The 71,547-nt window shown below is 41.8% G+C and overlaps 3 protein-coding genes across 8 annotated transcripts; 1 reads left to right on the forward strand and 2 right to left on the reverse strand.

Moving 5' to 3' along the window:
• Window positions 1–1,297: 1,297 nt before the first annotated feature.
• LOC110089602 (cystatin) lies at window positions 1,298–9,766 on the reverse strand. Its single transcript, XM_020812768.3, has 3 exons — window positions 9,459–9,766; window positions 6,293–6,406; window positions 1,298–1,671 (listed from the first exon to the last, which is right to left on the reverse strand). The coding sequence occupies exons 1-3, from the start codon at window positions 9,669–9,671 to the stop codon at window positions 1,594–1,596; spliced, it is 405 nt and encodes a 134-aa protein (XP_020668427.3). The 5' UTR covers window positions 9,672–9,766; the 3' UTR covers window positions 1,298–1,593.
• Window positions 9,767–16,192: 6,426 nt separating this feature from the next.
• On the reverse strand, window positions 16,193–28,722 carry CCT5 (chaperonin containing TCP1 subunit 5). Its single transcript, XM_020812759.3, has 11 exons — window positions 28,461–28,722; window positions 25,387–25,447; window positions 25,131–25,295; window positions 23,913–24,111; window positions 22,651–22,843; window positions 21,495–21,644; window positions 20,654–20,773; window positions 20,390–20,575; window positions 18,866–19,003; window positions 17,351–17,531; window positions 16,193–16,532 (listed from the first exon to the last, which is right to left on the reverse strand). The coding sequence occupies exons 1-11, from the start codon at window positions 28,563–28,565 to the stop codon at window positions 16,405–16,407; spliced, it is 1,626 nt and encodes a 541-aa protein (XP_020668418.2). The 5' UTR covers window positions 28,566–28,722; the 3' UTR covers window positions 16,193–16,404.
• Window positions 28,723–28,773: 51 nt separating this feature from the next.
• On the forward strand, window positions 28,774–43,196 carry ATPSCKMT (ATP synthase c subunit lysine N-methyltransferase). 6 transcript variants are annotated; one of them, XM_078392564.1, is made up of 7 exons: window positions 28,787–28,907; window positions 29,381–29,604; window positions 35,117–35,269; window positions 35,866–36,161; window positions 38,974–39,111; window positions 39,978–40,028; window positions 42,589–43,196. In XM_078392564.1, exons 4-7 carry the CDS (start codon window positions 35,877–35,879, stop codon window positions 42,787–42,789), a joined length of 675 nt encoding a protein of 224 aa, XP_078248690.1. In that variant the 5' UTR covers window positions 28,787–28,907; window positions 29,381–29,604; window positions 35,117–35,269; window positions 35,866–35,876; the 3' UTR covers window positions 42,790–43,196. The 6 variants fall into 6 exon arrangements, with proteins under 6 accessions (XP_020668420.3, XP_020668421.3, XP_020668422.3 ...); XM_078392563.1 differs by having other exon boundaries at window positions 28,805–28,907; window positions 29,460–29,604; window positions 35,117–35,247; XM_078392562.1 differs by having other exon boundaries at window positions 28,806–28,907; window positions 35,117–35,247.
• Window positions 43,197–71,547: the final 28,351 nt, after the last annotated feature.

The following is a 71,547-nucleotide window of genomic DNA, read 5'->3' on the forward strand; positions in this document are numbered from 1 at the left end:
TACCTGTGATCTGGCGTGGAACATCCAGGTACAGAAGCCCTGTACAGGCATGTAGTTTGGAAGCATGTTGGGCTTAAAAGCTGGTGACACCATGGAGCTATAGCTAACCTCCCCTCCTTCCATCTCCCCTTAAAAGCCCAAATTCAATCCCCACATTTTCTGATTAAGAAATTAAACAGCAACCTTAGGATCTTACGGCTCTCTGCCCTAATGCTCATAGTCCAAATTTAAGTGTCTCGGCTTCTTATATAGAGGCCTATGTCTTCCAAGCATGACTTGTGCCTGATACTGTTTGAACGCTGTGTCAATGGGAGAGAAATCTGGGATTGATAATGATCTCTGAAGTTGATGTCAAGGAGTCAGCTGAGACTTTACGACCAGATATACTGATGCCTAAGTGGTTCTGAGAAAATCTTAACTGAAAATAAGCCAACAGAAATAATTCATACAGCTCTGACAAGCATGGCAAATAAAAAATAAATATGAAATCATTCACCATTTCCAGTTTAAGACAGAGGTGGGAAATCTAACGGAACAATGTTGGTACAGGGAGCAGGCTAGCCATCTGTCAAATGACAGCCACTGATACTCCCAGGAGGAGAAGGAAGACAAGCTGAATCATCCACATGTATGGGAACCTAGGGCTCATTGGATGTGTCTGGACTAGAACTCTCACCTTTCCTGACCACTGGCTAGGCCCGCTACAGTGTCATAGATTCCCCAACCCCAGGACAGAAAATGATGTTTTGTTTCCCCACCTGTGTCGCTCTCCAATGTGGTTCAAAGCTTGTCAGTTACTGACCCACAAAAACTCATTTTCCCACACCACTCAAAGGAAGCTAGTCAGATGTCTTCATGAACTTTCTGTTTCATTTTACTCTCATTTACAAGAAGTCTGATGACAGCCATGAGCTGTATTTTAATGATCACTGCCCAATCCACATGAACTGGCACCATCTAGATATGTCCTTCCTAAGTTAAACTTGGAACGTGATCACCTTTACTCTACCAAATATTTGGTCCCTGACTGCTCAGCTGCTCACTTACATGCTGGAGGCCCACAGCTGCTGGCATATTTCATTCTCTTTTAGGTGAGACACGCCGTCCAATGAATGTTGTTTTATTGGTGCACATGAAGCTTTTCCTGCATTTTTGAGGTCAAGGCAATATAATAAGGACTACCGTGTGGTTTCTGGACGAGAGTCTTCTGCTCTGGGAAATATATACATGCCTGTGCAGATTAACCTATCTGTTTTGCACAATTTGTAATAGCATGATTGAAAATTACAGCCTCCAGTGCTGAATTAAGGTATTTTATTCTTGGTAATATTAACAGGAAACAGATCTTTAAAAACCTCAGTCCTTGACAAGATAAAATTCATGTAAGTTTTCCTCTTCTAATCTATCATGATGAGAAAGAAAAATAAACAGAAAGACTGCATCAATCTACTTGCTTTGAAAAGGAATATAAAAGCATTTTGTTTTTGTTAGCAGTAAGAATTCTTGCTTGAGAAGCCAGCTGGATTATTGCTCTTCTTGGATATGGAAGACATCATCATCAGCTTGATGCCCTGTTCCAAAGCCAATGGAAGCTTAGTGGCAGTTGTTTTTCTTCAGGGTGATACGGTTTAACCAAGGAACGTGATACACCACAAAGTTGCAAGTCACTTGCTGAGGAAAAGAGAGGGAGAGAGGAAGAAACTTTAAACATGATGTAAAGTAAGTGGCAACCTTATTAATAATACAGCAGAATCCCATGAAACAAAGTGTTCATCCTATTAAGAAGGCCTTGCTTTTAGAGACATGTGCGGTTTTGATTTCTTAATGGGATTTAGCAGTGCATAAACATCACTACACAAAAGCCACAACTGGAAAATATGGACACATGGAATAAATCACATTAGCAAAATCTTCAAGGAAGTACTCCTGTGCAAGTCTCCTTTAAAGTAAAGGAGACTTACACAGGAGAAGTTCTCAGCAGATTGTATCAGCAAATCATTTACAGACATCATCTTCCAATTATCTTTCTCAATCAAGTCAACTACCTAGAGAGCAATAAGCAACTTTGTGTTTTCAGTAAAAGTACAAGCCACCATTTCCCAGATGCTTTAGGTAATGACTAGGAAGGTTCCCTGTCTTAGGGATTTCACTTTCCCCTCTCCTTTTTCCTCTAGTTTTCAAACCCCCAATACAGATAACTCAATGGGGATCCATATCTGAATAGTCAGTTTTGTTTCTCTGACAGAAAGGGACGACCAGCGATTCCACATTGCTGGACAAAAACAACTATGATCCTTGGCCACGTGGCCTGGCTGTCAAACAATCCCCCCCCCCTGTTCTAGTGGGAGAGAACCCCCAAAACAGTCTTTTGTGTTAGATACTGAGTATATACATTATAGCAATATGCCTTTTGAGTCTGAGAGAGAGAGAGAGAGAGAGAGAGAGAGAGAGAGAGAGAGAGAGGAGGGCCCATGAACATCTCCTTTTCTGTAATGAACTGAAACAAATTTTTTTGGGGGGGGTGTTTAAACTAGAAAAATGAATTAATTGCAGGTAAATGTGTATAATGCTGTGGACAGCTTCATTAGTTGCATATCTAGCTGTGGAGAAAAACTCTGGGAGTTCAGTTCACCACTGTGCCTCCTGGGAAAACAGCCAGCCTGTGTAGCCCTAGTCAAGCTGCACAATCCTAGGGCACTCTAGAACAGTGGTTCTTAACCTGGGCTATATGGCCCCCCAAGGGGCGATTTTGTTTTTCAGGGGGAACGAAAAGGGGTGATGCTGGGGTGAAGGAACAGAAGGGGGGTGATATGGGGGCGACGGAGTGAGCCATACCTGAGAAGGCGGCTGCAGCCGCGGTGCTGGTAGCGGATCCGGCAGGCGGATCCAGAGCAGCTAGTGCTGGCAGTGGATCTCGTACTGCCGCTGCTGCGCTGCCGCCGCTGCACCACCATCACGGGGAGGGGGGCGATGGTAACTTCCTCAATGTCTCAAGGGGGTGTTTCTTTCAAAAAGGTTAAGAACCACTGCTCTCGAAGAAGGGAATGGTAAACTACTTCTGAATACCCTATAACTAGAAAACTCTGGAAAGGGTTGCTGTAAGTCAGAACTGACCTGGCGGCACATAATTATATACTTCTAGTTGTACTTTATGACATGGAATTGAAGGCTTTGGAATAAGTCTGCTATAAAAGAGATAAAAACTTTTGATATGCAGTTTTATTACAGGGAGCTAAGAATTTGTTGAACTGAGAAAATGCCCAATGAAGAAATACTCATGTGAATGAATAAAGACAAAGAATCATAAAACACATAAAATGCAAAAAGCTAAAATACTGCAGTTATGTGAAAGGAAAACAATAAGTACAGATTTTTAGAGCAGATCATTCAAGGAAAAATAAATGGCTTAAGCAGTGTAGGCTGGAGAAGAACTTATCAGCTGAAGAAGCTGGCTGGGGTGCAGCACAACCTCCCCATTTAGAGCTGCCACATCCAGAACCATAATGGCCATGATGATGCCCAGCTTTGTAGAAGAGGAACAAAAAGAAGAACAATGGATAAAGCTGAGCTGGAACTGTAACGAGATAAGCTGTTCTTTTCATAAGCATTTCCAAAAATGAGAAATATGACAATTTGCCCAACACTCGTGATGTTGCAACTGCTACTGAAAAACAACTCGTACTAGTTAGAAAAGGAAGGCTTTTGTGCCAGGCTCAGCCAGACATCTTCTGACTCATTAAGCAGCTGATTCAAGGGTTTCTGACAAGGTAACATTCCCCTATCCCATTAAAATCAAATTGACATATCTGGGCACTGAACACAGGCCTTGGGAAACTCACAGTTTTTTACCTTTGCCCCTTGCTCTATTTGTTTACTGTTGCTAAAAGAGAGAGAGAGATTTTGCTTATCTCAGCAATCATCCATTGTTGACTATCCTTTGTACACAATTTGATGAAATGAAGCCTGGGGAGGGGATGGTCTTGTGACTCCACATACCTTCCTCATGATTGATTATGTAGGTTTGCCATCAAGGCCCCTGAAAACTATGACATAAATTAGCAGTGATGAATATAAGCCCTATGGGTTTCTATGGTCCTTAAGGCTGCAATATTCTCCCCATTTACTTGGACATAAGTCAGCCTCACTGATAGCTCAGTGAGTTAGGTATGGTTGAGAGTTCGATTCCTCACTGCCTCCAGGGAGATGACATGATGAATTACCAATGTTTTGCTCTTGCCCATTTCACTAAAATTCCCACCGTCCCCAGCTTGCATGGCTAGTGGCAGTGTTGTCTAAAGATGGTGGATGCACTTATGAGAGATGTGCAGATTTATGTTCTTCAAATACAACTCCCATAGCTGCCTGAGAAATTCTAGGAGCCGTATTCCAAAAACACAGATCTACATACCTCTAACAAGGAAACCCATCAGTTGCCACTAGCCATGCAAGCTGGAAATAATGGGAATTTTAGTCCAACATACTCAAAAGGTCTCAGAAAAGCAATTAGCTCTCAGGGTCAAATATCATAGTGAACATCTTTGCATCAAAGGTACAAACTATACTTTCAGTGCAGTATTTTAATCCATGTTACATTTGTAGGGGTGGGAACACTTACTAACGATGGCACAACAGATACAAAGATGATTCTGCATAAAGATGGTGTTTATGTTTTATTTCCCTTGCTATGCTCCTGAAGAAAACTCCTCTTCTGGAACTGGCATTTGGTTTGGAGAAATACCTCACTGCAACCTATTACGATTCCATTAGCTATGCATGCAAGTTAATGCTGATGCTATTCACAACTTTTTTTAAAACCTCCACATTAGATGCAGAGCCATATTTAAAGTCCTATCTAGTTTGGCCCAGAATCACACAGGGTTATGTGGATTAAAACGGGCTAATCCCATCACCCAGCTATCTTGTGCAATCTTCCCTCCTTGTTGTGAGGTTTCTTCAGAAATTCCTCCCTCACATCATACAGCACAGACCTCAGGAACCATCTCAGGTATTTTCTACAGCAGAACTCATTACTGAAGCAACAGAATCCAAAGCAGAGCTATGGAGGTAAGACAAGACTTGGTTTTTAGTGCCACTTATTAAGTCCTATGGAAAAACATGAATATGGCACAGTCAGCAAGCCTTTATGGGGAGGGATAAAAAATGCAATTCCTATGAAACTGAAATCACTAAGAATAAATTTAGCTTCAGCTTCAACAGTCTTCAAATACTAACCTGCACTCCCCCCCCCCCCCCTTATTTCTCTTGGAACTACTGTTTATTTGTTGGGGAGAAATAGTGTAATTGGGATAACTTTCCAGCTCAACAATCCCTGCCTATTTTTACACAGTCTTGCAAAGTATAACATGGAGACAGAGGGTGCAGTTAAAAGCAGAGCAGGCTTCAATTTGTAAGTGCTGTATTGCCTTTTACTGGTGCATTTTAAAAATGGTAATATAAGCAGTTACACTTTGCTTATGTTTAATCATATTTGGCCAGAATTCTCTTACATATTTATCATCCCTTGTAACTCCATCAATGTAAATTTAAATGGTAAATTGGTGAAAGTTAAGAAATCAGTCTTGTGCTTGCTCTTACATACAACTCAGCTTCTAGCAGTCTATGATGTTTCCTTAATTTACAGCAATTTGCTGTTGAAATTTTGCCAAATGAATTATGCTAATGGATGTGTAGAGCTTTGCCCTTTGTCTTAATTTAACTGCAAACACCCAGTCCCATTCACAGGGAGGGAGGGAGGGAGGAAGAAAGGAATGAAGGAATGAATGAACCTAGGGGTTTTTTGTTTTTTGTTTTGTTTTACTGTTGAGATATTACATCTTTGCTTTCTCATATAGTTTTTCTTAGGCTGCCACCCCTCTCTGGGCCATCATGACAGCAAGCTTTCTTTTACATACAAAGGCCCATACCCTCTTTCAGGATTTACACAGGCATGGTGCTCCCGCTGCACAAACTGCAGGAGCAAGCTGACAAGAAACTGGTTGCACACAACCAGGCAGGCAACTGATACCTTGTCAAATCCCTGTGGCAGCTTCCACAATTACAGTTCTCCACGAGTAAATGCAAAGCAAAGCAAAGCAAAGCGTGCTGCTTATATACCGTCCCATAGTGCTACAAGCACTTTCTGGATGGTTTACAAGTTAATTATGCAGGCTACATATTGCCCCCCCCCCCAGCGAGCTGGGTACTCAATTTACCGACCTCGGAAGGATAGAAGGCTGAGTCAGCCAGTGATATTTAATACTTCTGAACCAAAGTCCTGATTTCTGTCACGTACCTGTGCCAGAGCTGGCGCTTCATGGAAGGCACAGTTCTCTATGTCACTAGCTGGTTTGGTGCAAGTTGTTCGTCCAACTTCAACATCCAGAAAATAATTGACACCAGAAACAATCTGCAAGAAATGAGAGGGAACATTAACAGAGATGACATTAAGGAGAGAACATCACTAAAGTCCGTGTTCTGCCAGACTATATCTGAGAGGATACCATTCTAGCTGCAGACGAAAAAACAGAATTTGGCTGATTTATGAACAGTGTCTGAGTACAGTAACCCCATCCCAACTGCCACCCTAAGGTTGCCATTCTGAGTCCTATATTTGCTCTAAACCTGAAGGGGCAAAAAAGGGTAAGAAAGACACAGGATCAGTGTGTGCTCAGCCTTTCCATTCCAGTCAGCCACAAGGCCGACCCTGTCGTGGACAACTGCATGAAAAATTGACACAACCAGTCTCAATACAGGACAAGAGGACACGTGAGATCTATTGGGTGACTCTGGAGAAGGCCCAGAACTTAATCTCTGCCAACCTACAGAGCTAACTGAGTGGGTTCAGCAAAGCACCATTGCTAGGTTCTAACTTTCTTTACAAGGGCAGCAGGACAAAAGAAATCTTGCCACGCAGCATCCAGCAAGGCAGGGTGGGGAACCTGTGGCCTCCTTCCCTCTTATACCATCATTTGGTGACTTGATTCCCCAGCTTTTGTTCAGGGGGCTTCCATATTGTTAAAGACCTAAGTGCTTCTCCTAATGCTCGGTTATTAGCAGTAAGAGATTTAAGCTAAAATAAGCTGGCATTTTATCCCCACATGTGCGCCTTTGGCTTCACTCACTAATGGCATGCAATGCCCACCCAATCCTGCCCTCATCCCCAGCCAGCAGTTCTTTAAAACGAAATTCATCCTTTTGTCTCAAAAAAGGTTCCATGTCTTTATCGTAAATAAACACAAACATGTTCATGCCGTGTCCTTAACCCCAGAAGACTGACCTTTCTTTGATAAAAGGGCAAAGTATACTGAATGCAAGTCCCTGCATTCCCCCACACGCAGTTCATGGCCTTTGCTTTATGCAAGTCACTGTCAGAAGATGTGGCAATAGCTCAGTGCAAGTCTAGATCATGTTTTAATGAAGATTGTGCAAATTCATAGGAGGTGAGTCTTTAAGAGATAATTAATCCAAAGAGTTGAATAGACCCTTCAAGTTCAGAGACAACATACCCTTGAAGAGATGACCTATTTGTGAGATTCTCAGGGCTTTCCAAAAATCAGTGGAGAGGCAGAGGGCTGCACCTTGGTAAGCATGAATGTCCCTCTCAGTGTATGAGAGCAGTTAAACCTCCCACTGAATTGGCTGTTCAAACAGTGCCCTGGTTGCAGAGGGCAGGTACAAAGTAAAACATCCAAGGAGCCAAGGCAAACTATGGCCTTTTTGCTTCCTGGTGCAAGAACCAGAGAGCTAAGCAAACTAAGTATGTGGCGAAAGGCTTCCTCACTAGCTGACAAGGGCCCTTCTCCTTTGTAGCACCTGGAAAAAAATATTTGGGACTTAAAGTCCCAGAGTCCTCCAAAGAGCATGACCATGCTAGTTGGGGGATTCTGGGAGCGGTAGTCCAGTGACTCTGCTCTCCCACCCATACTCTGTCCTCCAAAACTTATTTTTTTTCCCAAGCCCTGGTCTACTGCCATAACACACTGGAAGCATCAAGACAAATCAACTTGTGTGCTGCGTTCAGCTGCTGCAGCCCACATAGCCTTTTCTTCCCAACCATCAAGTTGCTATCCACATCACCTTTAAACAAGGGAGAAATACAGCAACAGTTTAGAGCCATTGGGAGTTGCTAGGTTTTTGTGCAGGTTTGGTTCATGTGAATCTGAACTTTCTACAGTTTTGCACAGTGGGGCTTCCAGCTAGATTGCGCTCATGGGCTGCAAGCCATGTAACTTGAATAAGTGCTGCCAGTGGCTAAAAAATAGGGGAAGTAAACAGTGGAGGAATGCTTTGTCCTAGTTAGGTCAAGGATGTTCCAGTTAGCAACAAACTGTAATTCTGGCTGGGCAGTACAAGGGCAGGAAAATGAGGTCTCCCCTCCTCTTCTTTCCTGGAACACAGCAGGGGGCAGGCTAGTTTTCCGCCCATGGTAACAAGACTTCCTCTGTTGTAATCGGGTCTACGGTGCCAACTTTCCCCCACCTCTGTTCTTGTGGCTGGTACGCAGAAATCTAAAGAGGGAAGCTCCCCCATAAGTGCTAGGAGGGGGAAAATGTCAGTTGAATTATACCTATATGTCTAATTCTGTTAACAAAAAAGAGGTGAAGGAGGGAAAGAAGGGTGGTAAATCTGCACAGGAATTCCAACAAAAAGGTACCACAGCTCACTGAAAAGATACATTGTTTCTAGTGACAAGGATTTTAGGAAATGCTAGGAAAGACTCAGTAGAGAGAAGCACTTACAAAACCAGCCCTATTGTTAGGCGGAATGAAGCATACATTTCAAGCAGCGGATCTGGAGTATCATGCAATGGCAACATATTGTTAGGAATTTTAATGTATTCCAACTCCATTTCTCCTGCTAGGAAAGGGGAAGAGGTGATTGTTAAATTTTCTGTGCCAGGCACCAAAATAACTTGACTGGCCCTGGGTACACCTAAGTGATGTAGTGGATGAGTGCTGGCATGGGTTCAAGTCCCTACTCAGTAATGATACTCCCTGGGCGATGCTAGGCAGTGAGAGTCTCTCCGTGTTTATTTACCTCAAAGTGCTCTTGAAAGGACGGCCATGTTGGCTGCCCTGAGCTCCACATAGGAAAAGTAGGACAGACGTGTAATTAATAAATAAATACCTTACAACTTGACGGGGGGGGGGCTGCTTTTTGCTGCTCTACCTCAGGCAGCGCGTTCCTGACCACTAGGTGCAGATCATGGGCTGCAGAGAAAACCCTCCTGCCCGGCTCTTGAGCCACTCTTGCCTGTATCTCTGGCAGTAGAGGATCTGAGAAACGGTCTTTTTCCAAAACCAAATCTGAATGCGCTAGAGATGCACGTTAAAGATAAAAATCCATTCCTGAAAACAACTGCCTGACCTCTGTTAAGAGTGACACCGTTCCACCCCCGGGCGCTGGAACCCGCCTTGGGCTTACCCATCGCCAAGCCCGGATCCGCGCGGCTCACTTACTTGCTTCCTCACGTTGATGATCCTGGACACGCGACCCACGTACTTGTCGTTGCTGGCTCGGTTATATTCGTTGATCGCGAACTGGAGGGCCCGCTGCACCCCTTCGTCGTTGGCGGAGGCCTCGATGGGCGCCCCCAACGCCCGCTGCCCCGCCGCCAGGGCGACCCCGAGCAAGACCGCGCCGCACACCAAGAGCCACCGGGACGACGCCATAGCTGTTGCTCGTCAAGCCGCTCGACTGCGCCGGCTCTGCTGCCGAGCGCCGGAGAACCCCCTCCGCTCCTACACCCACGCCCACACGGGTCGAGAGACCGCCCCCTGGTTGCGGTGGGTATCCTTTGCGGCTTCAAGTCTTGCCCTACAAAAAGCGCGGCCCCGAATCTTGTTCCCTCCGCGCGCTCGAGCCCCCGCCCGGCTCGGTTTCTTTCTTCACAGCTGCTCTGGGTCGCGAGAGGAAAAAAAAAGGGGGGGGAAGGAGAGAGAAACAAAACTCAGGCGAATCAGACAGACGGAGAAAATTACTCAGTCCAGGCGCCTGATTTCCCCGGCTCCTTCTCTAGGCACACTTCCACATTTATTAGCCATCGTGACTCTTTCTTCTTTTTCGCTGCCTTAAAGCCCAAAATCAGGTTGGTTCCGCCTGAAAGTTAAGACTGCCCGGACGAAGCCACAAAGCAGAACCGTGCCCTGATAGGTTTTTTCCAACCGCTATTTTCGGATCCGCTGAAAAAGGACATGCATGGGGTGGAAGGGAAGGCCCTGTTCCGTTGAGCCTGGAACCTAACAAAATTTTGTTGTCGTTTAGTCCACTGGTTCTTAACCTTGGGTTACTCAGGAGTTTTGGATTGCAACTCCCAGAAGCCTTCACCACCAACTGTGCTGGCTGGGGTTTCTGGGAGTTGCAGTTCAAAAATATCCGAGTAACAAAGGTTAAGAACCACTGCCGTTTAGTCGTGTCCGACTCTTCGTGACCCCATGGACCAGAGCACGGCAGGCCCTCGTGTCTTCCACTGCCTCCCCGAGTTGGGTCAAAGTCATGTTGGTTGCTTTGATGACAAAATTGGCATGGGGCAAACTGCCAACGCCTTGAAGACCGTTCAGTGCCACCCGTCCGACTTCCGAAACGCTCAGTAATAGACACACACCCCCTGTGAAGTCCCAGCAGTCTTAGATGACCATGCCTCAAGCCAGAAAGCAGACATGGGGAGTGTGGACTTCTTCCGGATGTCATTCGACTCCAGTTACCGTCATTGCGCTCCTTTGGCCAAGCCAGCTAGTTGAGATCTGCAGACCAAACAGTACGTCTAAACAGCCTGCTTTTCGAGTTGGTTGTTTTAAAAACACTGAGGCACGGAAGCAGATTGAATAAGAAAGAAGTTAAGTTTTTCACCCCTCTGCTTTCCAGAGTCAGCTTTGGCCTGCTGGGCTCATAGACCTTTGCTTGAAGCACTATAGGGCGGTATATAAGCAGCACGCTTTCAAATCTTCCAGAATGTAAATTCTCTGTTGCATTGGTTAGCACGGCTCAGTTCTGGACTGCGATAGGACACTTAGATACTGTATACATATATAGACCCCTCACACAAAAGAAAGTGAAGCATTCAATTATAACTAGTGGGCTATGAAAAATGGTGAGGAAACTAGTCAAGATATGACATCAGTCCAAGGTTTATTCTCACTTATTTCAGGGCACTTTCAGGGTCTACAGGGAGCCTGATTTGAAGCACTAAACAATTTTGAACTTCACAGTATTAAAAATGCAACATAGCATGCCTGATTGCATAATACTGAAAGTGCTGGGCTATATGGTTCATACTCCAGTGACACTTGGGTCACTGAGGAGGATGTGGGACTTTCCTTAAGCCAATTTGTCTGGGAGTCCAACTCTTAGAAGGCCCAAGTTCCTTCATCTTCTAAAATACATCTGTAACTAATTTATAGCCAGTACAATCCATATCGGAGAGTGAAAAGAATGCAAGTCGACCCTGGGAAGAAAATACTTTCTGCTGCTCATTACAACTTTTTCCTCACAATGCAAAATGCATGATAAGAAACAGAGACAAAAATCTACTCTCCCTTGTTAAGCAGAGCAATGGGAAAAGAAACATAAACGGACCTTTAGAACACGTTGCATCATAGAATTAAAAGGATCCATGTTTAACTATGAACAGAAGTTAGATAACTCATGGAGGACAAGGCAGCCATTCTGTTAAGAACAGAGTGACAGTTTGGTAAAGCACAATGCAGTAAATGTAAACATAAGACTAGAGAAATAGTGAAGATGAGGAGCAAGACTAGGGCTGAGAGTAACATTCCAGCCCCTATCTAGACCTGACACCTTTTGAAACCTCTTTCTAGTAATGTGTCTGACACCAGAAATTAACCACACCAGGCCGGTGGCTGAAGTGTTAAAATATCAACAAGCAGATGGGCCAGGGTTCCCTTTACAACAATTAAAGAAAACAAATGAATATATGCACATGGCACAGTGACAATGTGAGCTAGAAACTATTAGTTCTCTTCCCTTTCTGACATCAGCACAGCCAGATGTTACAGAAGTTCCTAGGGCTGGAGCAGCTACAGAATGTTCACACCAGTGCAGTTCAGAAGTGGTGAACCTGGTGCCCACCAGCTGTTCAGGAGGACTCCCATTAGCGTTTATTCCACTGATCAGGAATTTTGGGAGCTGTAGCTCACTTCTACAGGGCATCAGGTTACCTAACTTGTTCTGCTAGTCAACATTCTTATACCAACAGTGAACATATTGGTAATGAGCTAGTTCTCCATCCTGAAACTTGAAATATCCCAAATAAATCAAATTTTGACACATAGGCCTCTTTGATGAGGAGTAGGAGGATGCAAATATTTTCCTTTGATTGGTGCAATGCCTACAATGTTGTAGGAGCCCATTATCCTGGAATCCAGGATCCTTTCTATTCCATTGTGGAGCAGAACCACAAATATGGTTCAAGTCGTGTCAATATTTTATCTGCAGTGAACCAGATATTCAAAAAAAATTAGTGATGGACTTAATATATCAGGGTAATTGAAGCTTTGTTTGGAGAAAATGAGACACACATACTTTCCTTGCTTATTATGACTGTATATGTCCCTGCATTAAATGAAAGAAATGTGATTTAAGAACACAGCCTATGTCTAGACTCCTAGATTTCTAGGCTGAAAATTATGTCAGAGTTGATAAGGACCCCAATTTATCATCATCATTATTCAAAAATACCAGGTACAGTCAATCAAAATTATAAAAACGTTGACAGGTATTATATAACAGATATGTTTTAACCGAAAACCTAAGTAGTAGTCATAGTTGTTTGTTATTCTACATATATATCCAACCCACTGATTCATATTCAAGAGAAGTCTTGCAATCAAGCACAAGGTATAATCTTACATAGAAACCAAAGCTGCAACTGCTTTGTACATTGCAGTTGAGTGAGCTACAACATAAATTAATTTCTACAAATACATCAAATTCAATAGATGTACAGTTGGCTGAATAGTATGTATCAATTTAATTAGCACTGCTGGAAATCTAATATACTGATTTCACAAATGAACGAAGAAATAATACTAAATACTCTTTAATGTAAACAGAGGAATTTAAACATCTACACTGTAATTTACACTTTCCCCATATATCACAAAAACATATCCTCCCCCATCTTAGGTGTCAGAGTGGATAAATATTAAGTACTGATTAAATTCATGACACTTCTACATTGGAACAAAGTGAATTATACAATCTATTAAAATTTGAGTCAATTACTATTAGACTGAATAGACACAGCTTAAGTTAATTCTAAAGAGACAATAGTGTTAGTTTACTGTAGAAAAAGGCAAAGTCATACTTCATTTTAAATACTGACAAGATGTCACAAAACATTCAAAATTATTAATCTAATGAAGTGCTCTCATCTACAAGAGCTTTTGTGTAACTGTTTTAGACCTCTGTGAGCTACAAAAACTGTTTCCTCAAGGGAATTACTCTTATTGGGAAAGTAATTTGTTTTAATGCTCTAAATAATATTTTACTAATTGAGAATAAATGACTTTAGTGCTAGGCAAAATAATATTAGGCATTGAATTATTATCAGTACTGCATTAGATGAGAGGTTTGGAAAATGCATTTAGGTCTGTGACTGTGGCACTATGGATGAACTCTACTGTTGCGCTTAGCCAATATTTGTAACTTGATACTGATCACCAAGATCCTTAATATTACGTTGTGTTCCTTATGTAATTTCTAAAGTAGAAGTTGTAATAGAGGCTCTAAAGCAGTCAAGTTAAAGCTTCACCAATCAATTCAGTAAAAAAGGTTGAAAGGCTGTCACACAGATGGGCAGGATCTGTTCTTGATCATCCCAGAATGCAAGACACTCAATAATGGGCTCAAGTTACAAGAAGCAAGATTTCAATAGAATTTCAGGAAAAACTTTTAGAGCAATGCACAAGTGGAACCAGTTACAGTGGACCCTCGACTTACAGACGGCTTGACTTACAGACTTTTTGAGTTACAGACTTCTCTGGCCGCAAAATTTAGGTTTGACTTGCAGACTGAGATTTGACTTACAGACCAGAAAAAAACCAAAATGGAACAAAAACGGCATGTTACGGGATTAATCAGTTTTCAATGCACTGTAGGTCAATGGAGACTTGATTTACAGACTTTTTGACTTGAGAACCGCCTTCCAATACGGATTAAGTTCTCTCACTGTACCTCGAGAGGTGGTGAGTTCTCCAACACTGGAGGCATACAAGAGAAATGTAGAAAACCACCCCGCAGATATCATTTGATTTGTATTCCTGTATCGAGCAGGGGATTGGACTTGATGGCCTTGTAGGTCCCATCCAACTTCATTATTCTGATTTTATGAAGAAAGCAGGCCAACGGAGGCAACTCTGGGCAACGTTCTGCTGGGAAATGTTGGGTCCTGGCATTCATGTGGATGTTACTTTGACACGTACCACCTACGTTGAGATTGTGACAGATCACGTACTTCATGGTCATGGTGTACCCTGATGCCACTGGCCTCTTTCAGCAGGATAATGCACCCTGCCACACTGCAAAAATTGTTCAGGAATGGTTTGAGAAACATGACAAAGAGTTCAAAGTGTTCCCTTGGCCTCCAAATTCCCCAAATCTCAATCTGATTGAGCATCTATGGGACATGTGCTGGAACACCAAATCTGATTCATGGAGATCCCACCTTGCAACTTGCTGGACTTAAAGGATCTACTGCTAAATATCTTCATGTGAGATACCACAGAATATGTTCAGAGGTCTTGTGAAGTTCATGTCATGATACATCAGAGCTGCTTTGGCAGCATGAGGGGACCTACACAATATTAGGCAGGTGGTTTTAATGTTCTGTAAATCAGCGTTGATCAGTTGAAATACTTGAGGGCTAGTGGGATGTGGTTTGCTATGTGCTAGAACTAGATGGAACAACTCTTTATCTAAATATTTCCAAATGGCTAAAGGAAACCAGAGAATCATGAACAGGAGTTATATAAACATGATTATGCACAGCTTACACACTCAAACCATTGATTCATTCAGTCCACTGCTGTCTCTCATTATTATAACAATAACTTTCATGGTTAAGTCATTCTGAGCCTCCTACCCAACATTTTTTTGAACTGGAGAGAAAAATTCTTTGAGTTTTCCTAAAGACAGAGCATGGGTTTCATCACAAAGGCATCCCTATTTCATGTAATTTTAAGTCCCCAGAGCTTTTAAAGCCTGAATTGCAAACAGAGTTTGATTTTTGAAGCAGGCAGGTTTCATCTTAGAAAGGCACCATCACTCCTTGTAATAGAAAACACAAGTGGTATGTGATGACCAGACTGTAGTCTAAATGAGCTACCAATAAAAGAGGGAGACATCAGGATGCTCTGTATCTATGTGTGAACATGCACAACTGGCTGAATAATGACTGAAAATGCTCAATACTTGTACAATACTGAGTACTTATTAGGGAATGTTAAGGAAAGCCAGAATATGTATAATGAAGTGGAGCATCCTAGATGAGAGCATAGCTGACTCTAACATTGAACTCAGTTTTAAAATACTTTCTTGCATGTCCTAACAGCGACCTTAGGCAATGTGAGTACCTTGATTTGGAAGCTAAATGCACCAACCTAAAAATAAGATAGATTGGTATTTATATAGATTGGAGATGGCCTAGGACATTTATATAAGGAGTATGTACATTTCTGAAAGAAAAGGATATTTGAAACTGAATTTTTTGTGTTGACATGAATCTGTCAATTCATACAATATTTATACCAGTTGTGAAAAGTGACAAGAGACAGTAACAATACCTATCAATTCCAGGTTAGGAGGCCAGATCATCACTGGAACTTTTCTATGTCCAAATGTGCCATATTACTCATATATAAATCTTCTAAGACTGGGCAACATATTGAGATTGTAGGAGTTTGTGGCAAAACGAAGGACCCAAGCCTCATTTTATTTATGATACCCTAGCTGTGAACCAACTTTTCCACAAGCACCTTGTCTCACTGACTTTCTGAAATCCCCATGTTTTGACTTCTATAATTAGGAAGGTTACAAAGCTATAAATGCCTTCCAGTATATGTTACAGTAAGACCCCAAAATCAGATAGAGAGGCAGTTACTGTATTAATTACTGTAAACTGGGTTCTGTATTATCAGCATTAAGACATTACACACTGATAGAAGACAAAAAAGCATGTGAATAATTCAAGCTTTATCTTTTCACAGAACCAGTTTATAAGTGAAGCATAAATACAGTGTATCTTAGTAAATGCACAATGAAACTTCTGAAGGAGCACTGAAACCACAACAGTAATTTATTGACCTAAATCAGTATATCAAAAGCAACCTATTTTAATTGGAATCCTGTTGATGGGCCCATTGAAGTTACATTTCAGGTTTTATATTTTTATTCTTCAGTTTCACCAGGTTTGCGAATATCATCAATCTTCAGAATCATTCTAACCATCTGGGTGGCCAGAGATATTTGTTGTTTTTTGCCAATTAAAGTTTCTATGACATGTTGTTCCTTCATATCTGTAAAGAAAAGAATACTTAAAATAAGATGTGCTCACTCACGATAAAAAAAATCAAACGTTTCTCCAACAAAGCACAAAAAATAAAGAACACAAAACCCTGAATCTCAGCACCTGCACCTATCTACTTATGTGATTGCCTGTTTAAGATCTATGCCATAGTATTTTAAATAGTGCCAAAATCAAAATGTCCTGTTATATGCAGGGAACTTTACCAAATTGTTTTGGTTTTTAAAAAGGATGATTCTTTATTTTTCTGAATGATAGGAATAGTGATCTCCCTGAGCATTCAAACTAATGCATTTTTATTAACAGTCAGCTAGGAAGATCATAAAGAGAACATGACATGAGACTGCAATCTCCTCCATGTATTGCTGAGGTTGATCCCTGTTTTGGGGGGGGGGGAATCTCTGATAACTTTCTGCAACTTCTAATCTGTTTCATTTTTGCCGACTAGATTATCTGATCTGGCAATTATCTGGGTAGCAGCCTCAGTATACTCACAAGTTATCAACTGGCATGGAAATTAAATACATCAGAAAAGAACTGTCATCTGGAAAATCAAGCTATCATTTGGCAAATAGGTTGATGAATGAAATAAAAAAGCCAGGATAACCTGCCATTTTATTACAGTACATCCATTTGAAGAGCTCTATCAACCCTTTTACTTGAGAAGGAAAAGCAAGCACAGAATAATAAGGACATTCATGCATTAGTTTCTGCATAACCATGCACACTACAGGTCTTATTAAAACTATTATCTTCACTGGCATGTATAGAAAGATAACGCCAGTATTCCTAGCATATCCAAGCTCTTACCATTTGTCCCTTTGCGTAAGCAATCAATGCCCAGAGCAGAGTTGCTTTCTTTCACTTGTCGAGCTCGCACCGCTGTCATGGTTTGAATGGGATTCATACCACTGTTCTCAGCAAGTGCCATTGGAATAACTTCTAGAGCATCAGCAAAAGCCCTCATGGCATACTGCTCCAATGACGGACACTATGAGAGTAAATATGAAAACTCAGTTTCTATGGGTCAGAACAAATATTATTTTACAGTTTGAAGTTTTAACAGAGACACATAAATTTTAAAGAGAAAGGAAACACTAACTGGATTTTTCTTATTTACAAAAATCTACCCCTTATGAGTCATTCCTATCAATGATACACTATGTAATGCTTTGGTATATTAAAAATACAAAATCTTCAAAGCATGGATAAATGGGAAAAAGTAATTTTCTTTAGTCCAATATAAAACAAATTCTAATTAAAACTAAATCCTCAATACAACATAATCTTTAATCTTGTAAGGAAGCAACTATTTAGATGTTTGACATGGCATATTACTGAACTATACTCATCACTGCTGCAAAGATGTTCAAAATTTTTGTACAATCACTACATAGCACACCCAAAATGGTTTGCAACATAAATTCAGTTCCATCCCATCTAGCAGTTTTCAGTTTTATTCTATTCCCTTCTAAGGAATCTGTGGTTCCCTTCAAGCCATCCAGCATTTTATCCCTCTTGTGAAGTATCTAAGTGAGAGGCACAGAAAAAAAAATACAGTAAGACTGCAGTATCTGTTGGGGGTTGGTTCCAAGCTCCCTTGCAGATGCTAAAAAACACGGTGATGTTGATTGCTATACATTGCATGGTCTTTGGCTCCCTCTAATGGCCAGTTCTAGTAAATATACCCTGGAAATATATATAAATAAGTATTTCTAGAGTGTTTTATTTAGTATTTTCAGCCAGTGGATAAATGAATTAGCAGATACTGATAGACGGGCCCTACTGCATTGATCCAAAGCAACTGACTCAACAGTATGACTGAATACTCATGATTCTGTTCAAATCTACATGTTCCACGTTCGTTCTACACTAGTGATTAGCTGGAACTAAATAACAATATTTTGAAGATATTTTGCATGGAACTATATAAAACATTTTCTTTACAGCAGTGGTTCCCAACCCCGAGTCTCTTGTGCCCATGCCAGCACAGTTGGGGAGAAAATCTCTGAGAGTTACAGGCCAAGAACATCTGGAGGCACAAGACTAAGAGCCTCTACTTTACAGAAAGAAATCTACAGTTAATGACGTTACTGCAAGTTTTTTTTTAATCAGCCCATGGAACAATCCACCCCAGTAAACTACAAGCATAAAACTGATATAACTACAATATACTGAAGAAAAGTACAGTGCTGCTATTTGCTGGTGTTTCACCATAAACTATGAGCAGAAGCAAAATAGAATGCACACTATAGTATTTCAGCATTTAGTTTTGGATTTGTAGAATCAAAAGTTATTAAGTATAACACATATCTTTTCTTTTACCTTATCTGCAGTTTCACTAACAGCCAGGGCACAAGAAATCTCCGAAGCACCTCCACCATAAACAATGCGGTTATCACGGACAAGATTTCTGATCACGCACAATGCATCATGAAGAGACCGTTTAGCTTCTTCAATTATCTAATCACAAAAGGCAATTACAGATGCACATAAGGAAAAGGCTATATCAAACTTCTAAGAAAACCAGGCTAAACCAAATTTTCCAAAAGACCATGGTCACAATCCTCTAAAATACAAACTAGCCTTGGTACACCCAAAATAATTTGTATGTAGGGATGAAACTAGGTAATGGCAAATTAATTAGATTAAAGCAATAGAAGAGCCTGCTAACATTGTTATTCTACATCACAAATTGGTAGCTATTTATCTTGGCACTGATGGCACTCTGGGCCATGAGAAATGCAACAATCTTTTTGAAATGCATGCAGTTGTTAAGGGATATTGGCAGCTAAAAACAAGGCTAAATTTAAATAAGGAATGTACTTAATATAAAAATTAAGGAAGTCAATTAAGTGATGAAGAGACTTAAACTAATCTATATTAAGAGGGTGGAAGTTTCAGCTGGGAACAAGAGAAACAGGACCTACTAATTAGGGTCTTGTGTACAGCAAGCAAGCATATTCATTTGTTTCTGTTTGGACTTTAAATCCTAGAATTCTCCATTTTGGGAGTTCCACTTGCCAGAGAGATGCCAAAACTGTACTCAAGTGGAAGAAGTCTAGGCTGGAAGGCCTCCTGGCCCAGGCTAGGCCTAGCTCAGGCCTCTTTTCTGTTGGAACTCCCAGCAAGTACCAGGACAGATACTTTTTCTAACAGCAACATAGGCCTGAGCTGGCCCACCCAGGGCCATGATCCAGATCTAGTCCAAGTCATAATCATTTTGTTAAACTCTCTCTGCAAGAATCCATGAAGAGCGGAAAGGAAAGACTCTCTAACATTCTTTTTCCATCTACAGAGGGAAATTCAAGTTCAACGTAACTTTACCTCATGAATACGCATTTTCAAGTACCAAAGAAAGTTTAGTCTATCCACTTTAGAACAGAATTTTTAAGTCACTATCCAGACAACCCCCCCATTCAGATAAATGGGTTCTTAAAATCCTACAAACATATTATATACACACATAAACTCAATGAAGTGAATAGCAAGGGAACTGTTGTGCTTTTAATACAAGTGGCATCCAAGAGAACAATTCTTCTACTGAGCACATCATCATACTTTCCCTGCTAACTGTGTGCCATATTTTATTGAGAGAAAGGCCAGCCTACTGATTAAAACAATAATCCACTCTCTAATGCTCTGCCATGAACTTTTCCTGAATTCTGAATACATTTCATAGGTTGCCAATTCTAAAAGCTGGACGTGCATATTAATACAGATGAATGCACTTCTTGCTGCAACGAAGGAACTCACACTAAGGCAATCAAAGAAAAAAAACCATAAATATATTTAACAAGCTAGTAAACAATTGCTGGAAAAAGTACCCAATGAAATCAATTCACTCACCATTTTATTTCCACCTCTAATGAAGATGGTCACAGCTCTGGAATTCTGGCATTCTTCAATTATGAGCATTTTGTCCTTTGTTGTTCCAAATGAGATTTCTCTGACAATGCCAGCAAATCCTAGTTTTTCAGGGGTGAGCTCACAGAAACGAGGTACAATGCGGCCTCCAGTTGCAATGGCAATAAGCTGAAAGCAATCAAATAAAACCATGACAAAGAGGAAGCCTTATGCAAAGAAACAGAGTAGTGAAGGATTCATACTTACTTCTATTTCAGGGCCACCAACCCAGCGAACAGCAGGCAGCTCATTTTGAAGCAGCAAGTGGTTAGCCTCATCATCAAATCCCCACTGGCAAATGGCTAGGTTCGCACCTGTGTCTTTGATCTGAAGATACATAAATTTATTTTACTTCTATCTTAGCTCTTCCTTTATAAATGCTGAGAGCAGTTTAGGTGGAATGCTGAAGCACTTCCCCTTTAGAGAACAATAATGACAATATTATCACATCATGAATTACCTGGCATAAATCAGAAAAATCTACAGTGATGAGAAACCATCTAGATTTACATTTCGCATGGGCAAGCCGACCACATTTGAAATTTAATCAATGTAATTTAATTTCCTTTTAGCACTGTCAGGTACAGGAATTATAGCGTCCTGCAGAACACTCTCCTCTTACAGAAACATATTAGACAAATGTATTAAAATAATATTTTATAAGCAATAATAGCCTTTCCTGATGCAAGATTTGGATAGCCAGGGAGCACTATTTTCAGAATGTAATCCATATCTCTTACTACAAAAGTCCCTGTTACATAAGAAATACCATTACATGCCATCAAGTCAAAACCAACTTATAGACACTCTAACAGGTCTTTCAAGGCAAATGAGATATTTAAGGAGTGGTCTGGCCAAATGGGGTTTCAAACGCAGGTCTCCTGAGTTACCCACACCACCATATTGGGTAAATATTATGAAAAGTATTATTCAAGTATTAATTATCATAAAAACTAAGAATAATATCTACTGACATTCATGGCAATGTACAAATGGGTTTGTTCGGCATATAAGCAAGCACATCAAAACAAGTATGAATCATTCCAACCTGTTTCACCATCTCATTGAACTTATCCTTTTCATATTGCTGCAATGCTCTGTAGTCTTCCACAGATGCAACATCAAGCTTATGCTTAGTTTTTGGCTTAGGAGGCTCAAATGGGCAAGTAAGAATTGCTATTTTAGCATTTTTAACTTCCTAGAGGGAAAAAAAGATAAATTTTAAATAGGCAGCAGATCTTTGATTCTTAATGACTAGAATTTTTCTCATACATAAAATGTGATTTTCAAAAATAATTAAGATGATGAAATAAACAGCATCAGAGAAACAAAATATATACAGTGGTGCCTCGCATAACAAGCGCACCGTATAACGACGAATCCACATAGCGATCCTTTTTCCGGGATCGCTAATGCGGAGGCATAGCGTCGGTCCCTATGGAAAAAACTTGCTTACCAAAGACGGGTGCCAGGAAGGAGCCGCCGCCGCAGCGAGAGTGATGCGGGGCCGCGCTGGCCGGGGAGGAACGCAGGCGGGCAGGCAGGCAGATGGAGGGAGGGAAACGGCGCTCGCTCGCTCACCACCCCCCGCTTTCCCTATTCCTCCTCGTCCTTTCCCGCTTTCCCTCTTCCTCCTCCTCCTCCTCCCTCTCCTGCCACTGGCGGGGAGAAACGCCAGCGGGCAGGCAGGCAGATGGAGGGAGGGAAACGGCGCTCGCTCGCCACCCCCCGCTTTCCCTCTTCCTCCTCATACTTCTCCTGACGCCCCCAGGGAGGAAGGCAGGCGGCGAGGCAGGGAAGCCGCGCACTCGCACGTCCTCCTCCCACTTTCCCTCTTCTCCTCCTCTTGCCACCGCCCCCCAAGCCTCCCACAGAGTTGGGCGATCAGCTGTTAGGCGGTTCCAAAATGGCCGCCGGACAGCCGAAATGGCCGCGCGCAGCGTTTGCGCGCCCTCCCCTCGCTTACCAAGGGCGCGAAAATGGCTGCCGCTATGGAGGAAACTTCGCTGAATGGTAAGTTTAGGGCCCACTGGAATGCATTAAACGATGTTTAATGCATTCCAATGGGCTTTTACGTTCCGTTTAGCGACTATTTCACATAGCGAGGGTTAATCCGGAACGGATTAACCTCGCTATGCGGGGCACCACTGTAGTTACCTCTATTACAAGCATACATCCCACCATGAACCAAAATAATCACTTACTTTAGGCATCTGTGGATGACTGAAGTCTTTATCCACAATCACACCTTTTACCAGCTGGGTGTCCTCCAATCTACCACCAACTTTGCCTTGAACTTTGATTAGCTCAAAATCAACATCTCTGCGTTCCATGTCTGCCACAGTCAGAATTGCATTTACAGCTATTTCTGCCATTTGTCTGTGGCAACGGTTAATTCTAAATGAGAAAGATTTGCTTCAGAATAAACAGGGCATAGAACAAAACCAAAAAAGTCTGAATGTTATAACACCCTAACATCTCCTTGAAAAACTAAAATCTATACTATCAATACATCTTTAAACTATGCCGCAGTAAACTCATGCTAGGTTTAAGAACTTCAGGGATTTTTTGAAAAGTCTTATTTAGCTCAGCAATTTTTATTCCAAAAGGACAAATGATCCAAAACTGTCATCTGTGAGGAGCTGTCAATATGCTGTCCTGTAGGAAAGGCTAGAAAATAACAAACGGGCTGCTCTTGCTCTGGAAGCACTCCTGAACCGGCACTCTGTTCTCCAACCTCTTCCACTTTTAGGAAGGAAAACATGCAGGCAAGTGAAAGTTGTGACAGCTTCTGCTTCTTCTCTCTTGCTCACTCAGTACTGTGTAACAAGATGGATTGCACCCATTGTGCTATACTGCTTGCCTGGCTTGTTCTCTGAACAAAGCAACAAGAGATGACTGAAAATGGTGCAGCTATCTCCTCACTTGCTTAATAGCATAATTCATCTGGATTGCAAGACGGGGCGGGGGGGCTGGAATGTATTGGATTACTTCTTTCCGGTACATCACCCAGTGAGTGGATGAACAAACAAGCAGAGGAGGCATATGCTTTCAAGGAGCTATAACCATTACTTTGCCCCCACTTTCATGGCATCAATGGCTGAAATCCTGTTGCTTAGTGAAGTAAGTCACAATTAGAGTAAGTCCACTGAAACAATAGAACTTGCAGAGAAACTGACTGCTTTTCCTCATAATTGATATAAGCAAATTAATTTTTTTTTAAAAAAGGACACTTTGATATGACATGCACACTATTTCTACTGTGTTCTCTGTCAAGAAACCGAAAAAGAGCATGATGAAAATAACACGTACTTCAATATTTAATATTTCATGTATTCCCACTGGAACATGGATTGTACCATTTTTCTTTGGGAGCTATTTATTTTTCCATTGACTAATGAAATCAATAATTAATTTCAAGATATATTAATTCCTGGGATTATTTTAAAAACAAACATGGACTTACACTTTAGAGCCCAGAGTTGTCTTTGCTGTCTGAATGAGGGGTTCAGTATTCTGTGTATCAACTGGAAAACTATCACTGATCTTGTCCAGGTGCTCAATGGCAATGCGAGCAGCTTGTTCATAACCATCTGCTATTCTTACAGGATGAATACCACGATCCAGTAAGTGCTCTGCCTGTTCCAATAATGCACCTGCAAGAACTAGGGACACAGTTATAATGAAAAATGCTGTATCTGCTCCGGCAACTTCATTATTAGAACACCAGCAGTTTAATAGAAGGCAACTGACTCTTTCTTTTAATTTACAGAAACATACTTGACCAGAGAAATCATTTTCCTGCTACAACCAAGAAAACTCATATGAGTTCTCATATGAAAACACAGAACTGCTATATAAGAACTTAACTATCTAAAAACAGTGGTAAGACATACTACTAAATTTTAAACACTTGCATTCTTACACTTACCTGAGTAAAAGCCACAATGAATTTATTCTAACTAAGCAAATCTAATCATTTTACAGAATCAGTTCTAAATTCATGTAGTTTTAGAGTGGAATTGCAGACAATACTATACAAAATCAACTGGCTAATATCCCTTTACATTAACATTATAGTCAAAAATTAAGTATGCTTCATTGAGTAGACTCTGTCTAAAAGGGCGGGATAGAAATCTAATAAATAAATAAATAAATAAATAAATAAATAAATAAAATTGATTCAGCTGATCTACTCTAGTTGTGACTAACAAATAGGCTTTACCCATTGAACTTTCAAAGATGAAACAAGAGACTATTTGAACTACCAGTGTACCTAAAATATCAATCCAAGTATCACAGTCTATACATACAATGTTTAACAATCACTGCTTAGATTTAGTGTATTTTATATTGGCCAGAATCTTGTAGCAGAAGTTATATAACACAACTTGGATGATGCCATCAGCAGCATACATTTTCAGGGATTAAAGTTCTCTCTCCCATTCTGTAGTTCCTAAAAGCTTCCACAGGACGAAGAGGATCCCTAGGGATCTCCAGAACCTGGGGGAAAAGGGAATAGGAAGCCTTTGATTTCCCTGGAATGGCCACAGCATGGCTGTGGCTGAAGACCTCATCCAAGTTGCACATTATAACTTGACATCAGGATTCCAGCCATTGACTCTGAAATCATTTTGGAAGTTTCCAAAAAATATGATAATACATCCACTCAATCTAGACTTACCAACAACCCCTGTGGTTCCATCTCCAATCTCATCATCCTGGGATTTTGCCAGCTCAACCATAAGTTTAGCAATCTGATGATCCACATCCATCATATTTAAGATGGTGGCACCATCATTTGTCACAGTTACCTCACCATCCTTGTCAACCATCATTTTATCAAGGCCTGCAAGAAACATTTAAAGAGCAGCATCAATACAAATAGCTCTTAAAACCCCAAAGCTTATACATGTACATCATAAAATAAGTACACTCACCATTGGGCCCAAGTGAAGTTCTGAGTGTATTGGCTACTGCCTTGGCTGCCATTATGTGAGACTATAATAAACACAAGTAAAGAATTAAAACTTTCACAAATATCAAAATATTTTCCAGTCATGCCACTGACAGAAATTTTTCAAAGACAATCCTGTGCCTTGTTCTATTAAATCTGGGTCCACAGCAGCTCATTAATTGACAGTACTTTTTCTATCGCCAGAACTGGAAGATGGGCTGACGTCCCCTCCATACTTGCAGCCCCAGCACTGCACTAGAAGCAGTTTCTAAGAAGCAGTGAAGGCTCCAAGGGAGTGGAAGAAATTTTTTACTCTTAACACTGCAGCATAAGTGTGACACTGAATTCAAGTATCACAGCCACATTAGCTAAAACCCTGTTGTTTAGCATAGGAAGTCACAACTAGAATAAGCCCACTGAATTAGTGTGTATTTATGAAGTCAAACCCTCCATAAGCTTACTACACTAAGTAACAATATTTCAACCAGTATTTTTTTCTTTAGCATTTTACACATTGAACTTATGTACATGAGGAAGGAATTTATTCCACAGAGTGTTAACTGAACAGTCAAGCCTGCACTAGAAACTAAAGGCAAAACATTTTACATCTCCAATATGGAGAATCTTTCCTACAATATTCCAAAATGATTTGAAATCTTCAATAAACTCGTACTCTGAAAATAATCTGCAGTATGAAGTCATATGTATGATTCTGATTTAAAGGTTAGTGATCTAGATCAGATGGTAGCAAAAAATGCATGAACTGCATTGGTCAAAAAGAAGTTGGATGCAAGGAAAAATTAAATAATTAATAAATGAAGTAGAAATATGAACTAAAACCTCAAGAAGATAAAAATATAAAAGAAACAAGAAACTAGGTAATTTGAGAAAGCTCTCAAACTTTTTGAGAGTACCAAGTTGTAGAAGCCTATCTTAAACATTTTTAAGGAAGACCTTAAGCAGAAAGATAGAAGGTAGCATCTGTTAAATTGAGTGTGAAGTCAGAAGAGATAAAGCATTAGTTCTGCCTGCACAGCCTGGCAGCAGTCTTCTAGAGTTTCAGAGAAGTTTTTTTTCCCAGTCCTACCTCAGACCGCAAACCTGGAATCTTTTATACATAAACCATATGTTTTATCATTGAGCTTCAGCCTCTTGCCTTTCAGTAAGGGAATAATTCTGGCATAAGCTATTTTGCGTTAATTTACCATGGAGTTGAAACCTTTGCTGCTGCTTTGATAACTCCTAAATATATTAGAAATTTATAATCCAGCAACAAACCTATGGTTAGTGCTGTTTTACAAATCTTGGCTTCTGGGGAGCAACAAACCAAGGTCTATCAAGGTTAGGATCTCATCCAACATTAGTTCTTGCCACTTAGTTTTTTTCATAATTGCACAAAGCAAGAATAGACAGGCTTCTTATTTAGCATGCTGTTTATTTCAAAATAAACTAGAATGAGCCAGGCCTGTTAATTACTATACAATATTGCACTGCCAAAATATTAAAGATCTTTACAGCAACACTGCAGACCACGCTAATACAAGGCAGCTTCAGTTGCTTTGTGGTCTTTAATGTCATATTTTAAACCTCTGTACAAGGTATCACTGAATCCTATCACCCCGCCCTTACATTATTTCTGATATTTAACCCAAGAGATCCAAAGCACATTATTTAAATATTATTAGAATGTTTAAGATAGGCTTCTACAACTTGGTACTCTCAGGAGTTTGAGACCAGCCACAGCCATCAATGGTCAGATATGGATGTTGTATCTGAAGTATCTGGAGGACTCCAAGCTGGAGAAGGATAGCTGAAGTAGCAAAAACATATAATAATATTAAATGACTATAGAACACTTTCCTGTAGATACTGTGTTTGAACATAATTAAAGCAATCATTACAGCAATCCTACTAAATAGGCCAATACTAGGTTTATACAGTGGTGCCTCGCTAGACAGTTACCCTGCATGACAGTTTTTTCGCTAGACATTGACTTTTTGTGATTGCTATAGTGATTCGCAAAGCAGCGATTCCTATGTGGGAATTTCGCTGGACAATGTTTGGTCCCTGCTTCGCAAACTGATTTTCCCTAGACAACGATTTTGACAGCTTCCTCCGCGCTCATAAAACAGGCCTTTTCGGGACCTAAGCTTCGCAAGACAGCGATTTAAACAGCTGATCGGCGGTTCGCAAACTGGCTTTCCTATGGCGATCTTCGCTAGACAACCAAGATTCTTCCCCATTGGAACGCATTAAACAGATTTCAATGCATTCCAATGGGGAAATGCTTTTCGCTAGATAATGATTTCGCTAAATAGCGATTTCAGTGGAATGGATTATCATCATCTAGCGAGGCACCACTTGTAATGTTGATGGCAGTAATAAGCTGCACTGTGAGGCTGGCTTCAAACACAGTGTGTATATCTGTTCCACAGCATTTGAATAATGCTTTTTAAATTAACCTTCTTCAAAGCAATTTATAGTAATTTTTAAAAACCCATCTGTAACGAATATTAAACTTGAAAACACAAGAGTTCCCATGCAAATTTATGTTTGGGAAGTTAACAGAGCGTATATCTGATCTGATTCTTCAAACCTATCCAGAACTCAGATGCATCATCATCACCCTAACTTGAATATGGCAATTTTGCAGCCTCATTCGGCACCACCTGCAGAATTAAGTTGGCAGGGTCGGGAAACAGTACAAAGGATCGTGTGCCACTTAACTTACAAGGAGGGGTAATATCATTTTTAAATAATATTAAACCCCCTTTGAAAATGCCATTTTTAGCACACTGTACTAAAAGGGCACCTATCCAACCCTGAAGTGACACAGCCAACGTCGCATGGAGGAACCTTCGGCCTGATGGAGAGGAAACATGGAATGGGGCTGCAAGGGAAGGGTGGGGAGAGCGGGGGGGGGAAGGTGCGAAAGGACCGCCGAACTCGGCTCCGGGTCCTCTCAAGAGACGCTCAGGACCCGCCACCGCCCCAGCCCGGCGGCAAGGCCCGGCGGCCCCTCCCCAAGCCCCGTTCTTTCCCCGCCCCAGGGCTTACCTTGAGGGCCTCTATTCCGGTACTGCGGGTTTTCCGCTCCTGGTCCTTCAGGATGAGGAACGGCCTCCCGTACTCGTCAAACGCCAACGTCCCCATGGCCGACATGGTGGCGACGGGAGGAGATGGGAAGGAGGCGAAGGCCCGACGAACGGCAAGGAGGGAAGAAAGAAACCCGCGTGGACAACACCAGCAACGAGTTTCCCCTGCCGACCACTCTCGTTTCTCTTCTCGCGAGAGTGCTCGGTGGGTGGAATCTGCGCATGCGTCGCCGACCGTCTGATCACAGAGAAGCTGCTGCATGAAATACGCGCAGGCGTGGTTCGTGTGTTCTGGAAGCGTCCGGTGAAGTGTGCGCAGGAAGGCGCACGCGCGCGTTAGCAACGCCAGATGCGGAACGTAATAGAGAACCGGAAAAAAGATTTAAGGGATGCAGAGCCTGAACTTCGGGTAACTTTTGAAACTCTTGGATAGCCATAATTCTTTTTTTATTAGGTTATCTGTCCGTATGGAGCGACTTCCCACTCTGGGGATCGTTGCGCTAAATCTGTTTTGTTTGCGGGGTTGCTACCTTGAGAAGGGAGTCATTTCTGCTAATGCTGCTATTCTGTATCCACTTGACCTGGGGAAAAGCTTCACTGAACTTCTGTTTATGTACAAGTATTTTTTAGGATTCTGCGATAAATAATTTTCTGTGCAGAAATCGCTTAGTTCTTATCAGTACTTCCCTCTAAAACCGAATTAGTTTTCTTCTCGGCTTAGTAGTTCCAAGGAAGTACTTAGTACAGTGGGGTCTCTACTTAAGAACTTAATCCGTATTGGAAGGTGGTTCTCAAGTTGAAAAGTTCTTATGTTGAATCTGCATTTCCCATAGGAATGCATTGAAAACCATTTAATCCGTGTCTGCTCTTTTCCGTCCATAGAAACTACTGTAGAACAGATCTAGATTTCAGAGGACTATAGGTTAATAACATCGGTATTAATGATAATGATCTGCCTTAGAGCTACAGGCTGACTACAAGGTAGCTTTCGACTCTGCATGGATCTTCATCAATCAGGGTACGGCAGACATGGGTGTGGTGCAGAAGAAAAATTGAAAAGTCCAAAACCCATGGCCGGACTTGTGGGCTTGACTCCTTTGTTTAAGGCAAGTTCCAAAAGGGGAGCTATAAATTTCAGATTTCTGCTCTGGAGGCTTAGATTAGAATATATCTCCCAGTCCTGTTAACAAAATTAAACACATGGATCTATTTTGGCTGAAAGCAGAGAGACCCAGAAATGTGGCAAATCCCATATTAAATAAGGTGGAGTAAATTTAGGCAAAACACAGAATAAGCCAATTGCAGTCAAATTTAAAGTATTGTAGTGGTTTGAAGCTTTTGTCCACAGTTCTCATTCATACCCCACCTTTCTCCTTAAAAAGGACCCAAGGCATTGAAAGACAATATTTAAACTTGAAAACAATAAGTAGACAATGATGGTTAACATAGTTAAAAGACAGCATTAAAGCTAAAAACAATAAGTATACAAAATATTTTTTGAAAATGCATTCAGAGAAATGGAAAACAAAATGGAAAACACAAGTAGTACTAAAATCCAGTCAGAGCTGTAATGCATAACAATCCATCTAAAAACCACACAACAGGTAGCTAGTTCTGCTTGAGCTATAGATGGTGCTCTGGTACACTAGATAGTACTTTAATACTTTGGAGAAAATTGACAGGGGAAAATATGTTCAAAGTATTGGAGGAATGCTTTACAGATACTATGGACATCCAGAAAGACAGGGTGTGTGGTTGTAAATCAAATCAAAGAAGTAGAGGAGTGCAACAAAAGGGGAAAAACATCTCTTCCAGAAGATAAAAGAAATGAAAGGGAAATGTAAGTTTAGATTAGGAATGCTCAATGAGCAACAGGGAGGGTTGAAGGCAGCAGGGACACTATCTGACCAGGAGAAAATAAAGAGATGAATACAGTTTGCTTAAGACATAAAAGGATGTCTCCTTTGAAGAGAAATCCTGTGATAGAGATGCAGTAGTTTCCGAAAATGAAGTAAAAGTTGCTCTGAAATAAATCACCAGGAAAAGAGCGGATACCAATACAGTACAGTATAACTATTCCAGACTGTACCTGTCAAAATCCTAACAAGAATATGCCTGCAAATATGAAAAGCAAAACAATGGCTCACAGACTGAAAATGTTCAATATATATTCCAGTCTCCAAGAAAGAAAATACCAAAGAGTGCAGTAACTATTGCTTTAATTTCCCATGCAAGCAAAGTGATGCTCAAGGTTTTGCAACAAAGGGTTTTTACTTTATATGGAGATAGAAATGCCTGATGTTTAAGCTGGATTCCAAAAAGGAACAGGCACAGAAGCTCACCCTGCAAGTATACACTGGCTACTGGAGCTCACCAAAGAATGTCAGGAAGATCAGTCTATGTTTTGTAGACTCCAATGAAGCCTTTGACTATGTGGATCAAGGGAAACGGCGGGTTGTTCTGAAAGAAATGGGTGAGCCTTCACACCTCATTGTCCCAATGCATAACCTTTATTCTGGTCAAGAAGCTACTGTTCAGACAGAAATTAGAATAGTTTCCTATAGGCAAAGGTGTCAGACAAGGGTGCATTTTCTCCCCTTACCCATTAAATCTGCAGGCAGAACATATACAGAAAGCTGGATTAGTTTCAAATGAAGGAAGAGTGAAAATTGATGGGGAAACCCCCCCAGTAATTTAAGATATGCAGATGGCACCATCTTACTGGCAGAAAGCAGCAATGATTTGAAAAGACTTAGTGAAAGTGAAATAAGACTATGCCTAACCCTAAGTAAGATGCACATGAAAAAACAATGCGAAAATACAGAACTTCAATATATTCTCCCCTCCCCAAAAAGTAAAGGTTCCCCTTGACAATTTTTTTCTAGTCGTGTTCGACTCTAGGGGGCAGTGCTCATCCACGTTTCCAAGCCATAGAGCCAGCGTTTGTACGAAGACAATCTTCCGTGGTCACATGGCCAGTGCGACTTAGACACGGAACGCTGTTACCTTCCCACCGAGGTGTTCCCTATTTATCTACTTGCATTTGCATGCTTTCGAACCGCTAGGTTGGCGGGAGCTGGGACAAGTGACGGGCGCTCACTCCGTCGCATGGATTAGATCTTACGACTGCTTGGTCTTCTGACCCTGCAGCACAGGCTTCTGCGGTTTAGCCCGCAGCGCCTCCACGTCCCTTCCCTCCCCCAAAAGACAGCAGTAAACATAGGGGAGCATGCTTTTAAAAAAATCGGAGTCCAATGTGTATACAAGTGAATGGACCATGATACCTGTTCTTGTAACTGGGGCTTAAAAGAGGATCTAACACAGCAGGTTAAATAGAATGATGGTGAATTTGAGCTGCAAATCTAAGCCAGTATCTGTGTTCATCTTGCAATATTAACAGTAAACTACATACTGTAGTTTAGCAACAGTGCTCCCTCTGCTGTATTGGTATAGAACTTATTAACCACAATTCATTTGAAATTCATTGATTTCAGTGTATTCACTTAATTAAATGAATTCTCTGGTTTCAAAGTAAGGTAGTTTGTAATTTTCAGAGAACTGGTGAAATAAGAGATGTAATAATTATTTTTCTTTTTGCCATTCTTCTGCCCCGCCTGTTGTAGGTTCTCCAAGTTACAACCTGGCAACTTTATTCTGAACTTCAGTGCAGTCTTGTGGATCTCTATTTAGAAGTAAATCCTTGTGGTTTCAGTGGAATTTAAACAAGGGCGTATAAGATTGTAGTATTCAGTTATAATTTGACAGAATGATTTATCTAAAGCCTTGCAGCAGTATTTATCTTTTCTTTACCTCTCTTCTTGCTCTTCCTCCTTTCTCTTCACTAAACATCATTTTCTTCCTCTCTCAACCTGTTAAAAAATTCTTTTTAAAGCAAATGATATTGCTACTGATAGATCAAGGCTTGGTTTCGTTGTTGGCTATGGCCACAAGTCAAACATCACTATTCTGTTCAATTATGAACAATAAACGTATGTTGCCCAGTAAAAACAAGAAGATCATCATAAAAGAATTCAGTAAACAGTAAAATGTAAATATACAGAAAATTAAGCAGAAAATAAAAGCAGTACAACAGAAAGTAAATGTCTTTCCACTTGCTTGGAGCATCCAGAGAAAGCTCTCTGTAAGGATTATCTCAGCGTCGGAATGTATGAGAAGGTGGCCCTTCAGGTAACCAGCTCCCAAATCATGGGTGAAAACCAGTAATATGAATTGAGCTTGGAATGTAATGGAAGCTAGTGCCAATACCAAAGCACCGATACAGTGTGTTCAAGTTATCCATGCTTAGATTCAGTCTTGCAGTCCTAGTCTAAACTAACTATACCATCCACACCATTTCAAAAGGTGCCTCATGTAGACTGAATCATGGAAATCCAAACAGAATTTGAATAACAGAGCACAAATAATTGTAGGAAGTATATTTCCATGCAGTTGGGGTATCAGTTGAGGATGATAAAAAAGCACATTGGGCTTGAAATTGTTAAATTTCACTGGTGGTTCTGCTGGCAAATCCTGCATGTCTGTGTATTTCCAAGTTATCTATGACCTTGCTTCCTAGCCATATCATGAGCATCGTCATGTGTTTTGGCAGATACAGTATTTGGGGCAACTATAACCCCATTCAGGCAGTTAGAATAAGGCTAGCCTGGGCACATGAAGAGACTGAGCTGATAAGTCCTGTCCTCCTCCTGTCATGGCATGGCTGGCTTCATTTAGAGAATAGTCATCTGAAAAGAAGAACTCTGCCAAAAGTAAAAAGAGAAATGCCACATGATCTGGAATCCTGAAAGGACTGCACTCATAGCAAAAGCAAAGTGTGCTGCTTTCATTCCACCTTATAGTGCTTGAAGTGGTTTACAGTTTAATTATGCAGACTAAATATTGCCCCCTCCCCCATAGCGAGCTGGGTAGTAAATTCACCAACCTTGGAAGGATGGAAGGCTGAGTCAACATTGGGCCGGCTACCTGGGCCCATTGGGATTAAACTCAGGTCATGAGCAGAGTTCTGACTGTAGTACCGCAGTTGTTGTTGTTGTTGTTGTTGTTGTTGTTGTTGTTGTTGTTGTTGTTGTTGTTGTTGTTGTTATTATTATTATTATTATTATTATTATTATTATTATTATTATTATTATTATTTCTATGTCACTTTTATCATTGCGCCGCGAGGCTCCAAGGCTCATAGGGGATACTGTCCTTTTCAGATTTTTACATCAATTGAAGAAAGTGGGAACTGAGGGAATGGGAGTAACATGTTCCCTATTTTGACATATTCAGAGATAATGCTATCCCAAATACTTGCATGAGGTTTCTAACAAAGAGTAAGCAACTTCCAGAGGTTTGGGGACTGGACCTCAAGGTTTCTTTCCCAATATCCCAATGTCTTTAAAAGACCTTTTGCACCTTCTGAGCGTGCAGGAGGCAATTTTGCCACATCTGCGCAAAGACCTGCTTTAGAGCCAGTAGGGATTTTCCCTAAAACTAGAAGCGACTGGAGGATATTATTGCTTTGGGGGGTTGAGGGGAGGAAATGCCTCGGGCCTAAAACAAGCTAATGGGAGGGGAGGAATGTGGCAGAAATGCTGCCTGTGTACCCTTGAGACCCTGCAAAGATTTTTTTTTAAAAGAGGAAGGAATAGGAATATGGTGGGCATGGTGGGAGCCCCAGGAAGGATTGGATGTACCACGCAGGCTGCACTGTGTTGAAAGCAAGGATAAATAATGAGCTGCAACAATCACCCTGTGACTCTTTGAGAGCTGCATGCTTCCTCTAGTGCTCAAACCATTCCAGTTTGCTACTGACATTCAGTAGTAGCTGCAGTGGCAGTGCGGTGCAGGCAGATGCCAAAATCGCTTCATGGGAGCCCTTGAAAGGCTGTGGACCAGAACAGTCTCGTAGGGTTCCATTGCAAAGGAAGCAGTTGCAGAGTGAGGTTGGAGGAGAGGCCCTGTGCTGCATTTAGGAAGAGGAGAAATGCCAGGAAGGGATTGGTGGTCCAGTTCTGCTTGTCGTGGCAGCACTAGCTTTGATGTGTATTCTCAATGTGAGTACGGCCAACCAATAGGAGGCATGTGGAGTCTGCGTTGTGTTCCCTGGTATAAAACATTTCACATCCTGAAAAATGTCCATTATGAACATATACACTCCACTCCTATTCCAATGTAAGTCTGCTGAAATCAGCAGGCTGCGGTGTAGCTAACCGTGCATAGGATAGAGCAGGGTTCCTTATTTTAAAATCTCTGGTCTATATCTGGCTGAATCCATAACCAAACATGATACATCTTCTAGCCAGCTGTATTTCAGTATCGCTGTTCTTTATACAGCCTGACTTGACAGTCATGCTTTTCAGTGGATGCTTGTACATCGCTGCAGGGCAAACACAGCACAGCAGGATTGGCAGTGAAAACAAATATCCTAATCCTGTGCCTGTTGAATTTACTTATGTGTAAGTCTCATTGAAATAAGTAGGACTGAACCTCTGTGTACACGAGCACTGGATCAATCTGAAAGTGTCTGAGCACTTAATAAGTCTGCTAATGCATTCAAAAAGAGCTCATGTTGTTTGTTAGTTTCAAATCTGCTTTTTTCCTCTTTTAAAATAGGATTCAATTTTATATATGAACATTAGGATTATTGATGTTGGAGCCCTGATGAATTTTTCAAAGAAATGCCCAAAGGAGCATTACTGAAAAGAAATCATCCTCCTTTATTCGGATATCGCCAGACTTGAGAAGTATGTATTAATATTAGATTAGGTAGGTAAATTTTATAGTATTTGAATGAGCCCAGTTGATGTACAACTCCATTCCTCTCGTAATTCATTTTTGTTAATATGATTTGAGGCAGTCTCATCAAGAAACAAAATCCTAAAATGAAATTGCTGTTATAAATTAGAAAGCAACTGCATGTTCCAGCCAAAGTCAGGCAATTTTAAGCCCCACTGATTTTAATAGGAGAGATTTAAGCACTCACTTAACACAACATATAATTAACAAATGCACTCGGCTAGCAGAACATGTGGTGACCTGCCATGGCTTAGATAACTTTAAAGGTGGATTATACAAACTCATGGGCAATCAGCTTATCAATTAGGCCTGACATCTAAACAGATCCTCCTTGTTAGAGAACAGTTTACCTCTGAAAAAGGAGGAAACGGTTACAGAGGATTGTTGCCTTGGTGTATGGTGTATTGTCTTCTCAGAAGCCTTGGGCTGGCTAATGTTAGGATCAGGATACTGAAATGTCACTGTCATACAGCAGGGATCATTTTGCTGAAGTGAGGAGCTTAAGTAGTTAAATATATACGGTATTCCCATTTTTATGCAGAAAAAAAATATCCCCCTTTTTCCAGGTGCCTTTCTTATGTCGAAAACACTTCCCGGAAGCTGCACAGTCGAAGATGCTTTGCCTTTGGCGATCCCTGATGGAGGTTCTAAACCAAGGAACTGGGGTTTACTGCTCACCAGCGTGATTGGTGGATCATTAGTGGCCTTGTATGCCGTTACTACTCCATTTATTGCTCCAGCACTGAGGAAACATTGCCTGCCGTTCGTGCCTGCCACTTCAAAGCAGATGGAATATGTCCTGAAGATGCTGAAAGGCAGACATGGGTCCCTGGTTGACGTAGGGAGTGGCGATGGCCGCATCGTAAGTGAAAGGCAGCTTCTGCTTTGTTTCACATGAAATTGTTGGGGAAGCCAAGCAAGTGTATGTTGACTTGCGCAGCACAGTGCTAAAGGCATGTATATGTTTTGCTCATGACAAGAACTGGTGAATACAGAGGAGTAGTCCTGTATTGAGAAAGACACTTGATCCACCTAGGTCAGTTTTATCCACCCTTGCTGGCAGCAGTTCTGACGCAGAGTCCTTTCACTGTCCAGGGATCTATAGCTTGTCCTTGAGATCCAGAGCACCAAAAAGTTATTTTTGTATGGAGAGTCTGGTAATGTTAGTGTTAAAAGGTAACTTGTTCATGCTCTGCTTAGTTCTTTTAACTAAGATACCTGGGGACTGACTCAGTGAATGCACACATGCAAATATGTGCTCTGCCTCTAGTTTATAAAGTACAGTGGTGCCTCGCACAACGATTGCTTCATACAATGATGAATTCACACAGCGATGGGTTTTTTTGAGGAATTTCCCCCATCGTTTAACGATGTTCTCTATGGGGGAATTTCACTTAACGATGTCCCTTTTTGCTCATTTAAAAGTGTCTTAAAATGTTTGAAACCTGTTTTAAATGCTTGGATTCCATAGTGCACCTTCTGAAACATGTGCAAACTTAATTTGGTTTTGTTCTGAGTCTTCATTAATTTTTGGTGATTTTTTTAATTTTCTCTCATTGGAATGCATTGGATGGAAAGTTCAATACATTCCAATGAGAGAAAATTTAAAAAATCACTAAAAATTAAGGACGACTCAAAACAACATGAAATTAAGTTTGCATAGGGTTCAGGAGGTGGGCTAACGATTGCAAGCATTTAAAACCTGTTCCAAACACTGTAAGGCACTTTTACAGGAGCGAAAAAGGACTTCGCAAAGCCATTGAAATGTATTGAGTCGGCTTCAATACATTCCAATGGAGGAAACATTGTTTCACTCAACAATGTTTCCTATGGGTTTTTTCACTTAAAGACGGCAATCTGTTCCAATTGGAACGGATTAACCGGTTTTCAATTCATTCCTATGGGAAATGGTGTTTCACAGAACGATGTTTCACACAACGTTGATTTTTTTGGAACCAATTAACATCGTTGTGTGAGGCACCACTGTAATGAATTAATTGATTCTGCCTTCTAGTGATCCTTCTTAGGATTTCCTAGGTATAAAGAGCTCGGAAGTGGTTTATAGGTCTCTTCTTCTGGGCCACTCTGGGAGGGTGCAGTTTATGGTTGATTTTTTTTCTTCCAGGAAGTATGGTGGGGAACCAGACTCTTAACCTCTGCTTTTGCAAATAGATAACCAACTCAGTGAGCCATCTAGACAACCAGCTGATGGAATAGCTGGTAAAGCCGCCCAACGGCAACCCAGAGACTTCCACCTTTATTTTGAAATCCTCTGGTGGATGGGTAGGGAAGCACCATGGCTTTTTCTGTCCATTCCAGCCATTGCTTTTCCTCTTCCTGAACAAAATTCATTATTTTCCTTAGCCTTCCTTACAGCTACAGAAATTAGATATCCATGTGCGCTCCAACTATGGGTGAGAAAAACCAAACAAAAGAATGGAGGAGAAAGACTGCTGCCTTGTCTCCTAGTTCATTCTCACCACAGGAGCATGGGCAGTGGAGGATCAGAATGTGAGAAACTGCACCGCTTCCTCCCCCTTTTTACAGTTGGAGGCTGTGTAGCCTTAAAGCAAACAGCTCAGTCCCAGAGTGCCCCCGAAAAAGGGACTGTACACTCTTGAGTACTATATATTTAGAAAACCTTAGAAAGAGTCTCCGTAAGTGAGAAGCGACTTGACAGCATATGATGATATAATCTCATTAGCAAATGGATCTGAAGTGTCAGTGAGTGTGTCTGAATTATTGTCTCTCTTGATATGGGCTTGGGATCATGTTTAACCCAGAGGTAGACAAACTGTGCTCCACAAGCCACAGGGTAGCCCACTTAGGGCTTGCCGTGAGGGCCCTGCCTCACTCCAACTGTCGCCTCACTCCAACTGTCACCCCACACACAAACACACACTGAAAAAGAATATGCTGAAAAGGTGACAAATTGCACTAGAGAAACGCCAGGGCAGGGCAAAGTTTGCCTTCCAGTTCAGTTCATGTTTCTAGAAAGGGCCAAGTAGTGAGTGAGCGGGTGGAGGAGGGGGAAATTGCCCCAGTTCTCCTCCGTCGGCCTGCATGGATTCTGTGCTAGTCATGGAGGAGGCCTCACCTTTCATGACCAACACAGAAATGAAGTGAGTGGGTCGGTGAAGGAGTGACCTTCCTTTCCCAGCCAGTCTGCTTGGCAGAAGCTGTCCTTGCCTATGTGAGCAGCAGCTCGTGTTTTCATGCTGGCTTCACTCCTCTGTAGCCAGCATGAAAATTGAGGCTATAACCTTTCAGTAGGCAATTTTTGTTTTGGAGGCTGGTAACATGTGTGGGTTTATTTACAAGGCTGCCATAATACTGCAAATTGAGAAAAGTCTCATATGCTTATTATCAACGAACTGGCAGACCCCATCAAAATGAATTGCTATAGCTATTTCTTTGGTTAACTGCAAAAAAGGGAGGTTTTGCAATTAAGTTGCTTGAACAATGAGAAAGCTTTCTTTTTATGGCTGTAGTTCTAGGCATATGTGCTAGGATGTTAATTCCACTGATTTCAGTATTCATGTTTAAGATTCTATTGCACATTTGTGTTATTGAAAAATATCTTCTCTATTTTTACTAATCACTCTGTTCCAAAAAGAAGTGTGCCAATGAATCTGTTTCTTCTGCTAAGGAAATATTGATTTGTCTCTATTCAGGTAATAGCAGCTGCAAAAGTTGGATTCAGAGCTGTGGGTTACGAATTAAATCCTTGGTTAGTATGGTATTCCAGGTACCAAGCTATGAGAGAAGGAGTCCATCAAAATGCCAAATTTTATATTTCTGACTTATGGAAGGTATGTGTATGTGAACATTTACAAATGACTAATGATGCAAATAGGAAATGGTCAAGTAGAAATACAGTGCAATAAGAGAGTGGTTTTTGCCAGTTTTTTAATGCTTCATGAATACTCATTGCAGTGTAGTGGATGCAGTAATTGATGAGGATTCAGGAAGTCTGGGTTTGAATCCCCACTCAGCCATGGAAACTAGTAAAACTACTCCTCAGATACATCACTTACCTTGAAAGCCTTGTTAGCAAAGTGAATTGAAGGCACATAACGACAACATCGTTGTAACATAGAAGGCTTTTTTGATGGCACTACGAAGATTATTTACTTCTTTCACTTCTCACATTAACTTCTGTAACACTCTCTAGTTAGCTTGTCATTCAAAGCTCTTGAATTCTAAAGCTTGCCCAATTTGTTCTTTTTTGAGTCCTTTGCATTGGCTCCCTCGTCACATACTCTAGTTATATTCATGATGTGATGATAACGTCATCTTAAGGCTATTGAATTTCCAAGGCCTTCATTCTTTTTCTAGCTACGAAGTATAATATTTGGTTGATGAATCAGCTGGCATCCCAACTCTAGAACAGAAAGACTTGGTATAGGGCAGTACAGCATTATTTGAGGCGGGTACAGCTCTCAATAGAGACAATACAGCTCTGAGTCAAAGCCAGGACTCTGCGATGTGTAGTCACTAGAGAGGCAGCAATGGGTCTGGTGGAGGAATAGGTTTCATTCAGTTTTTATACAGAGGAGTTGATCCTTAGGTGGTATAGGTGTAAGTAAATTTCCTCACATAAATGTTAAGTAGGCAAAGGGTGGAAAGAACATGTTTATAATGAGTCAATACTTAACAACTGTTTTTTTTTAAACAGGTCAATTTTTCTCAGTATAAAAATGTTGTTATATTTGGAGTACCTCAAATGGTAAGTTCATTTTATCTAACCATAACCTTGACATTACACTTTTTTACACACACACACACACACACACACACACACACACACACACACACACAGACACACACACACAGAGAGAGAGAGAGAGAGAGAGAGAGAGAGAGAGAGAGTTTAGAGAAACCTCTGAAATCTCTGATAACAAACATGTGGCACAGAATCTTTGTTTCACATTAGGGGAAGAAATTAAATATTTGGAGTCTTCCATTAAGATGTGAAATTTTACAGAGGTCTTTGTATAGAACCTTGTGTAGTGGAGGAATAAAGAAGTCACTCCATTGGGCCTGCAGGTCAGAGATAGCTGGCCTACTTCCAGACCTAGTTCACATTCATACTTTGCACATGCTTTTTGAATAGGGCTCTACATGTAGCACTCAGTGAGCACACCACTTAGTATATGGCTCCTTTGCAAGTTTGTGCACATGGATTTTGGGAAGTGATGCAGATTCTGTTCATCAGGTGTACAGTTAGAAACACTCTCAGTGTGCTGTCATGTGGAAACAGAAAAGATGGGGGTTCTATCAGATTGTGGCTGCGTCACTGACAGGATATGTCCATGGGCAGAATGGGAAAGGGAAAACTATTTCTCAAATTCCTGAGCAGAAAAATTGTGGACAGGAGTCCAAAAATTGATGGCACACATCTGAGAGGTGATCCCAGTCCTCTTGAGGCTATGGTTTCAGGCATCCTTGCAGCATGGCTTGGAATCTTTTACACCCCACTCTTAAGAACAAAATAAATCATATTTATATTGGAACACTGCATAAAGCATGTGTCCAAGCACTAAACAGTAATATATGTGGGTATGATATATTGTAACTGGTATCAACAATAATAATAAACAGGATTGATTGATTGATTGATTGATTGATTGATTTATTTATTTATTTATTTATTTATTTATTTATTTATTTATTTATTTATTTATTTATTTATTTATTGCATTTATATGTCTATATCAAGACATAGTCTACTCTGGGCAGCTCACAACATATACTAAAAACAATATAAATTATTTAACAATTAATTTAAAATAAATAGTTCCAGATGGCATAAATCAAAAGAGAAAAAAAAATAAGAGTCACTTAACTGACTGAAGGGAAGGCCTGCTTGAATAGCCAAGTTTTCAACTGGCTTTTGAAGATGCCGAGCGAGGGTGCCAGCCGAATTTCGGTAGGGAGGATGTTCCACAGCCGAGGGGCCACCGCCAAGAAGGCCCGGTTTCTTGTATTTCCCTTGACGTCAGACCCCTCAGCTGTCCCTGCTGGCTATGTCGAGTGATTCGGGTAGATCTGGGTGGGAGAAGGCGATCTGCCAGATATTGAGGTCCCAAACCATTTAGGGCTTTATATGTGATCATTAACACTTTGAAGTCAATGCGGAAACGGACGGGCAGAGCAGCCAGAGTGGGGGAGATATGTTGGTGTTTTCTCACCACACTAAGAAGCCTGGCTGCCGCATTCTGGACCATCTGAAGTTTCCTTGTCAGCCTCAAAGGTAGCCCCACGTAGAGTGCATTACAATGATCTAATCTCGAGATTACGAGTGCGTGGTCTAGAGTAGTGAGGGCCCCCCCATCAAGATAGGGTCACAGCTGGGCAATCCACCATAGATGACCGAAGAGAGGTTTATTTTTAAAAATAGAATTTTTAAAAGTTAAGTGAATAAATATAAATCAGATTTTAAGAACAATCTTACAAGCTGCCAGGTTCTGTATGATATACCCATAACCTTTTTTTATGAGGGAAATATGTGGAGATCTTTATATGTGGATAAATAGGTATTTTGACAAAAGCTCTAAAATAACAGTGTTGTTCACATCATTCCCCTAAAACAGACCACACACAGCTCTGACTATAACACACCTATTACTGCCTCTCTCACACACAAACCCTTGTGATACAAAATAGAATCTCTCCAGTTACGAACTGTATTAATCAGCCACCTCATCCTTCCATTCACAAACATTTTTCCAACTCTCATCTGTTTTAATTGTCACTTTTGGTACACATCCAGCCTACCACCACCTTTCAGACTCAAGCCACTTGCCGTATATACTCCGACAAACAAAATGTATTTACAGTGTGAAATCACCCCAGCTACAGTACATCTGTTGTTTTTTAGACTAGCGTGCTAGAAATGGCAGTCCTCTCTTGTTTCTCCGAGTGTGTATTTTTCACTCAAACCCAAACCTATTAATTTCCATGAGGTTTCACTAGCCACTCTTTGCCATTTCTTTGCAGTCTTCCCAAAGCCTTTGTTCCATCTCGGTTTTCTGCTATTTTCTCTGTATTATATATTCCCATACATCCCCTGACATGTGTTGTATAATACATGGTCTCCAACCTCCATCCCAAATGATTTTTTGATACCTGAGTATCCTCAAATATGTTAGACATCTAAAAGATGTCTAACATATTATACAACCGTTCAGTCCAGATAAGTGTCCTGAATGTTTAGGGAACCACTTGAGGGGAAGCATGGTCTCTACATCATCTGAAGGGTTTTTTTCTTCTGTATTTCTTCACAGATGCTGCCGCTGGGCGAGAAGCTTGGAGAAGAACTCCAGCAAGATGCCAGGGTCATTGCCTGTCGTTTTCCTTTTCCCCACTGGAGTCCAACTCATACTTTTGGGGAGGGCATGGACACTGTATGGGCATATGATTCAGAATCTTTCAGAAGGAAAAAGGGAAATGGTTCAGTTGAGATCAGTGGTGTTCTTCCTGATTAATTAAAATGCTAGAAACATTGTTGTGGCAGATTTGAAATCTTAAGCGTGGGCATTTTATCAATGACATTATTCCCTGTGTCTCTTAAGTTTCGGGAAGGAGGAATGCAGAAAGAGTTTTGAACACTTGTTTCCAGCCCTCCTGAAATCAAGCAGCACTTTGGTCATGAAAAGGATGTATGCAGGTCTTCCCACCTGCTTCCATCGTGGTCCAAAATTCCACAGTGTTATCTGTCTTAGGACCCTGGAATTGGGTGATGTACATACTGAATTTTAGAAGTTACAAAGGTGTGACTTGCTGGGTTAAAAATGCATTGGTAAAATTCATTCAGTAACTTAAAACATTTCAATCAAATATGTAACCAATTCCACCATGCTATTTGTTATAAAAACTGGGTTTTTTGATAATAGCTAACCTTGATTCAAATATTTGGGTTTAGAATGCTCCATGTCTCCTTTCCAAGGATACAATCTTGTCTGCACTAACTGTGTACTTAACCAAAAGCAGGTTTGTTTTCCTGTCCTTGCCATTGCACACACAGACACATGTACACCACACCGACCTTTTCCTGTTCAGTTCAGTGATACTTCTTCAGGACAGTCAGTATGAGGACAGACGTCTGAAAAACACCCTACATGGTGCAGGACCACAGTGTGGAAACAACAGCATATCAAACTAAAGCCACACCATGAGGTCAGTACAAACCAGCAACTGTAAGTGCAAATACAGTGGTGCCCCGCTTGACGATTACCCTGTTAGACAACAAAATCACTTGACGATGAGTATTTTGCAATCGCTATAGTGATCGCAAAACGATGTTTGTATGGGGTTTTTTTGCTTCACGACGATTGGTTCCCTGCTTTGGGAACCGATTTTTTGCTTAACGATGATTTAAAAACAGCTGATTGGCGGCTCTCAAAATGGCTCCCCGCTGTTTTGCTGATCTCATTTCACAAGACGGAGCGGAAAATGGCTGCCCTATGGAGGATCTTCGCTGCACAATCAGGTATTTCCCCCATTGGAAGGCATAAGCTAGTATCCCCTTGGGTTTGCTGTCCACAAAGTTAAAGCCACAGAAATAGCTATTTAGTAAGCTACCAGTTGTGAAAACAGACATGCAACTGAACTTGGCTATGCGTGGAGTGGATATAAATAGGATACTGGCCCTAGATTTTTTAAAAATAAATTCTTTTTAAAAAGAATCTAAAAGTTCAAGAAGTTCAGAACTGTAGGTAAATAAAATGTTTTTATGCTTTCTCCTGATGTCTCAAGTGTGTTCTTGAGACTGTAAGAGGAGGTTAATGAGAAAAGTGAATCCCTGTACTTCTGTTCTGCAGCTACAGGAATTTAACCAAACTCCAAAAGTCTGCAGCAAAAGCAAATATCTGCATGGGCACAAAGTTCACATCCTGATTTGAATCAACTGGCCATATTTTCTTTACTATTGGCTTTCAATTAGAATTAATTAATTAAATTAGAACTTCTGGATCAGGCTCCATTTTATTTTTCCTTACAAACACCAGCCACATGGTAATCATGCAACTTCATGTTGCTATTCATATGCTAAGTTCCCTGGTGTAATACAAAGGACAGTGTGTAGACAGGACTCCAGAGACTCAAATTCAAATCTGCTTGGTCATAGAAACTCACGGGGGGGAGGGATGGAGCTGGTAAAAACATTCCTTAAATACCTCACTTGGTTCAAAATTGGGAAAGGAGTATGACAGGGCTTTATGTTGTCCCCCCTGCTTATTTAACATATGCAGAATACATAATGCAAAAGGCTGGACTGGGAATTAAGATTGCTGGCAGAAATATCAACAACCTCAGATATGCAGACGATACCACTCTGATGGCAGAAAGTGAGGAGGAATTAAAGAGCCTCTTAATGAGGAGAGTGCAAAAAATGGTCTGGAGCTCAACATCAAAAAAACTAAGATCGTGGCCATTGGTCCGATCACCTCCTGGCAAATAGAAGGGGAAGATATGGAGGTAGTGACAGATTTTACTTTTTTGGGCTCTGTGATCACTGCAGATGGGGACAACAGCCACGAAATTAAAAGACTCCTGCTTCTTGGGAGGAAAGCGATGACAAACCTGGACAGCATCTTAAAAAGCAGAGACATCACCTTGCCGACAAAAGTCCACATAGTCAAAGCTATGTATGGTTTTTCCAGTAGCAATGTATGGAAGTGAGAGTTGGACCATAAAGAAGGCTGACCACAGAAGAACTGATGCTTTTGAATAGTGGTGCTGGAGGAGACTCTTGGACTGCAAAGAAAACAAACCTATCCATTCTAAAGGAAATCAGCCCTGAGCGCTCAGTAGAAGGACAGATCCTGAAGCTGAGGCTCCAATACTTTGGCCATCTCATGAGAAGAGAATACTCCCTGGAAAAGACCCTGATACTGGGAAACTGAAGGCAAGAGGAGAAGGGGACAACAGAGGACGAGATGGCTGGACAATGTCATCAAAACTGCCAGGATGAATTTGACCAAAGTCTGGGAGGCGGTGGAAGAGAGGAGGGCCTTGTGTGCTCTGGTCCATGGGGGTCATAAAGAAGCAGACAAAACCAAACAACTAAACAACTCCCATTTCTTTAAGGACTTGCCATAGATTGCTGTGGTCCACACAGTCAAAGCGTTTTGCATAGTCAGTGAAGCAGAAGTAGATGTTTTTCTGGAATTCTCTGGCTTTCTCCATAATCCAGTGCATGTCAGCAATTTGGTTTCTAGTTCCTCTGCCCCTTCGAAATACAGCTTCTGGGAGTTCTCGGTCCACATACATACCTGAAGGATTTTGAGCATAACCCTGCTAGCATGTGAAATGAGTGCAATTGTTGGGGTATTCTTTGGCACTGCCCTTCTTTGGGATTGGGATGTAGACTGATCTTTTCCAATCCTCTGGCCACTACTAAGTTTTCCAAACTTGCTGGCATATTGAGCGTAGCACCTTAACAGTGTCATCTTTTTAAGATTTTAAATAGTTCAACTCGAATGCCATCACTTCCACTGGCCTTGTTGTTAGCCAAGCTTTCTAAGGCCCACTTGACTTCACTCTCCAGGATGTCTGGCTCAAGGTCAGCAACCACACTCTCTGGGAATTCCGGAACACCCAGATTTTTCTGGTATAATTCCTCTATGTATTCTTGCCACCTCTTCTTGATGTCTTCTGCTTCTGTTAGGTCTCTATCATTTTTGTCTTTTATCATGTTCATCTTTGCACAAAATGTTCCTTTAATATCTCCAATATTCTTGAACAGTTTTTTCTCATATTTTTGCACTGTTCATTTAAGAAGGCCCTCTTGTCTCTTCTTGCTATTCTTTCGAAGTCCACATTCAATTTTCTGTAACTTTCCCTATCTCCCTTGCATTTTGTTTCCCTTCCCTTCTCTGGTATTTGTAAGGCCTCCTTGGACAGCCACTTTGCTTTCTTGCATTTCCTTTTCTTTGGGATGGTTTTTGTTGCTGCCTCCTGTACAGTGTTACGAGCCTCCATCCATAGTTCTTCAGGCACTCTGTCCACCAAATCAAGTTCCTTAGATCTGTTCATTACTTCCACTGTGTATTCATAAGGGATTTGGTTTAGATTATACCTGACTAACCCAGTGGTTTTTCCTACTTTCTTCAGTTTAGGCTTGAATTTTGCTATAGGAAGCTGATGACCAGAGCCACAATCAGCTTCAGCTCTTGTTTTTGCTGACTGTATAGAGGTTCTCCATCTTTGGCTGCAGAAAATATAATCAATCTGATTTCGGTTTTGCCCATCTGGTGATGTCCATGTATAGAGTTGCCTCTTGTGTTATTGGAAAAGAGTCTTTGTGATGACCAGCTTGTTCTTTTGACAAAACTCTATCAGCCTTTGTCCTGCTTCGTTTTGAACTCCAAGGACAAACTTCCCTGTTGTTCCTTTTATCTCTTGACTCCCTACTTTAGCATTCCAGTCCCCTAGAATGAGACGAACATCTTTCTTTGATTGGTCAATTTCAGCCTCTTCAGCATTGGCGGTTGGTGCATAAATTTAGATGACTGTGATTTTGAAAGGTCTGCCTTGGATTCGTATTGAAATCGTTCTATCATTTTTGAGATTATATCCCAGTACAGTTTTTCCCACTCTTTTGTTGACTATGAGGGTTACTCCATTTCTTCTATGGGATTCTTGTCCACAATAGTAGATATGATAATCATCTGAACTGAATTCGCCCATTCCCGTCCATTTTAGTTCACCGACACCCAGGATGTCAATGTTTATTCTTGCCACCGCCTGTTTGACTACATCCAGCTTACCAAGGTTCATAGGTCTTACATTCCAGGTTCCTATGCAGTATTTTTCTTTGCAGCATTGGACTTTTCTTTCACTTCCAGGCACATCCACAGCTGAGTGTCCTTTCAGCTTTGGCCCAACCACTTCATTAGCTCTGGAGCTACTTGTACTTGTCCTCCGCTCTTCCTCAATAGCATGTTGGATGCCTTCCAACCCGAGGGGCTCACCTTCCAGTGTCATATCTTTTAGCCTTTTGTTTCTGTCCATGGAGTTTTCTTGGCAAAGATACTGGAGTGACTTGCCAGTTCCTGCTCCAGGTGGATTGCTTTTAGTCCGAACTCTCCACTATGACTTGCCCGTCTTGGGTGTCCCTGCATAGCATAGCCCATAGCGTCTCTGATTTACTCAAGCCCCTTTGCCACGACAAGGCAGAAATCCATGGAGGGCCTTAATAACTACATGCTCTTTTAATATTAATCTTATAATCTTAATAACTACATGCTCTTTTATTAGTGGGGATCACAGTAAATGCCACTGAAACCAGTGTATTGGGGCAGCAAGCCAGCATGAAAAATTGATAGAGGAGGGTTTGATGACCTTTTCGCATTCTCAGGAAAAGGCCACCAAACTCTTCTCTCCCACCCACTTTTTTGTTTTGTTTTTGTGCTTATTTGGTTTTTTTCTTTATAAAAATTCAATTTTTGTTTTTTTTAATGACTGCACCTGCATGTTTCTACCTTCATATGAATATATAATTCCACCCTATTTTTTTCCATAGTTTTCTGAAAAACGACTTAAGTTTACTGATGCTAGGAGGGAAGGTTCTAGCTAATACCTAACAGTGTTCATTAGCAGGTGCTGTAGGGATCCACAAATCTTTCAAAAATAATTGCTTTTTTAATGAATAGCTTCATGGCAGTACAGGGGTTCAGCTTGGCAGTGCATTTAATCGTCGTACTAATATTAATGCTGACAATTACTTGATGTATTTGCTGGTCTATACATAAGTGTATGTGTGTTGAAGTGAAAGAGATCATAGTAAATCAGTTTGATTTTAAAGATTTGAGAAATGTAACCACTCTACCTGGGCTGCATTCGGGAAAAGGCTGCATTCGGGAAAAGAATTTGCCAGTGCTGAGCAGTGTATTTTTTCTCTTTCAGTGCTTGCACCTGCTCTTGTCCCCCCAGGGATTTCTTGCAAGCAGCAAGTCTCAGGGGAGCACAGCATTGTTTTGTACTCCTGGAGTGCTAGAAAGTTTCAAAGCAGGATCGTCGTGCCAATCATGATGAGAAAATATTGGATGATAACAGGTGGGCCAGCTGGTAAACAAACATAAAAGTTTCGCCAGTCTCTGTGGCCAGCATCTTCAGAGGACAGCACTCTGCTCTGGTGCTGTCGTCTGAAGATGCCGGCCACGGAGACTGGCGAAACGTTAGGAAGAACAACCTTCAGAACATGGCCAAAGAGCCTGAAAAACCCACAACAACCATCAGATCCCGGCTGTGAAAGCCTGTGAGAATACAATATTCTGTCAGCTTGATTGTGACTTAAGGGCTCTTTCCAGGGTTTTCTAGGTATAGAGTACTCGGGAAGCATTTTCCATTTCCTACTTCCTGGGGCAGTCTGGGATTGATCAGCTTGCCCAAGGCCACTTAGGTTGGCTTTTCTCCTACATGGCACAGTGGGGAATCAAACTCTCAACTCCTGACTCCCACAGCCAGAAACCTATCTTAGTAAGCTATATTGCTTTCTGCTAAAAAGCTATGGTGCTATTCCAGATCCTCCAGACATTACTTTACATGCTCATCTTTTTACTTTGCATGCTTTGCCATATCATGCTTAAGCAACACTTTGCAAATCTGTTGGTCTGTAATGGCTGTAGGAGAGGGAGCATGCAGCCTTCTTTACAAAGGACAGTCCTCTCTTTAGAAAAGTCCTCTGACAGCAATCCTTTCCTTGATGAAATCTCTAAGCAAAGGGCTGTCCCAATCCAGTGAAAGAATCTTAAAAAGGAGGGCCTGCCCAATCATTAGACAGAGTGAGATTACTCCCTTGAGTAGTAAATGGCAGCTCTCTAGTTGTTCTTCCTGTACCCGTGGCTATTTTCTCATGGAAAACAAGGCTAGGAATTCAACACAGCCTGTCCTACACCCCTAACCTAGGAATCCACAAAATGCAATTTGTGGATGATTGTGAGGCTCCAAATAGGGCCCCCTGAGCATGCTGATATTTTTAAACCATATTTTAAAGGCTTCCAAACACTCCACATATTGCCACTAGAGAGCATGAGGGGGCTTTTTCGGTTTTGTTTTTTTTCAAAAAGGAACACCACGTACACATTTAAGAAAAGTATTAGCAGGTTTCATGACTAGTAAGGCTCACCAAGGTCTAGGAGTATGTATCCCTGGAACTCTGGATCTTGTCCAGCCCAGTATTAAGCTAATCTGCTCTTTTCAGAGGTGGCTGACATTTAAAGTCTGTCCTGTAAAGTTCAGTTGCCACACTGCTCAGCTTCAGTAAATGGAATGGAGCCGGGCAGGTGCCTTGCTGAAAAAAGGAGAGTGGGGGGGGTGGGTTTGATGTTGCCCATCAAGGTTTAGTAACCAGGCAGTGGATCAAACAGGTGTGTCAGTCACTCATTGGTCGATCTTCCCTACTATGGTAGATGCATTATATTTCTATTTAACCAGCCATTCTGAAAAGGCAAATACAGATATCAATTAGAATTTGCAAATATTTTGCCAGTCTTTTTTCTTTCTTTGTCCTCTTTTTGGGGATGCATTTCCCATTTTCTTTCCATTGCTTAACTGCCTACCCTAATGGCCAACTCTGCAATCCCATGCATGAATACTTGAGGCAAGTCATACTGTTTTCATCAGCTTAATCCCTAATAAGTACAGCTGGGGTGGTAATCCACACCGAGAACAAGGATCTTCCTGCTTCGAATCAGTGCAAGCTAATCCACTATGGCAAATAGGAAACTATTTTCTCTCTCCATGAATGCCTGTGTGCCTTTGTGTATGAATGTCCACTTTTGACCCTGGATCTGCTTGTTCCTGCCTGCTATTGGCCGCTCTGCCTTCCACTGTTTCAACTACAATGGGCTCCAGCCACCATTGATTCAAAGTATCTTAGATCTAAATTGACTAGAAGGTCTTAAAAGCCTCTGTCTCTCAACTTCAATCCACATTTGCAATATGAAGATAATAACGACAGCCTATATTGGAGAGCAGTTGCAAGGCAGATACTGTTTGTGAAGCACTTTGAATACTGAAACCAGTGCTGCATAAATGTATATTTTTCTTTACAGAACAGCAGACATGTTACCTCATACCTATTCCTCCAGGGTGGATTTACACACCACCAATATCCTCCTGCTTTTATTTCTTGTTGTCAGTCCCATTTGTTCCACTCAATCCTGAAATAATCTTTGCTCCTATCAACGGTAATTGTTGTTGTCCCTGTATTGTATGTCCACCAATACCCTGTTTCCCTGAAAATAAGACCTAACCTGAAAATAAGCCCTAGTATGATTTTTCAGGATGCTCGTAATATAAGCCCTACCCCAAAAATAAGCCTCAGTTAAGTAAAACCCCGCCCTCCACCATTGTGCAGCAACCAGAAGATGACATGACTGTAAAATAAAACATCCCCTGAAAATAAGCCCTAATGCATTTTTGGAGCAAAAAATTAATATAAGACCCTGTCTTATCTTTGGTGAAACACGGTACAAGACAAAATACACTTTATTGTATGTGGAAATTATTCTAGGTGTCGGAGAACTCTTATTATGGAATGATAATTATGGAATGAAGATCTGAAAATGCATTCAATAAAGAATGTGTTCAGACATCTCAGAGGGATCTTTCCTTATTTCAAAATGCATTGGCTCCACATATTTAAACCAGATCAATGCAATATTATTACAGGAAATTAAGAGCACCAGATGGCAAATTGCCTGCCTGAGAAGGAGTCTGAGACAGCTCACCGTTTGGAACTTTAATTTGGAAAGGACATGGTGCAATATGTTCACTATATTATTAATCTTTAAGGCTTCAGTCCTATAATCACTTATTGGAGAGGGACCCCTATTGAGCTCCTTAGGGTTTACTTCTGAGTAAACATGGACAAAATTGCATTGTTTGCCGCCTTCAGAGTTCAATGAGAGATGACAAGACTCGCATGGCAGCCAAGAAACCTGTTAGGATATGCAACAGGAGATAAAACATGAGGATATGAGCAAAATGTAATAAAAGTTGCTGTTCAAAACTATAAATCTACGGGAATAACACATCTTTTCAATGGCAGAAAGAGCTTTCTAGAAATATGCACATTTTTACTTCCGTCACTCACTTTGGCTTTTATTAGCTTTTCCCCCAGATGGTTGGAGTGCATTCCAATAGCTAAGAACATGAGATGAGCCTTGCTGGATCAAACCAAGGATTCTGAACCCAACACAAAACTTGGAAAAGTTACTTTTTTGGATGACATTTTCCAAAATCCCTAAGCCAGCAGCATGACATGGGATTCTGGATGTAAACTCAAAACAAGCTCTCCCAGGCTCTGAACTAGCTTCACATTTCTAACAGTTCCCAGCCAGATCCTTCCAGATAGGCTACATGTAGCCAGTCCTCTTTTTGCTTTTCCACTGCCTCATAAGGTGGAGGACTGTAACAGGCAGCCCTGACCTCACCTGTCCGTCACAGCTGGGTAGTGGATCATCAGCCAATGAGGGGACGGAGGGTGGTGCTGAAGGGGGAGGAGCTGAATTATATAAGGGTGCGTGTGGAGAGATAAGGATGAGATAAGGACTAGATAAGGATCAAGAGAGAGCTTGTTTGAAGGCCTGTGAGCCAAAGTAGTCAGTGAGGGAAAGCCTGTGTTTGATTAAATAAGAAACAGTGATTTACATCGTGATTATCTTCCTGTGATTTACATACTTTTATTTTGTGAACCAATAAACCAGTTTTTTAAAAAAGAAACATTTGTCCTCTTTGAGCAGTAATTATATTTGGTGGCAGCAGTCTGAAGAGGAGTGGTGGGCACTCTGAGAGGCCTGAATTGGCAGTGACGTCAGAGTGGCCTGCTACAAGGACCTACTTATTTGTCACAACAAACACCCTCTGTTTGACCCTAACATTAGGCAGAGTAAAGGGACTACCTCAGCAGCAAATGCTTGTGAGAGGCAGAAAGGTGTATTCCATGGTGCCGCCCCTGTGCTCCATAAGCCAGGCTCGGGTAAGGCAATACGTTGTTTCCCAGCCAATACCATTTCAACTCCCAGTCCATTTGGTTTCTGTATGTGGGCATGGCCCTGTCATGCTCTCCATGCCACAGGCGACAAACTGCCATAGGTTAGTGTCACATACAGCACTGATGGTACCTGTCTGTCATGGGTTTGGAGGGAAAGTTCCATCCTATGGGGAGTGGAAGGCGGGACATCAGGGGGGAGGAGCTGTACTGTATATATATTTGGAGCTGGTGTGGAGAAAGGGAGTTGGAGTCTGTGTGTCAGACTGGGTACAACTGTTAGTCAGATAGTACATACCTGATAGGTTCAGGTTTCTATCTAGGTAGCCAGAACTGATAGGTTCAGGGTCTGTGCGTTACCTTAAAGTGTTCAGTGGGAACCAATCTGTTGTATGGGTATGATTGCGACTATACCCAGTTCCAGTTTCCTATTTACCTGATCCTTTTATTTACCCTGTTTGTTGTTTCAATAAACCTTGTTCTTTTGTTTATTAAAATCCATTCCTGGTCTGTGTGACTCCTTATAGGGAATGGTTGGTGGCAGCATAACTACAGGGTGGGATACTCCAGTAGGTCTGGGGTTGCCACATTGATTGGTGTCCAGCGTGTGGGATACGACTGGTCCAGTTGTCCAGTGGCCCAGCAAAGCCTTGGCAAGTGTGCCCAGAGCAAGGGGGGTCTAGTCAGGGAAAATCTGAGGGCGCGTAGGTAATCTTCTAGGCTTACCTCACGGGGAGGTAGGCTAGTGGAAGAACGTGCAAACTCAGATTGGGGGACTAGATTAGGGAGCTCTGAGGCAACCCGTTTTGGTGGGAAAGGGGCTGAGGCAAAGCTGCGTGAAGTAACAGTGATCTAGCCTGTCTGCTGGGAGGCCTAGCAGAGGGGGTGGATTCTGTCTGGCAACAGTTGCAAGTTGGTGCTGGAGGGACAGCAGCAGTCTATAGAAGGCTGTTTCTGAGGCAAAAGGAAAAAAGTCGTCGTTTTATTTTGAGGCGTGACTTTTGAAGGCAGCCTGTTCTGGGGGGATTATGCCCTTGACTCGAAGCAAAATGGCAGAAATGGGTGAAGTAAGAGAACCACAGGTAGACCAAGGTTCTGAGGAGGAATTTGGCTCAGTGCAGGAGGAGAGCACGGGAGAACTGACCTCAGAACTCAGAAAAATGCGCCGAGCCCAGCAGCATGAATTTAGGATGAAACAATTAGAAATGGAAAAAGAAGAAAGATTGGAGAGAGAGAAGATGGCGTTTGAGTTAAGAAAATTGGAAATGATGAACCAGAACAATAATAACAATAGAGATTCTGAGGTGGGCCAATTGTCTAAAACTGACTTGAAGAAATTCCCTGTGTACCACAAGGGAGATTGCCCTGAGGTGTTCTTTTCCCTCGTGGAAAGAGCGTTTGTGGACTTCTCAGTAAGGGAAACTGAGAAGATGACCATTATGCGATCTTTAATCAGTGGCAGCCTGGCAGAAGTCTATGCAGAGATGCCAGTGGAACTGCTGAAGGACTTCGCTGAGTTTAAAAAACTGGTGTTTGCCCGGCATGGGATAAATGCTGAACAGCTGAGGCAAAAATTCAGGTCACTCACAAAAAAACCAGAGCAGACTTTTACCCAAGTGGGGGCCCAACTGGTGAGGTTGCTAGAGAAATGGCTGTCTCAGGAGGGGACAGAGACCTACCAGCAGCTCAAAGACCTGATAGCGCTGGAACAATTTTATTCAGTCCTGCATGGGGAACTAAAGTTCCATGTGAGGGAGAGGAAACCTAAATCGGTGACAGAAGCGGCAGAGATCGCAGATTTTATTTACCAAATAAGGAAGCCCTTAGGTGCTGAGGGGAAATCTGTGGGTAAGCCCAAAGAAACCTACAGCAGGTACTCTCAGGGACCAGGGAAAAACCAGCAAGGGGGAGGGGCCCATGTTGAAGGGAAGCCCTCAGACATGAAACCACCAAGACCTCAGATTTTGGAGGGAAAACAAAAACCAGATGAGAAAGACTCCAAATACAGCAGAAAATGTTATTTCTGTCAAGGAAAGGGCCATCTAATCTCAGAGTGTGAGAAATTAAAGCAGCTAAAGGGAAATTTGCCTCATGATTTGAGTGGAACCAAGCCAAAAGCTGTGTTCTGTGTCCAGACAGAGCAAAGCTCCTTGCCACTGAGGGAGCCTGTTGCCATGGCTACTCACTCTGGACCAGTTACATCTGCTGATCAGGCTGGGGAAAATGGTCCTCTTGTGGAGGTCAGGCGCTGCTTACTTGTGAGAACAGATTCACAGTTGTTTGAAACAGCAGGGGTGGACGTAGGAATACTTGACCATCAGTATAGGGGGCTAAGGGATACTTGTTCCCAGGTGACCCTGTGGCATCCAGACATTATTCCTAGGAAGTATATAATCCCAAATGAGAGCCTGAAGGTGGCAGGGATTGAGGGGCAGGTGATCTCACTGCCAGTAGCTGAGGTACCTGTGAGCTTTCAAGGCTGGAGGGGAGTTTGGCGGCTAGCGATTTCATCGACTCTGCCAGCAGCCGTGCTCGTGGGAAATGACCTAGCTGAACATGTGAAACGGGTGCTAGTGATTACACGTTCACAAGCTACCACGGGGACAGTTCAGGGGGGTACTGAAGAGCCCGAGGCTGAAGCAGATGAGGGTAGTCCCGAAGCCGTGGCAGAAACCTTAACCACGGACAGCAAATTTGGCCAAGAGCAAAAGGCAGACGCCACTCTCCAAAAGTGTTTTGAAAAGGTGACAGACACCCAGCTAACACCTGAAACCCCAGCGAGATTTCGCGAGGAAAAGGGAATTTTATATAGAGAGACCCTGATGAATATCTCAAAAGGGGGAGATGGGATCAGAAGTCAGCTAGTGGTACCTGAAAAGTATCGCCCCATGATCTTACAAAGGGGGCACTCTGACATGTTTGCTGTGCACTTAGGGGTGAACAAAACACAGCAGAGAATCACACAGAATTTTTACTGGCCTGAAATAGGGAAGCAGATCAAGGAGTTCTGTAAACAATGTGATGTGTGTCAGAGGCAGGGGAATAACCGTGACAGGACCAAAGCGAAGTTGTGCCCTTTGCCTGTGATTGACACCCCGTTCAAATGTATAGGAGTGGATATTGTGGGACCTTTGCCCAAGGCCACAAAGAGGGGGAACCGGTTCATTCTCACCATTGTGGACCATGCCACGAGGTACCCCGAAGCCATTCCCTTGACTAACATCGAAACTAACACAGTGGCAGATGCCTTGGTGGGGTATATGTCCAGGATGGGATTTGCCTCAGAAATAATCACAGATTTGTGCACATCGTTTACATCAAAGCTCATGAAACGGTTATGGCAAATCTGTGGAATTAAACACAAGGAAACCACTGCCTATCACCCCGAAAGTAATGGGTTAACGGAGAAGTTCAATGGGACTCTGATGCGCATGATTAGGGCTTACTTGGCAGAGAATCCAAACAATTGGGACCAGAAGCTGCAATCCCTTTTGTTTGCTTATCGATCAGTGCCCCAAGCCAGTACCGGGTTCAGTCCGTTTGAACTTTTGTTTGGGAGAAAAGTAAAAGGTCCACTTGATTTAATCAAACAAAATTGGGAGCAGATCACCCAGGATGACCCACAAGATGTTGTGACGTACATAGACACTTTAATGAATGACCTGAAGAGAAACCTAGAGCTAGCAGCAGAAAACCTGCAAGCTCAGAAGGTCAGACAGAAAACCTGGTATGACCAGAAAGCCAGGGAGAGGCACTTTAACCCAGGGGAGGAAGTGCTTTGGCTTAGGCCCTGCAAAGAGAACAAACTGCAGCTCAAATGGGCAGGACCATACAGGGTCATTTCCAAGATGTCGGATCTGAACTACCTTATAGAACAGGAGGAACACCAAGCACGGAGGGTGGTACATGTGAATGCCCTGAAACCCTACTACAGAGGGGAACAGAGGGTTTTATTTGCCATAAAAGCAGCTGAGAGTGAGGAAGCTGAATTGCCCTTCTGGGAGGGTAGAGGGGAAGTGAAATACAACCCAGATGAGGTGAAGATCAGTCCTGCACTCACCCAAGACCAGCAGCAAGAACTAAAAGTGCTGCTCACCAAATATCATAAGGTTTTTTCAAATAAGCCGGGGATAGTGAAGGGAGTGATGCATCGGATCCACACAGGGGATGCACCCCCGCAAGCAGTATCCCCATACCGAGTGACGGGACCCTATAGGGACAAGGTGCGGAAGGAGCTGGACGAGATGCTTAGGGAGAACATAATCGTCCCCTCTTCTAGTCCATGGTCCTCTCCGATAGTCCTGGTGGACAAGCCTGATGGGAGCATTAGATTTTGTGTAGATTACCGGAAATTAAACCGCGTAACCACTCCTGATGCCTACCCAATGCCCAGGCTAGACAACCTGATTGAAACCATAGGGGCTTGTCGGTTCATTTCCTCGTTGGACCTAGTAAAGGGTTACTGGCAATTAAGGATTGATCCCAGGGATCAGGAAAAGACCGCATTTTGCAGCCCTTTCGGTCTATATGAGTTTAGAGTCCTTAGTTTTGGTCTCAGAAATGCACCAGCCACATTCCAAAGGCTGATGGACCAGACCTTAGCAGGGCTCAGTGACTTTACTGTGGCCTACATTGACGATATAGGGATCTTCAGCAATACCTAGGAAGATCACCTGAAACACCTGGAGATAGTGCTGCAGAGGTTAAGTGCAGCAGGGCTAACAGTAAAGGCAAGCAAGTGTCAGCTGGGTAGCCCAGAAATAAAATACTTGGGTCACATAGTAGGGGGAGGAGTGATCAAACCCCTAGAGGCCAAGATAGAAGCCGTTCGTGATTGGCCCAGACCCAACACCAAGAAAAAGGTCAAATCATTTCTTGGGTTGGTGGGCTACTACAGAAAGTTCATCCCGAGGTTTAGCGAGATGGCGACTCCGCTGACCGATCTGATGCGGAAGAAGACTGATGACCGCATCCCGTGGACCAGCGACTGTGAGGAGGCGTTCCAGAGGTTGAAGGAGGCGCTCATCCATTATCCAGTGCTGCGTGCTCCCGACTTCGACCGGGAGTTCATCATCTACACCGATGCGTCTAACAGCGGGGTAGGAGCAGTTCTTTGCCAGGAGGATGAAAATGGTGACCAGCATCCAGTGTCCTACCTGAGTAGGAAACTCCAGAAAGGTGAGAGACATTTGGCAACCGTGGAAAAGGAGTGCCTGGCCATAGTATACGCGATTCAGAAGGCCAAACCTTACATCTGGGGAAGACATTTTGTTCTGTGCACTGACCACTCACCACTGCAGTGGTTAAAGACAATGAAAACCCATAATAGTAAACTTATGAGGTGGGCTTTAAACCTGCAAGATTTTGACTTTGAAGTGAAGGTGGTCAGAGGGTCAATGAACTGTGTTGCTGGGAGATCTGCGCATGCGTCGACGAAGCTAGACGCCTTTACATCGCCCTCCAGGAAACTTACAGATAAAACTATAATACAACCAAACAATTGAAAGATAAGCCTGAAGGAACTTTTGAGGAGGTTCCGGAAACTCAGCTACAAACTTTCCCTTGACTTGGTGAGTTTTTCCTTGCTAATTACAAGCAATAATACTCACCGCGAAAACAACAAAACAACATAACAAGCATAATGGCGACAAAACGTGAAGTTAAAGAACTGTCGGAGTTGATAACTAATATGGAGAAAAATATTAGACAAGACCTAAAAACGCTTCAATCTAAGTTTGGGCAATTAGTGGAAGAGGTTAAAACAGCAAGGTCAGCTGCAGATAGTGCTGTGAAAAAAAGTGAAAACAACGAGAAAGAAATACAGCAATTAAAAAAAAGGCTGGCCATATTATCAGACCGCCAAAGGCGAAGGAATTTAAGACTTTCAGGAGTAACAGAAGACATTGCTGCAGGAGACCTTGGGAAGACTGTAATTGCTTTTTTTCAGGAACATGGCATAAATATAACAGATGAGGACATTGAACGCACTCACCGATCTCTGAAACCGAAACCAAAGCCTGGAGCCAGGCCTAGAGACATTATAATAGCTTTTTCAAGAGAGAAAACGCAGAACTATGTTTGGAACAAACTCAGGAAAATTAAAGACTTACAACTTCAGGGACAGAAGATATTTCCTCGCCCTGACTTATCACCAGAAACCATGAATGAAAGAAGACTTATGAAACCCTTTGCACAGAAGTTGCATGAGAATGGTGTTTTATTTTCCTGGGGTTATCCAGCCAATATTTTAATTTTTAAAGATGGAAAACTCTTGAAAGCTAGCAACCCAGCAGAGGCGGAGAAGTTACTATACAGACTTAACATACAACGTACTACTCAGGAGGCCGAAGAAGAGAAGGAGGGAGGAGAAGAAGAAGAAGAAGAAGATTGAGGGAATTTATATGTGATTGTAAATATGAATAAGCTTCCTTCAGGAATGTAAAATTTATACCACGTGAAAATAGTTTTTTTTGTTTTTGGTTAGTGTTGGTTGAAAAGAATGAAATTTTTTTTTTGGGGGGGGGAGTATGTGGGTAGACAGATCTCCACGTATAGAGACGAAAATGGGGGGATATAGTATCCTTACCCAACTCCTTGGGAAGGGGTTATTTTTGGGCTATGGGGGAGGGAAAGACCATCAAAAAATAGTAAATAATAGGGGCACACCAGGGGGAGTTGAGATAGACAAAAAATGGGGAGGATAATTAAAGTACTCTCCTTAAATGTGAATGGTTTGGCCTCAGATCTGAAACGTTATAGATTAAATAAGATGATAAAGGATCAAGGGGTTGATATTCTGTGTTTGCAGGAAACGCATAAGAGTAAGAGAGACGTAAGACCTTTGATGAAGTCTACTGACTGGAGTTTGCAGATAGAGTCAAGGGGAACAAACAAAGCAAGGGGTGTGGCTATTCTCTTGCACTCTAGAATGAATATAGATGTTTTGGAACAATGTAAAGATAGAGATGGAAGATTTATTTTTGTGAAATTCAGGATGAATGGAAAGAAGTATACTTTGGCATGTATTTATGCACCTAACAAAGGACAAACCCTATTTTTGAACCGAACCTTTCAAAGATTGCAGTCATTTTATGAAGGAGACTTGTTAATTGCAGGGGATTTGAATAATGATATTAGGGAAAATAAGAAATTAAACTTAAAAAAATGGAAACTTAAAGAGGTATTTAGTCTCCTGCAGGATGAAAAGCATCCTACCTTTTACTCAAAAAGGTATAAAAAGTTTTCCTGTATTGATCATATCTTAGTGAAAGAAACTAACGATATGGAAGTTAATAGTGTGGAAACAGGAGCTATATGGATTTCAGATCACGCACCATTACTTGTTGAGATTGGTTTGGAGGAGGAACAGAAAGTTAGAAGGTGGAGGTTTAACTCTAGGATATTTTTGCAACAAAAGGATAGAGAGGATTTAATAAGAGGGATACAAAAATATTTTAAAGAAAATAAAGGATCTGCGGAGGAAGATATAATTTGGGATGCTGCAAAGGCAGTAATCAGGGGAATATGTATTTCTAAAGAAATTCATTTTAGAAGAAAGGTGAATTTTAAAAGGGAACAAAAATTAAAGGAGATAGTTGAATTACAAAGAAGATTACAGGTGAAGTTTGAAAGACAAATACAGGAACAGTTGAATAGGGTGAAAGAGGAGCTGCAAGAGTTAGATAATTTGTTTTTGTGGAAAAAAGATTTATTGGTGAGGAATGAGTATCAGAGAATAAATATAAACTCGATGAAAAGATTGGCAAACTATTTGAAGAAAAGAAAGGAAAAACAAAAGATAGGGTGCATGAAAAATGAAACGGGAAGTAAGGTGTTTAAAGACAAACAAATAAGGGAGATCTTTGAAGATTTTTATAGTAAGTTATTTAAAGTAAATGAAGAGAAACAATTTGAAGAAGCTATTGAGAACAAAATTAAGAAACAAGATTTAGCAATTTTAAATGAAGAAATCACACAACAAGAAATCTTGACAGTTATTAAAAATTTAAAAAGTAGGAAATCACCAGGCTTAGATGGTTTTACATCAGAATTTTATAAAATGGTGGGGCCTTTAATAGTTCCAGAAATGCAGAGTTTGTTTAACAAGATAATGAAGGGAGGGAGAGCCCCTGAATCATGGAGGAAAACAGAAATTATGATAATCTTGAAACAATCGAGAGACCCGACGGACCCCAACTCTTATAGGCCTATTAGTTTAACAAACCAGGATTATAAAATTTTTGCAAAAATTTTAGCAAATAGATTAGAGAAAACACTCCCAAGATTAATAGGAGAGGATCAATATGGTTTTGTTAAAGGGAGATATATTGGACACCCTATAAGGAATGTGATTAATACTCTACATCACGGAAACAGTGAAGGAAGATTTGCCCTTTTAAAATTAGATGTATATAAGGCATTTGACACTCTAAGTCATGGGTATTTATTTCAAGTACTAAGTAAATTTGGATTTGACGGTCCCTTTTTGATAGCATTAAAAGAAATTTATAGAGAAGGGAAGGCAATGATTAAAGTTAATGATAATTATACAAAAGAAATTTTGCTCCAGAGAGGAGTGAAGCAGGGATGTCCCTTATCCCCAATGCTGTTTGTGTTATCTATGGAACCCTTAGCCGAAAAAATTAGAAGTAGTAGTAAAATAAGAGGATATACAGTAGGGAAAGAGGTAATTAAATTAAATCTGTATGCGGATGATATAATATTGGTGTTACAAAATCCTCTTGATGCAATAAGAGAACTACTGATAATTTTAGAAGAGTTTAAAGAATATTCAGGTTTAGGAGTAAATATTTCGAAATCAGAAATAATGTTTAAAAGGATAGATTTAAAGGAACAAAAAGAAATAGCAAAGCTGACAGGTATGAAATTAGGAATTAGGAGATTAAAGTATTTAGGTATAACAATAACAAAAAGTATTAAAAATTTGATGGGAACTAATTATAAAATAACTTGGAGAAGGATACAGGAAAAACTAAACGAATGGGATAATAGATATATAAGTATTTTAGGGAAAATAAGGGCAATAAAAATGTTTATAATACCAAAGATGTTATATCTATTTCAGGTACTCCCGGAGTACATCCCAAAAAAACAATTAGCTGTATGGGATCAAGAATTAAAAAATTGGGTTTTTGGGAAGAAGAAAGCTAGAATAGTAAAGAGGGTAATATATTCACCACAGGAAGATTTAGGGTGGGGTCTCCCACATTTGGAAAGCTATTACGAAGCTTTTCAAATAAAAATGCTATTGGAATTAGATGGGAAAAGTGTGGAGAAATGGGTAAGATGGGAGGATATAATAAATAAAGGAGTAGGTAAATTTGGAATATTTACACAGAAGGTTAAAAACGACATTAAAAATACAATAGGCCCAAGACAGACAGCACTAACAATATGGGGGGAAAGGCAACTTAATTGGATGCCAAGTCTTTCCAAATGGACCCCACTAGAATCTCTAGGTGAGGATTTGAAAATTGAGAAAGCTTTTTGGAAGAAACTAAAAGAAACTGGCTATTATAGAGTGAAGGATTTATATAACCCTCAGGGGACACAGATTCCGGCACAAAATGTAGTAGGACAAGTTGGAAGACAATACTGGTTACAGACTATGGCTTTATATAATATTTTGAAACAGAGAAGGTATTCTGGAATACTAAATAAAGAGGATACCCCGCTAGAAAAACTATATAATAATAAAGAGGATAATAAGAAGGGTATTGCAAGGAAGTTGTACAACTTGATAAATACAGATAAAGATTATATGATTGGGACAATACAAACGAAGTGGGAAAGAGAAATGACATTGTCAGCATACGAAATAGATGGGTTAATGGAAGGCATATTGGAAATCAAAATGGATAAATTTAGAGAATTGGAGATGAAATTAATATTGAAATGGTATAGGACACCCCCTCAGTTGTCTTATATGATAAAAGGTTTGAATTCAAGTTGCTGGCATTGTAAGAGGAGTAAGGGACATTATGCACATCTTTGGTGCGAATGCCCTAAGGTTATTGAATTTTGGCAGCTGATTTTAGAAAAGGTGAACGCCGTGTGTAATATTAAATTGCAGCTGACTGGGAAAATCTTGTTTATGGGAGTTCTGGGGAATAATAAAGTAAAAAAACCTAAACAGAATTTATTTAAAGCTATGATTATAGCAGCACATGCAGTAATAGCTTATGGGTGGAAGGATGCATCAAAATGGACTTTGGAAAGATGGAATTGGTATTTATATGAATGGATTCAATCAGACATACTGTCGATTTTGACACAGGATAAGGTATGGGAAGAAAAAACATTAGAGATAAGAAAGAAATGGTCGGGATATGTAAGATGGGTAAGAGAAGGGGGGGCCAATAATGTTATATTGGTTAAACTCCAAAAGGTGTGCTCATGGTTGCAGATTTAAAATTAAATGGTCTTTTTTTTTGGGGGGGGTGGGATAAGGGGGTAGAAATAAATAGGAAAATGATGACTATGTAAAGATAAGAGAAATGGTTATGTATGGATATGTTAATTAAAAAATTAAAAATAATAAAAAAAAAATGAACTGTGTTGCTGACGCCTTGTCAAGAAGACCCGACGAGTGAAGACGGCGAAGAAACCATGGACTGTGGATATTTTGGTGACCAAAAGTTAAATGTACCTGTTTATTGAACAGGCTTAGTTTGTATTAATAAAGGTAACTTAATGTATTGCAAATATTAATGTTTAAATGCATAAGTGATATGTTTGACCTAGAGTGAGTAAGTATGGGTTATGGGATTGTATGATATTTGTTACATACAGCACTGATGTTACCTGTCTGTCATGGGTTGGAGGGAAAGTTCCATCCTATGGGGAATGGAAGGCGGGACATCAGGAGGAGGGGCTGTACTGTATATATACGTGGAGCTTGTGTGGAGAAGTGGAGAAGCTGAGAGAGAAGCTGTGAAGAAGAAGCTGGAGTGGGAGTCTGTGTGTCAGACAGGGTACTACTGTGTGTCAGTCAGTACCAACCTGATAGGTTCAGGTGTCTGTATGGTTAGCCAGAACTGATAGGTTCAGGGTCTGTGCTTTATTTAAAGGTGTTCTGTGTGAACCAAACTGGTGTATGTATGATTGAGACTAAGCCACGTTACTATATCTTATTCACCTGATCATTTTATTTTCCCTGTGTGTTGTATTTAATAAACCTTATTCTTTTATTTGTTGAAAATCCATCCCTGGTCTGTGTGACTTCTTACAGGGAATGGTTGGTGGCAGCTTAGTGTAACTGTGGCAGATCCCAGTAGGTCTGGGTTTGTCACATTGATTGGTGTCCAGCGTGTGGGATACGACTGGTCCAGTTGTCCAGTGGTCCAGCAAAGCCTTGGCAAGTGTGCCCAGAGCAAGGGGGGTCTAGTCAGGGACAATCTGAGAGCGCGTAGGTAATCTTCTAGGTGTGCCTCACGGGGGGGTGCACTAGTAGAAGAACGTGTAACCTCAGATTGGGGGCTAGATTAGGGAGCTCTGAGGCAGCCTGTTTTTGGCGGGAAAAAAGCTGAGGCAAAACTGTGAAGTAGAAGTGATTCAGCCTGCCTGCTGAGAGGCCCAGCAGAGGGGGGTGGACTCCGGCTGGCTACAGTTGCAAGTAGTGCTGAAGGACAGCAGCAATCTATAGGGAAAGCTGGGTCTGAGGCAAAAAGAAAAAAAAAAGTGGTCGTTTTATTTTGAGGCTTGACTTTTGAAAGCAGCCTGTTCTGAGGGGGGGATTATGCCCTTGACTCGAAGCCAAATGGCAGAAATGGGTGAAGTGAGGGAACCCCAGGTAGACCAAGGTTCTGAGGATGAATTTGGCTCAGTGCAGGATGACAGCACGGGAGAACAGAACCCAGAACTCAGAAAAATGCTCCTAGCCCAACAGCATGAACTGAGGGTGAGGGAAATGGAGGAAAAATTAGAGAGAGAAAGAATGCAGGAAAGGGAGAGGCAAAGACAATTTGAAATGGAATTGGAGAGAGAGAAAATGGCATTTGAGTTAAGAAAATTGGAACTGATGAATCAGAACAATAATAACAATAGAGATTCTGAGGGGGGCCAATTGTCTAAAACTGACCTGAAGAAATTCCCTGTGTACCACAAGGGAGATTGCCCTGAGGTGTTCTTTTCCCTCGTGGAAAGAGCGTTTGTGGACTTCTCAGTGAGGGAAACTGAGAAGATGACCATTATGCGATCTTTAATCAGTGGCAGCCTGGCAGAAGTCTATGCAGAGATGCCAGAGGAACTGCTAAAAGATTTCACAGAGTTTAAAAAACTGGTGTTTGCCAGACATGGGATAAATGCGGAACAGCTGAGGCAAAGATTCAGGTCACTCACCAAGAAACCAGAGCAGACTTTTACCCAAGTGGGGGCCCAACTGGTGAGGCTGCTAGAGAAATGGCTATCTCAGGAGGGAACAGAGACCTACCAGCAGCTCAAAGACCTGATAGCGCTGGAACAGTTTTGTTCAGTCCTGCATGGGGAACTGAAGTCCCAGGTGAGGGAAAGGAAACCGAAATCTGTGGCAGAAGCGGCCGAGATCGCAGATTTTATTTCCCAAATAAGAAAGCCCTTAGGTGAGGGGAAATCGATAGGTAAACCTAAGGAAACCTACAGCAAGTACTCTCAGGGACCAGGGAGAAACCAGCAAGTGGGAGGGGCCCATGGTGAAGGGAAGCCCTCAGACATGAAACCAAGACCTCAGATTTTAGAGGGAAAACCAAAACAAGATGAGAGAGAATCAAAATACACCAGAAAATGTTATTTCTGTCAGGGAAAGGGCCATCTAACCTCAGAGTGTGAGAAATTAAAGCAGCTAAAAGGAATGGTGCCTCAGGATTCGAGTGGGACCAAACCAAAAGCTGTGTTCTGTGTCCAGAAAGAGCAAGGCTCATTGTCACTGAGGGAGCCTGTTGCCATGGCTACTCAATCTGGAACAGCTACATCTGCTGATCAGGCTGAGGAAAATGGTCCTCTTGTAGAGGTCAGGCGCTGCCTGCTGGTGAGAACAGATTCTCAGTTGTTTGAGACAGCAGGGGTGGACGTAGGAATACTTGACCGTCAGTATCGGGGGCTGCGGGACACTTGTTCTCAGGTGACCCTGTGCCATCCAGATATTATTCCTAGGGAATATCTAATCCCAAATGAGAGCATGAAGGTGGCAGGGATTGAGGGGCAGGTAATCTCACTGCCAGTCGCGGAGGTACCTGTCAACTTTCAAGGCTGGAGGGGAGTTTGGCGGCTAGCGATTTCATCGACTCTGCCAGCAGCCGTGCTCGTGGGAAATAACCTGGCTGAACATGTGAAACGGGTGCTAGTGATTACACGTTCACAAGCCACCACGGGGACAGTTCAGGGGGGTACTGATGAGCCAGAGACGGAAGCAGGTGGGGGGAGTTCAGAAGCTGTGGTGGAAACCTTAACCACAGACAGCAGATTTGGACAGGAGCAAAAGGCAGACGCCACTCTCCAAAAGTGTTTTGAACAGGTGACTGACGCCCAGCTAACACCTGAAACCCCAGTGAGATTTCTGGAGAAAAAGGGGATTTTATATAGAGAGACCCTGAGGAATATCTCAAAAGGGGGAGATGGGATCAGAAGTCAGCTAGTGGTACCTGAAAAGTATCGCCCCATGATCTTACAAAGGGGGCACTCTGACATGTTTGCTGCACACTTAGGGGTGAACAAAACACAGCAGAGAATCACACAGAATTTTTACTGGCCTGACATAGGGAAGCAGATCAGGGAGTTCTGTAAACAATGTGATGTGTGTCAAAGGCAGGGGAATAACCGCGACAGGACCAAAGCAAAGTTGTGCCCTTTGCCTGTGATTGACACTCCGTTCAAATGCATAGGGGTGGATATAGTGGGACCTTTGCCCAAGGCCACAAAGAGGGGGAACAGGTTCATTCTCACCATTGTGGACCATGCCACGAGGTACCCTGAAGCCATACCCTTGACTAACATTGAAACTAACAGTGGCAGATGCCTTGGTGGGGTATATGTCCAGGATGGGATTTGCCTCAGAAATAATCACAGATTTGGGCGCATCGTTCACATCAAAGCTCATGAAACGCTTATGGCAAATCTGTGGAATTAAGCACAAGGAAACTACTGCCTATCATCCTGAAAGTAATGGGTTAACTGAGAAGTTCAATGGGACTCTAATGCGCATGATTAGGGCTTACTTGGCAGAGAATCCAAACAATTGGGACCAGAAGCTGCAATCCCTTTTGTTTGCTTATCGATCAGTGCCACAAGCCAGTACCGGGTTCAGTCCATTTGAACTTCTGTTTGGGAGAAGGGTGAAAGGGCCCCTTGATTTAATCAAACAAAATTGGGAGCAGATCACCCAGGATGACCCACAAGACGTTGTGACATACATAGACACCTTGATGAATGACCTAAAGAGAAACCTAGAGCTAGCAGCAGAGAACCTGCAAGCTCAGAAGGTCAGACAGAAAACCTGGTATGACCACAAAGCCAGGGAGAGGCACTTTGACCCAGGGGAGGAAGTGCTTTGGCTTAGGCCCTGCAGAGAGAACAAACTGCAGCTCAAATGGGCAGGACCATATAGGGTCATTTCCAAGATGTCAGATCTGAACTACCTTATAGAGCAGGAGGAACACCAAGCAAGGAGGGTGGTACATGTGAATGCCCTAAAACCCTACTACAGAGGGGAACAGAGGGTTTTATTTGCAATAAAAGCAGCTGTGAGTGAGGAAGCTGAATTACCCTTCTGGGAGGGTAGAGGGGAAGTAAAATACAACCCAGATGAGGTAAAGATCAGTCCTGCACTTACCCAAGACCAGCAGCAAGAACTAAAAATGCTGCTCATCAAATATCAAAAGGTGTTTTCCAATAAGCCGGGGATAGTGAAGGGAGTGATGCATCGGATCCACACAGGGGATGCACCCCCGCAGGCAGTATCCCCATACCGAGTGACGGGACCCTATAGGGACAAGGTGCGGAAGGAGCTGGACGAGATGCTTAGGGAGAACATAATCGTCCCCTCTTCTAGTCCTTGGTCCTCTCCGATAGTCCTAGTGGACAAGCCTGATGGGAGCATTAGGTTTTGTGTAGATTACAGGAAATTAAACCGCGTAACCACTCCTGATGCCTACCCAATGCCCAGGCTAGACAACCTGATTGAAACCATAGGGGGTTGTCGGTTCATTTCATCATTGGACCTGGTAAAGGGATATTGGCAATTAAGGATTGATCCCAGGGATCAAGAAAAGACCGCCTTTTGCAGCCCTTTTGGTCTCTATGAGTTTAGAGTCCTGAGTTTTGGTCTCAGAAATGCACCAGCCACATTCCAAAGGCTGATGGACCAGACCTTAGCAGGGCTCAGTGACTTTACTGTGGCCTACATTGACGACATAGGGATCTTCAGCAATACCTGGGAAGATCACCTGAAACACCTGGAGTTAGTGCTGCAGAGGTTAAGTGCAGCAGGGCTAACAGTAAAGGCGAGCAAGTGTCAGCTGGGTAGCCCAGAAATAAAATACTTGGGTCACATGGTAGGGGGAGGAGTGGTAAAACCCCTGGAGGCCAAAATAGAAGCTGTTCGTGATTGGCCCAGACCCAACACCAAGAAAAAAGTCAAATCATTTCTTGGGTTGGTGGGCTACTACAGAAAGTTCATCCCGAGGTTTAGCGAGATAGCGACTCCGCTGACCGATCTGACGTGGAAGAAGACTGATGACCGCATCCCGTGGACCAGCGACTGTGAGGAGGCGTTCCAGAGGTTGAAGGAGGCCCTCATCAACTATCCAGTGCTGCGTGCTCCAGACTTCGACCGGGAGTTCATCATCTACACCGATGCGTCTAACAGCGGGGTAGGAGCCGTTCTTTGCCAGGAGGATGAGAATGGTGACCAGCATCCAGTGTCCTACCTGAGTAGGAAACTCCAGAAAGGTGAGAGACATTTGGCAACCGTGGAAAAGGAGTGCCTGGCCATAGTCTACGCGATCCAGAAGGCCAAGCCTTACATCTGGGGAAGACATTTTATTCTGTGCACTGACCATTCACCACTGCAATGGTTAAAGGCAATGAAAACCCACAATAGCAAACTTATGAGGTGGGCTTTAAACCTACAAGACTATGACTTTGAAGTGAAGGTGATCAGAGGGTCAGTGAACTGTGTTGCTGACGCCTTGTCAAGAAGACCCGAAGAATGAAGACGGTGAAGGAACATGGACTATGTATATATTTTGGTGATCAAAGGTTAAATGTATCTGTTTATTAACCATGCCTGGTTTGTATGAATAAAGGTAACTTGATGTATTGTAAATGGTAAATGTTTAAATGCCTAACTGAGATGTTTATCCTAGAGTAAGTATGGTATGTTATTGTATAACTGTTTTTGTATGTTTTGGATCCAGGTTGTTTTTTGGAGAAAAGCACTTTAGCTTTCCCCCTACAAAACAACTTATAAAGAGGGGAGGTGTTACATACAGCACTGATGTTACCTATCTGTCATGGGTTGGAGGGAAAGTTCCATCCTATGGGGAGTGGAAGGCGGGACATCAGGAGGAGGGGCTGTACTGTATATATACGTGGAGCTTGTGTGGAGAAGTGGAGAAGCTGAGAGAGAAGCTGTGAAGAAGAAGCTGGAGTGGGAGTCTGTGTGTCAGACAGGGTACTACTGTGTGTCAGTCAGTACCAACCTGATAGGTTCAGGTGTCTGTATGGTTAGCCAGAACTGATAGGTTCAGGGTCTGTGCTTTATTTAAAGGTGTTCTGTGTGAACCAAACTGGTGTATGTATGATTGAGACTAAGCCACGTTACTATATCTTATTCACCTGATCATTTTATTTTCCCTGTGTGTTGTATTTAATAAACCTTATTCTTTTATTTGTTGAAAATCCATCCCTGGTCTGTGTGACTTCTTACAGGGAATGGTTGGTGGCAGCTTAGTGTAACTGTGGCAGATCCCAGTAGGTTTAAATGCATAAGTGATATGTTTGACCTAGAGTGAGTAAGTATGGGTTATGGGATTGTATGATATTGTATAACTGTTTATGTGTTTTGATCCTGGTTGTTTTTTGGAGAAAAGCACTTTAGCTTTTCCCCCGCAAAACAACTTATAAAGAGGGGAGATGTCACATACAGCACTGATGGTACCTGTCTGTCATGGGTTTGGAGGGAAAGTTCCATCCTATGGGGAGTGGAAGGCGGGACATCAGGGGGGAGGAGCTGTACTGTATATATATTTGGAGCTGGTGTGGAGAAAGGGAGTTGGAGTCTGTGTGTCAGACTGGGTACAACTGTTAGTCAGATAGTACATACCTGATAGGTTCAGGTTTCTATCTAGGTAGCCAGAACTGATAGGTTCAGGGTCTGTGCGTTACCTTAAAGTGTTCAGTGGGAACCAATCTGTTGTATGGGTATGATTGGGACTATACCCAGTTCCAGTTTCCTATTTACCTGATCCTTTTATTTACCCTGTTTGTTGTTTCAATAAACCTTGTTCTTTTGTTTATTAAAATCCATTCCTGGTCTGTGTGACTCCTTATAGGGAATGGTTGGTGGCAGCATAACTACAGGGTGGGATACTCCAGTAGGTCTGGGGTTGCCACAGTTAGCTATACATTTGACTCAATCCTCCTAAGACTTGCTATACCAGTGCTGAGGATGGGAAGCATTTCTGATTGCAGAACCGTGGTACTAGAAGACAGCATGTTATGATCCAGTGTTACTCATAATTTGCCTTATCTTTGACAGAACCACTTCTTTATTCATTTGATAAGTATTTGTTTCTTTTATTCATATCATGCCTTTCTCCCAGTGTGAAAGGCCATGCTTTATTTGGTTTCCTGGTTACTCAGCAACTGAATCCACTGCATGTCAATCATCTGATGAGGGATGCAGCAAAGATTAACTTGGCCATGTAAGTGAGCCCTCAGAGATGCAACACCAGGGATGGATCCTGGCTTTGTTTTGCTTTGGACAATGGATTTCTTTTTCTGAATTGCTTCTCATGAGGAAAGTGGAATTGACAAATACAACAAAAGCAAGCTAAGGAATGACAATGGTTGATGGATACAGAAAGTAGCGGGGGGGGCGCTAAGAAGAAAGTGGGCTTTTAAAAAAACAGGGCAAAGTAAAGGATTCCTACCTTCTAAGCAACACCGTTCTGTTCAGGCGTCTCAGCTCAATGGGCATAGTTATCTCAGCATGTGCAATTTGAAGGATTGAAGCATGCAGGGAGGTAGGGTGCTGGATGCACGTTGAAGGAAGAGATGTGACATAAAGTTAGAAGAAAAATCATTTGCTTCACTTTCAACTGAGAGAGAAAAAAAGGAGGGGAAAGCAATGTGGTCCTTGATCTAAAAGCAAAAGTGGGCAATGCCTTCCCTTTGCCTTTTTGTTTTTGCTTCTGTTTTGCTATGTTTTTTTTTTTTTTTACCATTTTGCTTGCCTTTAAACTCACCTTCACCTTTTCTTCAAGTCTTCTTTCCAGCTCTGTAAAGGAGCTGGTGGAACCTCTTCTGTGTAAGGTTTTGAAGTTTTCAAAATTCCATCAGGCTAGATCATTAACACAGCAGAGGAGCCCGGCGGGTAGGGGAGTGGCTGACCTTGCATCTGTTTTAGATTGCAATCTTAAAATAGGAAAGGGAAACTGATTGCAGGCATGCAAACTGGGTATTCAGGTACTAAGATAGTTCGCCTGGCCCCTTCACTGGGCACATTCAAAAAGCTACTAAAAACCTGGCTATTGAGACAGGCCTTCCCTGAACAAATGACATCCTGATACAATAGTGCCCGATAATAGGACATCTATCATACTGCCATGCTCCATGTTTTTATATCTTTCTGCATTTTTAATTCTACTTATTGTATTGTAATTTTATCCTCACTGCACTTTATGACTTTTGATTTGTGCCCTTAATGTAATTGATGTTATTTGTTTTTTGCTACTTCATTGTTTTGTGTTACTTGTTGTAAACCGCCCAGAGTGGCCTTGGCTGCCAGATGGGTGGTATATTAGATAGATAGATAGATAGATAGATAGATAGATAGATAGATAGATAGATAGATAGATAGATAGATAGATTGATTGATTGATTGATTGATTGATTGATTGATTGATTGATTGATTGATTGATTGATTGATTGATTCTTCAATTTGTATTTGGGATCCTCTCCAAAAATTGCTGCAAAGGAGAAATGGGGAAGAGGATTCTTCTCATATTTTAAAACACAGCATCTTATCAG

Source organism: Pogona vitticeps, chromosome 4 (genome assembly GCF_051106095.1).
Source record: "Pogona vitticeps strain Pit_001003342236 chromosome 4, PviZW2.1, whole genome shotgun sequence".
Classification (NCBI taxonomy): Eukaryota; Metazoa; Chordata; class Lepidosauria; order Squamata; family Agamidae; genus Pogona; species Pogona vitticeps.

Coding starts and splice junctions, on each gene's coding strand:
- LOC110089602 (XM_020812768.3), bottom strand. CDS start 9,671: ATGGCGTCGTCCCGGTGGCTCTTGGTGTGCGGCGCGGTCTTGCTCGGG. Junction 6,407..9,458: donor TCATCAACGTGAGGAAGCAA/GTAAGTGAGCCG, acceptor CATTTCTTGCAG/ATTGTTTCTGGTGTCAATTA. Junction 1,672..6,292: donor AAGCGCCAGCTCTGGCACAG/GTACGTGACAGA, acceptor TCTTTTCCTCAG/CAAGTGACTTGCAACTTTGT.
- CCT5 (XM_020812759.3), bottom strand. CDS start 28,565: ATGTCGGCCATGGGGACGTTGGCGTTTGACGAGTACGGGAGGCCGTTC. Junction 25,448..28,460: donor CCGGAATAGAGGCCCTCAAG/GTAAGCCCTGGG, acceptor TGTTTATTATAG/TCTCACATAATGGCAGCCAA. Junction 20,576..20,653: donor TTGGTGGCCCTGAAATAGAA/GTAAGTATGAAT, acceptor GATTGCTTTCAG/CTTATTGCCATTGCAACTGG.
- ATPSCKMT (XM_020812761.3), top strand. CDS start 35,877: ATGTCGAAAACACTTCCCGGAAGCTGCACAGTCGAAGATGCTTTGCCT. Junction 36,162..38,973: donor GGAGTGGCGATGGCCGCATC/GTAAGTGAAAGG, acceptor GTCTCTATTCAG/GTAATAGCAGCTGCAAAAGT. Junction 40,029..42,588: donor TATTTGGAGTACCTCAAATG/GTAAGTTCATTT, acceptor ATTTCTTCACAG/ATGCTGCCGCTGGGCGAGAA.